At 35.7% G+C, this 72,089-nt stretch overlaps 1 long non-coding RNA gene across 1 annotated transcript; it reads left to right on the top strand.

The window, feature by feature from the left end:
• Nucleotides 1–40,898: 40,898 nt before the first annotated feature.
• On the top strand, nucleotides 40,899–48,543 carry LOC145694228 (uncharacterized). The gene is made up of 2 exons (XR_014132971.1): nucleotides 40,899–41,028; nucleotides 48,087–48,543. It is a non-coding gene; the product is annotated as an uncharacterized LOC145694228 (long non-coding RNA).
• Nucleotides 48,544–72,089: the final 23,546 nt, after the last annotated feature.

Genomic DNA, 72,089 nt, shown 5'->3' with positions numbered 1-72,089 from the left:
TAAATGTAATAATAACAACAACATAAAGAGAATGTGTGCATGGAGGCTTAAAGAAATATTGAACAAGAAAATAACAAAATTTCAGTGCATGAAGGCTAAGTGCATGAATCTAATAAGAAATAAGAAAAACAATTCAAAGTACCAGGAAGTAACAGGAAGAACAATTCAAAGAATAATATTTTGAAATGATGATGAAAATGAGGATGAATTGTACTGGACGCCAGAATACTAGGTTCTGTTAGTGAACGTATGCAGTTATCTTCTGTTCCTGGGGCTATTCAGGAACTGATGTAGACAGGAGAGATCCATGTTAGCAGGTGATTACTGTGTATATGATGGATATATAGAAGATGACAGGTGGCGTGGAAAATATATGGCAAATACTTCTGGGTCTTGGTCGGTAGGATCCATTTGCAAGTGGTACAATGTGAGATAATGCTGGAGCGGAGTATCGAGGTATCGTAGCGGTGCATCATTGTCTCGGCCATAGCGTATTATATCTTGTATGTTGTGCAGCGGTGGACACTTCTAAATGGTACAGCCATATGGAGATTTACGGCTAAGGTGTACCATTTAGAAGTGTCCACCGCTGTACATGGGGTGTTGTAAGCCAACACGTTTCACAATGTAGCGGATACGAAGCTGTTCTAGATGGGTGAGCAATGGCGGAAAATCTATGAGGTCATAGAGTAGCCTAGTTGGCCAATCTGAAATCATGTCGCTCCATTATAGATAATTGTTTGTATCGGGGGCTGCGGCCCAAGTTGCCATAAGTTAGAGTAATCGTCATAAATGCTTTGTAAGTATGGAGGACAGTAGGTGGTCGTAAACCCCAGCTTGTACCAAGTAAGCGTTTAAGTAGATTTAGTCTGTTCTTGGCTTGAGTAACAATTTTCTTAAGATGCGGAGTCCATGTGAGTTTCGTGTCAAATATCATCCCAAGGTAGGTAAGAGATGATGAAAGAGGAACTGGTGTGTGGTCCACGTGGATGTTTAATAGATTCTGATTGCGAAACACTGGATCGTCTATGAGGTGGTAAAAATACGATATATTGCGTTTTCGCAGAGTTAATACTGAGTCTTCACCCGTGACATCAACGGACAAATGTATCAATAGTTGGCTGCACTAGTCTGTTGATACGCTGGATAGTGCGAGCTGTTGTTAGAAATGCTGTGTCGTCAGCAAATTGATAGACTTGAACTTGAGGAGTGAGTCGGAGATCGGCAACGTAAAGTAAGTACAGCAATGGAGACAAGGAAGAGCCTTGAGATACGCCAGAGTGTAAGAAAATGGGATGAGATAGAGCGTTGTTAATAGAAATATATGCGATACGTTCGGTTAAGAAGGTATTGATTAAGCGTATATAAGATACGGGCAGCAGATAGTTATGTAATTTGTGTATCAAGCCAGGATGCAAGACTTTATCGAATGCCTTTTCCAAATCAAATGTAACTAAGCAGGAAGGGAAACCTTTATTGTATTGGTTATAAATGGCCTTGGCAAGTCGTAATAATTGATCTAGTGTACCGAACTGCGGTCGGAAACAAGCTTGATGGATCGGCAGAAGATCATGCATTAAGAGGTGTCTGTGAAGCCGTCGAACGAGTATACGTTCGAATATTTTGCCGAGACAACTTGTTAAATGAATGGGGCGATACGACTGGACGTCAGATGGAGGTTTCTTTGGCTTAGGGAATAAAAGAACTTTGGAGTACTTCCAATCGAGCGGAAAGAAGCCAGTACGAAGGATGAACGTGTAAATATGACTGAGAATCAGAATGAAAGAAGGAGGTGCATATTTGATGAGAGCATATGTAATGTAGTCGAATCCAGGTGCCGTACTGCGTTTAGTTGCTAAAGTTGCTCTGATGCCATCTGGGTCTATAGCCGGAGTAAGTGGATTATTAGGTTCCAGAACATGGTAGTCTGATGGTTGTAAATGAGAGGAGGTCGGATCAGCATGACGGTTGATCGAAGATTGAAGGCGTTGCGTTTTGTACCCTCACGAAGTGGAGTGAAGATATCTTGGAAAAATGTACCAAAAATATTCGCCTTCTCTATGTCAGAATTTAGAGCTTGATTGTTGTGAATAAGAGGATATGGCTTGCGAAACGTTTGGCCAGTGAGTTGATCGAACTTACGTCAAAATTTGCTGGGATGAGTTTTTGTGTTAAAAGTGTTACATGTTGAATCCATTGTCTTTTCTTATAAGCTATTGTGTAGCTATGTGTCAACACTAAGTTTTTTTTGAATCCGCAGCTTATGTTTTTTTTGCTAGCCTTTTTTGCTTAGCAACCCTGTAGAGGGCTACACCCTCTTTAAGGAAAGGGATGGAATGGAAATTAAGGAATTCAAGGTTATAATAGTTGGGCTAAGAGATGTTACTTTATTTATTACTTTATATACTGGGTCATTATAGTCTTTGCGACTATAATCATTTTATAGGTGAGGTAATTAACAAAATTATGTATAGTTATAAATACAATAATTATGATTACAACGATACAAAACAAGTTTGTGGAAACAATTCAAATGTGCATAAATGAATATGAGGTATGAAATGAGGTGCGATGCACGCCACAACACACAGGTACTGTTAATAAAAACAAAGCGGGTTATCTTCTGCCTAGGGGCGCTAGGGGCGACGCTAGGCCAATGTAGACAGAGGAGGCCCTGTTAGATGACAGAGGAATTACTGTGCGTGATATGACGGTTAGATATGCGGTAGATGGACATGAAGGCAGTGATCTTGCACAAGTGCGAAGTCTGGATGATTAGGCGGTAAGGTATAGCAATAGAGTGTGAAGAGTAAATTAAGAGGGAGATGGTAATATCGTGGCCGAACAGATGAAAGGGCGAGGTAATGTATGATTTCAAAAAGTAATGGTTGCTCTTGCTGGAAGCGAATAGTGATGAAGTTCCGGCGGAGAGATGCAATGTGATAAAGCAATGTAGGAAATGTTATGAGAGAATACAAGTAGCGAATCGGACTAGGGAGAGAAATACGATGAGCGATACGAAATGAAAACACCAAGCAATTGCCTTTAGAGCATATCAGAAATACCTCCTTACTGGCTGTGAGTATTTGCATTGTTTTTTATTGCTTCGTATAAGGAAAGCTTTGCGAAATATATTTCGCATTTATGGCAAGTAACTAATAACATTCTATGTTTTCTGTAATCGGTCACAATAATATTATTATAAAACTGTGAATCATCTGACAACAGTTACACAGATAGCAGTGCTTCCATCTATTTTCTTTATCTGCCATTCCTATGTCTTAGCGCTTGTGAACAGAAGATTGAAGAACTGTTGCCTATGTAACTGTTGTCAGACGATTGACAGATTTACAACAATATTATTGAGACTGATTACAGAAAACATAGAACATTATTCGTTACTTGACATAAGTGCCAAATATATTTCGCAAAGCTTTGCTCGTATTAAACGATAAATACCAATGCAAATTCTCCCAGAAAGTAACCAAATATTTCTGATATACTCGGAAGGCGATGTGCTTGGTGCACATACTTCGAACCTAATTCCTTTTGTAGTTAGTTACTGTACTAAGCAGTGATCAAGTATTATAGACGTACTTGGGATATCTGTACAGATACTCTACTTAGGAGTGTGACGGAAGATCCTCATCTTCTGGAGGGTTTTACTTAAATTTTTGAAGGTCGTTGTGGTATTCACACTCTGACCAACTCTTTTGTCGCTCTCCTTGGATTGTACCACTCATTCGAACGGGCTGCTCTTTACCCGTTTAAACCCTACCTTATGCGATGCATATTATTTATCACACCATGCATAAGCTACCGGGATTAGTTCAAGGACTTACACCTAAACCAGTGGCGGATGCCAAACGAGATCGCCGAAGTAATCGGCGTATCTGACAGCTCTCGGAGGGTAGTTTAGAGTCTGTTGAGAAGAGATCCCGCTCTCGTTCTCCTACCTTTATCAAACATCCAAAAGATCCAGAACCAATGCAGACCACCGCATCAAATCCTACCACGTCCACTGTTGCTATGCAACAGTTATATGCAGCCACACTTGCTCGACCGAAACTATACTCATATCTTCTGACCAATTTCGATACTAAGTACAGTAACGCTCGTCATATCTTTAACAAAATCATTAAATACCTAGCAAGAGCCAGTATTCACCAGATTGTGTTCACAAGGAGTGGTGTCATTATCAAATCCTAAAATGAAAATTTCGGTACAACACTTCGTAATAAGGCGAGTTCGAAATTTTTGGTAAAGTTGTCCAATTATCTAAACTGCCGGATGGAGTCAAACAAAATCCTCCACCTCTCAGAACACGCATGATGTCAGTAGTTATTCGAGGTGTCTTACCGGAAATAACTGGTGAGGAAGTGCTTGAAGAATTAAAAGCTGAGGGAATTGAAGTCTCAAAATGTATCCGAATTAAAAATAATAACGGTGCAACATATATGGTACGAGTTTTGACCACTTCTCAATCAGCCATTGATATTCTGTTGCAAGAGGGCGCATTTATCTATAAAAATCGTCACAAGGTAGAACCATCTCGTACCAATCAACCTCTGACAATTCGGTGTGAGCGGTGCCAAGTTTATAATCAATATATAACTGCCAAATGTCCAAATGTTGCGAAATGCGGATATTGTACTGGCACTCACGAAACCAAAGATTGTCCAAATACGGGAATTACACACATCCGACCTATAGCTATAAATGTAAAGCTAAACCAGCAGCAAATCCAGAACATCCTGAGATGACTGTCCTACTAGGGACTACAGACTCAACAGTACCAGTGTAACAATCCATTGCAACTCCATTAATTGTTGAAAACTTTCTCCGTTACATTACGCTTATCCTTCAAAATATATTTCCTTTCCAACGCCAATTTATTCTGACAGCAGCCTCAGCTATTTTTCAAGTTAATCTGTATGGTACATATTCTGGACCTTATGTTCATTTCCACATTGTACCAAGAGACTCTGCAGTCTAAGTTCATAATGTTTTATGCGATTATGGCTCTTGCACTTCTTTTCATGAACATTGGCTCTCTACCGTCACATAGCATACTGTTTGAGCAATTACTACTTGAGGAGAATATAGACATCTTTCTTCTCTCAAACCAATTACATATATTCGTTTTTCTTGATATATCTTTCTTGGCTGTGATTACCCAGACCATAATGCAAGAGCTCAAGGCAGCGCTGCAATCGGAATACGTAATAAAATCACTCATAGAAACCACTCTATTGCACTGCATTATCAGTTACCAGAGCACCTAGTGACAACAGTTTACCTTCCAAATCTTGCATTAACAGTGGCTACAATCTACATCCCTCCCGGTCACGTCATTCCTCTTGCTTTTTTCACTTACTTGTTTCACCAATTTCGACATATCATCATATTAGCCGACAGTAATATTCATAGTCGCTCTGTACAAGATAAAGAACAGTTTCACGATCATATATCACTTAATTTGCATGGACATGTTTATCAGCTACCAAAACATACGCTACCAAGCAGTCAGACGACACCTGATGTTGTTATTAGTACTGTTTCAACTGTCGATAAATGCATCATACATATTCTGGATTGCATTGGCAGCGACCACCTTCCAATAAAAGTGATTGTTAACCATAAAAGACTACAATCTGAACCAATTTTAAGAACTGTCCAGATATACGAAAAAGCCAACTGGGATCAGTATCGCTCTGATATAGATGTCGCTCTTGCTCCTTTAGCACTACCTACTACTGAATCCGAGCTTGAAAATAACTTACATAGCATTGTAGAGGCTATAAGAAATAGCCCGGACAATCATATACCTCAGTATCGAGGAAAAACATATCAGCCAGTATTACCTCCTCAATATTTGGCTCTCGTACGCAAATCTCGCTATTACTTTCGAGAATACGAAAAAAAATGAAACCCAGAATACCTAACGCAACCCCGTAGGTGGCAAAGGACGGTGCATAATTATATTGTTGCTCACAAGCGGATTAGCTGGAGCAAAACCTGTAATCAACGGAACACAGAGTCACATCCAACGAAATATTGGAAAAAAATTCACCTTCTAACTGGGCAAAAAGTTAATTCATCTTATCCTCTTATGCAGAATGACCAACCTTTACATACAGACCATGAGAAAGCTGATGCTTTCGTCGGCCATTTCCAATCTGTCTTTACACCTCCTACCTGAATTCACCGCAGTAGTCCCAAAGTTTCCGAAGAAACAATAAACCAGCTATTACAGCCTTCCATCCATCACAGGTTAGACAACAATAATCCTTTAACTCAGAAAATCACTTCTGGAGATATCGTATCTATCATTAAACGGAAACGTAGCACTACCCCCGGCTTTGACCAAATATCGTACAAACTTCTTAAGGAATGTTCAGCCATTTTTTTCATTTTTTAGCTACATTATATACATTTATACTACGAACAGGTTACTATCCTTCCAATTGGAAAGTATCCAAAGTCTGTATGTTTTTGAAACCGAACAAACCAGCACATTCTCTACAATTATATCGTTCAATCCAACTAACGTCCACACTTGGGAAAGTCTGAAAAATTACTGATCTTACGTTTACACCCATATATCATTGATCATCAACTTTTACCACTTAATCAGGCTGGATTTAGATCCTATTACAGTATAAATGATCAGGTACTTCGCCTAACCACCATCATAAGCAACCACTACAATAAATTCCTTCCGTCTTATCTCATGCTGATGGATTTCGAAAAAGCATTCGATCGGATTTGGCACTACGGATTATTTTAAAACTGCTTAGATTGAGTCTTCTTATTTCATATCTCAGAGTTATTTATTCATTCATACTTAACCGTATTGCCTATGTCAGTGTCAATAACTCTTTATCCCATTCAGTATTTCCACACAAAAAGGGGTACCGCAAGGTTCTAGCTTATCGCCTCTTTTGCACATCTTGTATGGTTCAGATTTGCCATCTCCAGCGCCGAATACTTATCTGTTCCAATATACTGACGATACAGCCTTTCTAACATTAGGCAAAACAATACAACATATTAACATACATTTGCAGACTACGATTACAGCTTTTCTGCAATGGTGGTTCTGGTCTGTGTAAATAGCGACTACCTCTTCATCTTTTCCCATCATAGCAGTGTTCCTCCACACCACTAATAAGGGCTATCCATATGTCTTTCATCAGTCCTGAGCCGCCCCAGGACAGAAGATTAATATGCACTTGTTTGTTCTAACATCCATCTACTGTGTTGTGACGTCCAGAGCAACTCACTCATCACTATTCATTTGTCACAAATTTGTACTATAATTTCTTTCAACAGTATCTTCTATACATTTCACAATATTTTATTCTGCTCTACTTCTATTATCACTTTTTTGAACTTATGTTATTTTTCTGCACTCGTACCTTTGCTAACTAGTTTGATACTTTGTTTAATATTGTTTTGTTTAATAACATTTTTGTTTTCATATTTCATTTTGTTGATATATAAAATAATCTTTGGTTTTGATATAATCTTTGTACTTTGTATTGTTAAACAGGATATCTGGTACATACTGTCTTATAGCAGTACGCTCCAAATTTGGTGAATTATCCAGTAAGAGTGTACAATTTTCCCCCACACATGATTCAGCAGACTGACTTAGCAATCGTGGTAATTTTATGAAACTTTGGTAGTCCCAGGGATAGATCGTCTTTGTTTGTGTCGTAATCTGTAGGAATTTGGATGCAATTTGATGTTAAGTGGTGCAGTTTTGCAGTGTCAGCCTCTTGCCGCAGTACTTTGACCTGAAATTCTTAAGGAAGGGTTTTTTTTTTATTATTAAATTTGTCGTCGTTTCAGTTTCGTTTTATGCGTAGTGTATTACACAGAATTTTCGATTTTTCAGAACAGTAATCCTTTTTCTTGTTGCAATTGTCGTCTGTCTGACTGGCTTGTTTTTGTTTGTCATTCTTTTCCAGAATAACTGAGAACACTTGGATTTCAGGGCGAATGTGCTACTATTATCAACTTACAGACAGACAAGAACACAAAGAATATAACAAATTATTTAATATTACGGCAATTAAAAAACTACATATTACATACTATATTAAGTGCGATTATCTGTGTGCACATATAATAGGAATACATGCTCTACGCAATGACTTCGAGAGTTGTTTGATAACTTCACATATCAGCAAACATGTTTGGAAATGTATTCATTGTAGAATAGCAGAAGTACAAGTATTTTCAAAGGAACATAATGTAACCGCTCAAGAGTAAAATTATTGCTTTGAAATTATTTATATTATACCATGGACAAACAAACCATAAAACCTTCCTGGGGAATTTCTCGGTACTGGGAATCTGTCATAATATAACGAATGAGAAAATCAACTAAAATAATTTGTATAACTTGTTTTCTATAGAAAAATAAAACGAAACATTGACGCAAAGTCATACTCATACTTCGATGAAAATCAATTATTATTAAAATTGTGAAGACTGTAAAATACATATTTCCTCTGCTGCTATTTGATGGATCAAGACGAAAGTTTCAGTTTAAGTTGAACATAGAATAGGAGGCATAAATACATTTTATTATTCACGTAGCTTGCAGTGTTGGCACGTAATAACAGTACATTGACACAAAGTCATACTCGTACTTCCATGAAAATCCATTATTATGAACCCTGTGAAGACTATAAAAAACATATCTCCTCTGCTGCTATTTGATGGATCAAGACGAAATTTTCAGTTTAAGTTGAACATAAAATAGAACACATAAATACATTTTATTATTCACCTAATTAGCAGTGTTGCCACGTAATAACTAAAAGAATCGCGAGAAGGGACTTTTTAACGGAAATTTTCTTAAATATCCCTCAAATATTTTTCCTTTGTACGCAGAAATGTCTCGTTCGTTACATAAACTGAAAGCCTGTACTCTTCCAAATCGATCGAGATATAACTTGTTCCAGTGTTGCACTAACGGTCTGATCTAAGTCAGTTGACCAAAACTATTATTTGATTCTAAGGACCCTAAGGAACATATCTAATATAGTGGCAAAAGTTCCCTAGGGGGAGAGTTATCACACCCTTGGCCTAACCGTGTACGGTGCGGCGCCACACCGCGTCTTGAAGGGCGCCGTGATGTTTACGGCGGCCGCACGCGGCGAAATGCCGTGGCCGGATAATCTGAAAAGCCTAATATATACTAATGGTTATCAAATAATCACGGCGCCGTGCCAGTTAAGGCATAGTCTCAAAGAGGCGTAACACAGGTAGTCACATTCACGGGTATCATTTGGAGAGGGCAGGGTGCAATTGCCTCTATCCGTCTGAGTTTGAAAAACACGTACCTTTTAATAAAATGTATACTAATATCCTAGTGAAAATCATAGTTAAAATGTAAAGAGTAAAAATGCACGAGAAGAACGAGGAAAGCTCATTTTTAAAGATTTCACTAGCCTGCGATGGTTCTCTTTTTCAACATTTGATGATGGATTCCTGTGTATCTTGGTGCGCTTAATCCAAAAAGGACCGTAGTTTATTTCAATCACGTCAGACTTGTTTGCAAATGGCAATGTAGTTTATGTCGAAAAATAGATAAATATGCGACTTAATGACATAATTTTATCATCGATATTACCTTAAGATCACCACACATTACCCATTGATATTCGCCATACTTAATTTTGTGGAGCACAAATGGTAAATTTTTGTAATGTCCTTGTAAGTGTACAGAATGTCCTATGAGTATTGACGCATACCTGTTTCCATTGTGAAGCAGGCCAACTGTCAGGCTTCGTTTCGACCAATTGATTAATAATCTCCAATCAGTGCTTTCGTACAGAATGTTAAATGTCTGAAACAGTACACACGCATCATTGCATAATACTAAGTCTCCTTCTCACGCAGGTGTGAAAGAAATTATTATTCTCTGTGCCTCAACCAGGACAACGAAGTGCCAGTTTCAAGCAAATACTTTTCTTTTAGCCTGGAACCGAGCAAGTCTCTTTGGTGATATGTAAGACACGAATCACATCGTTCGGTTCTGATTCTGTAAATTGTTCTAGTGTAGACGTGCCATGTTCGTAAGTCTCGTCGTTCTTGTCGGTGCCTTCACGTCATTCAATTTCGGAACCATCCACGTCAGGTAAATGTTCTGGTTGCATAGGCACGAACACGTCTGCATCATGAGGAACAGGACGTGACGTCAATGGCACATTTGGCTAGACGATGTTCTTTTTAGTATTGATATTGAAACCATAAATACTGGTTGAACAAAAGTAACAACCAGCACTATAATTTTGTGGCTCGCCTCAGACAATCAGAACGTTGTTCCCCCGTTGTTGGTCTTAGTCCTTCAACATACGCATAGCAAATAGTGGGGTGCCCAAGTTTTATCTTGATGTCCTACCTGTACACCGAAATACGCAAGATACACTAGTCTCACGAACTTTGTTATCTGTCTTTTTCTCCTTGCCGATATGAACTCACCACAAATGTAATAAAAGGCATCTGTAGATGTTTTACAGCCTCTTGACGCGATGTTGAACACTACGTTTAATGTTTCGGCGACACACACACGTTTGATCACGGATAATACATACGAACTGTTACACCAGTACTAACAGTGGTAGTGCCACCAGCCACCAGCAAAAGTATCTCCCCATCTAAGTGCTGTAATTCCATTACTTGGGGTTCAGGTCATTTGCAGTTGTGAGAACGCCTGGACAGATGTAACCCAACTTTCAAGAAACTTTTCTCGGCACTGACATTAGTTGGTAGCACTGATCCAGGTGTTTATGCAGGTAAAATTGTAAAGTAGGCGATTAACGAAACAGTTCTCCATTCTGAGATGAATCTCTATGGTTCGGATCGTGTTGTCCAATGAACACCATATATTATTCTCAACATTGCTGCGTATATAATATATTATTTCGTTATATATTGTATGTTCAGAGAAATAAAAAATACTGACCACGCATGAATCAGAAAATGCTTGAAAGCAGATGAAAATTTGAAATCTAGAACAACTGCTGAAAATAAGTTTGTAAATGGTTATTTCCATTGACAGACCTACCCCAATTCTCCTCATTCCAACATCTTTCCTTTCTGGAGAGGAGAATTATCTTGCTTCTCACAATGAGTATGTATTGAAATTGACTTTGAAACATTTGAAACATTTGAACCTGGCCGGAATTTGAACCCGGGTCCGCCGAATAGAAGTTTAATACGCCAACCATTTACGCATTGAGTTTTTATTATTCATGTACTGCATTGTACAAAACTTTACAGAAACTTTAGAGAATATGGTTGGCTCCGTAACAAAACACTATAACAAGTACTGAAGACACAAGCATATATAATTAAGACTAACATAACTAATGAAAGCACTTCCGCAGTGGAAGCTAGGAGTAATGAACAGGAAGGGGAGAACTCACGAAAGTACTACTTTTAGAAATCTACTGAATTACCGCTTGTCAAACGCAGAAGAAAAAACTTTTAACAAGTGCATTAAAGAAAGTAGTAATAAGAGTGAGCATCCATCAATGGTGTGTATCGGTGAATATAAACGATGGTGCATGCGACTAGAAGAAGAACGGCATGATGTTTTGTAGATGGGAAAAGAACGGAAATTTGGAAACAAAAATGTAAGACATTGTAAACAGATGGGGGGTCGTTGGCAAATTCTTCCTAATAATGTCGCGAGGCAATTCCAAATAAGCGAAGCACCGACGCAACAAACGTAACGGTGGAACAGCGTATCTTCCTGGGAACATCTAATGCACTGCACGTCAGGGAGACGATGCAGCTCAAAGAGACGAGCACGGTATTAACTGATGAAGCACTTGAAACCAGGTCACCTAGAAATAGGAAGGCAAAACGGGGGCAGAGATGTTAGTCCAAACTTGAGACCAATGAATCTGTGAAAAACGCTGGCGGATCCGTAAGAAAGTCGAATCGTAAGTAAAAGACACAAGTAAATGGTACAACGTACGTGAAGTATGTCCCTCAGGGCATAGTGCCATGCCTGTATAGGTTCAGTACTGTATTAATGCAAGAATGTAAGACGGGCAACGGTCATAGAATTGAATGAAAGCAGGGTTGAGAGGAAACTCATAACTCGGCCAAAAACAACGGATCCACTGATGTGTAAGGGACTCAACGTTATGGACGGCTGTATAGAAGTCAAGCATAAACAACGTGCGACATTTAAGACAGATATTGACCAGTCCTAATCCTACCATAGAACGGGGAAAGTCTAGCCTGACGTGGGAAACGAAAGAAGAAACCACACCAAATATTCCACAGAAATAAAAATTCAAAACGTTTCACGTAGATTTCCGGTAAGGATAAACGCGCGCTCTGTACCCGAATTTGGAAACGACATAAATATGAACAAATTGGATACGATGCAACAAATGAAGACGACGAAATCGCTGAGAGTACAAAAGGTGACGGATTTCGGTTAAGAGTGGTGACCAAACTTTTCCATACAAAGGGGTAGGGTTTTAACGTAAATGGGATACCTAAAATCCGCAAAGAGGTAACATGTGGCATTTGTAGGGTCCCGGTGTCGGGGGTGGGTAAACGAAATTAATTGAATTGAAGTAGCTGCTTTTTTCGTGGATTATAATGTAATCCTGAACAACAGGTATAGGATTGTAACACATCCAAGACACTCGCTATCTGCGTTGGAACTACCCGGTAATAGTGACGTCATCGGCAAACACGAAGATGTTCTGGCTAAGAAAACGAGAAGGGCCTGGTGGATGTAAGGTTGCCAATTTTTTAAACAAGGGGTCTAGTGCGAGAGAGAAAGAGTAGTTGATAGACTACAGCCTTTTCGAAGACACCGCATCATCGGAATAAGAGGGGAAAGATGTCCGTTAATTTGAATTCCGAAAGTAACCGTTGAGTATAAATTCGAAACGAAGGCTAACGGAAATTGCCAAGCTTCGAGAATATGCGTAAAAAAACAGTCGTCGAGACTGTCGTGTGCCTTCTCTAAATCTACTGCTAGAGCACCAACCAGAACTTGCCGGAAATGGAAGTAGGAAAACAGATTCCTCAAATAGCGAAGGGTATAGAGATTATGTGTGAAGTGAAGTGCAGCTTGAAACGGACTGATGTAATGAGGCATAAAAGGAAGTAAACTAGCGGTAAGGATTTTCGTGAATAATTTAATATCAGCGAGGAATAAAGAAATGGGTATAGAGTCCTGAAACACATTCGCAGCAGTGGATTTGGGAATGAGGACCATGATTGCCGTGTTTCGACAAAGGCTTCTCCAGATAAGAAAGCATTAAATGGAGACGGGAGATGAGTGCTGAGGTATATCCAATAGTGTTTGTAGAACTGAAGTGTCAAGCCATCTTCCTCAGGGAAGCTACGACCTCGCAACCAGTTAAGGGCAGCGAAAATTCCATTCGAGGTAATCGGTTGCGTAAGAGTTTGGCTATAGTGCTCTAAAAGTGGATGAGATATCATAAACAGAAAATCCGGGGTCTGTGTAGCTTCCATGGGACGCTCGGTCGTAAAATCCGTATAACAGATGTAAATTGACTTAATACTTGTGTAGCGTCAATGATGGACATACCGTCAGCCAGAACGAGAGAATGAATAGCTGTAGAACGTTTCTGTCGTAAAAAGATCTTACGATAAATAGCAATACTTTCATCGGGGAAAGGCTGATAAAAATCATCTGACAAATAGGCTTGGAGGCAATCATCGGAATAAATCTTTTTAAACGCTGTTTGATACTATTGATATGTGCAAGGTTGGTAAGCGGAGGGGCTACCCAGAACTCACGAAGTTCTCTATACAAGAATTTACGTAAATGGTGATCATCAGAACACGCAATTTGTCCGCGCCACTGATAAAAGCTACGAATTTTCGGTTTGCAGTAAAGGGTCCGCCATGAACTTACAACTGGGTAATATCTTTGCATACGACCCCAGTATAGGAAACGAGGAGAAAATTCTTCCTGTATCTCGTCTCGTAACATTAACTCATTATTCATCTTCCAATAAGAAGGATCTCTAGATGGTGGCAACAAAAAAGGTAATTCAAAAATAATTTCGATTGTGGAATGATCTGAAAAGACAAGAGGGATTGTAAAAACGTGCAGAACCGCGGAACAGAGTAACTGTAATATAGGCCCTATCGATACGACTTTTAGTAGGAACTGATCAATATGTAAACACATGTTGTGACTTACACATGAATAAAGTGTCTTTAAATTTCATAACTCGAACAAGCTCAGCCAACGAAGAACAAGGCGAGGCAGGCGTTAGTCAGACCCGCGAATCGATAATAGCATTAAAATCACCGACTAAGATACTATGCGAAATCCCTGGGGGCACTAATGATGGGATCGTAGTTGCGTAAAATTCCTCCCTTTCCTGTGTACGTACAAAGCCAGAAGGCCCATAGAGATCTAGAAAAGAAATATTCTGAATGTAACAACGAATGGGTCGGCCATTGGGAGCCAATATCACTCTGTCATAGTAAAATCCTTTCCGAATCAGAAGCGCAACCTCTGGTGTGCGTTCTGTATGTACAATTGAATCATAGTCACTGAGAAAATCTAATGACGAGAACATTATTTCTTGAATACAACAGACGTCTGGACGTCGATTGTCAATAAAGTGTTTTAGTAGAGTCTTACTATGCTCTGAAATAATTCAGTGTATATTGAGTGAAAGCACCTGAAAAGAATTCACTGTGGGCATTATATACCGTACAAATATTAAAGAATAATAAAAATGCCTACTAAAGTGAAAGGATACATGACCCATCAAAACTATAAACATCACACACTTTGTGAAAAGAACATGTCCCTCCAAAAATATAGTGGACAAACACCGTGTGCACGGGTTTTCTCGGGGTTCTCCCGTTTCTTCCCACTTTCTTCATTCCACCATTTCATTCATTACTCATCCTCACCGTCTCCTTTAGCCTAACTGGCATAAGCGTGGGACATAAAACTCAGATTTAATTTCATTTCATTTTTTCCAAAAAATATACTCGGGACTCAAAAAACGAAAAAAAAATACTACAACACATGGTATCAAAACAAACATTGCTTGAGTCGTACTGAAGGCCAAGTACAATAGCCAGCTGCACGTCAGATGTAATTGACACTGATGTTTGTTCTTATGGTGGTTCTAAAGCTTCGTTATTCTCACTAGCAGAACTACTCAATACGGTAGAAACTATCTGGGAGGAGGAATTCGGTGAAGCACTAGGTAAAACTTTCATCTCGGTATTATCCTGGGAAGATAGAGGTGCTGGGTGTGAGCCGGGAACACCTGGAACTTTCGATGAGTCATTTAATAACATTGTCGAGGATCGTAACATCGGCAAAGCAGAAAACAAACGTGCATCAGATATTACAGGTGCCCGACAGGGGCCTGAGTTGGAGTCCAAGGTGGCCGTCGGGGGGCCCGGTTGGATCCACGAACGTTGTACTTTTCTAATCTCGCTCATACGGAGTGGGGTCTGTTCAGCGACAGCGTTAGTAAATTTTGATTTCTTCAGGAGACAAATGAAGAAACTATGTAAATTTGATTGGCATTGAAAATAGGTGGTTGGCTGTTCTTCATACGAAACACTGACTCTGCATTCATGCACTATAATACTATAATATGTGTTTAGAGTTGCATATGAATAAGTCGCACCCGGTGTCTACTAAAGAGGGCAACGGCGCACTGTATAATAGGGGCTCAACTTTTCAAAACAGTCCTTACTGACAGAAACGTTATTCAAGGATAGAGAGAGGGCATTCTAATGGGTAATCGTACAGACGTATTAATTACACTGAATGCCCGACTTCTACGACCCTGATGTCACTAATATTGCAATCCTAATGGGAAATGCAAATGAAATACTTTGTCCTGGGTAATAATGTATCTGGGTACCCGAATGTCAGTTCCCGATCCGGGTACCCGATTCTTGGTTCGGGTATCCGATTGAATCTAGAACCGGGTAATTTTGATTCGAAATTTTCTGGTCATCCCTAGAATGAATATAGACGATATACAGACCTAGAGTTTCCAACTTTAAAAGCTTATATCTCAGAAGGATGAAAATGCGATTTTCATCGTTATTTCCCCGTACTCTCTAAATGTATTTTACGTATATAATGACATAGTACTAACAAACAGGATTTCGCTTCTTTTTCGTCTGTGTACGCCTCCCAAATGGTAATCTCAAATGTCCAGCAACTTTTCTGGTGCTATCGTTAGTATTCCAGAATATGAGAACAAAACTGTTTTGTCTTCTTGAAGTTGCTGCTTGTAGGAGACAGAGACAAAATAGTTGTGGAACTCTTATTCCCGGGTCCCGAAATCTTTTATTTAATGCATACAAGAGCAGAATGTCATTCGGTACAATCGGTATCGTTATTTCCGCAGACGTCCTCTGAATTTTTCGCTGTTGGAGGCAAATAATGTAGTTTTTTTTGTTTTTTTTAAACTAAAAAAGTATTTATGTATAAATATAAATATAAAATTGTACATTGTGTTTATGTTTTTTTAAAGTTCTTCCGATATATTAAGCTATTGATCAAGAAATATGTAAATTCACTTGAAAGGATTTCTCTATACTGACTTTAGTGTAGAAGTTGTCAAAGAGAAAGGTAAGATCACTTAAGATATGAGGCTTCGTACCTCCAATTTTGAGTAATGGATGTAAAATGTTGCAGGAAAAGAAATTCAATTTTCTTATGGAATCCTTATTTATCGCAAAGCTTCAATTATTTAGACACAATTGGCTGTAGTGAATTGGCATTTCAATTTTAGCAGAGCTTTTTATTGATTTCTGAAAAGTAAGGAAATTAGACATACGAGTTATCACATCGCAAGATAAGGATCTCTCAGTATTCCAGGGGCGTATAATTATTAAAATAAGATAGCGATTAACATATCGTTAACAGCTATAGACGACAGATGTCTCTGCTCTGAAACATCATGTGTTACGTTGGACTTCCTTACGTGTACTCGTTGAAAAGCTCTCCTTATGAATACAAACGCTCTCTTGTCTTTAAAAGCCATACTTTAATATAAGAAAGACAGAGAAAAACTTTTTCAGCGTGAACAAAGAGATTGCCTATATCTGCCTAGCTAGAGCTGTGGAACGCATCTATATAAGTGGCTTAGCATTAAGAAGTTACGACGCCTGGAGCTCATGCATAAGAAGCTCTCCAGAGGACTTCTGTGTAATAAGGAACGACAAGGGCAACACTGCACGGAGATGATAATATGAATGAAGAACAAAAGTGAGGGTAGTAAAAAAAGAAAATACATACTACCCGTAAGAGGATATTAAAGGAAAGAGAAGAGAAAGAGATTGAAGAAATGGTATATGAAACAGGATTGAAAGACATTTTGATGAAATACAATATTGTCATTAACCATTATAGATTAAAACCATCCACTGATAAATGTACAGAGTACAGAAAGTTTCCTATGAAGAAGAACAAAACACCATAGGTTGCTCAGAAATGTTAGAACTTTTACTTTCAGGGAGGATAACACATTGAAATAAAATAAGTTTTTTTTTAAATCATTAACTTGAAGGAAAATAGGGTATGAGAGAGTCTGCCTTAAGAAAAGTAGGTCTTTAGTTGATGGTAATGCAATTCTTAGAGATTTATGTGGTTGTGCCCAAAATTTGCCAGATTCTTCATCAATATTGTACAATGTAGAAACAAAAATAACAACAATTCTTATGAGGTAAAATATGTGTTGTAATGAGAAAAACAATGAATGGAACACTAAAAGTAATCTCTTTTACTTTTTATGTGTCCATTAACATTATGCTACTTGAAATGTACAGAAGTCAATCAGTATTATTATTATACGATGTTTATTATTATAATAAATAAATACCTTCTTATATACTTCAGAATTTCAATAATGTGTATATATTGTCGTTGAACACTATGCTGTGGATAAGACGCTGTTTTCCGAAATAGCTACCATCCCTACTAAGAGAAAGGGTACCATGGGATATTTCTGCCGTTCAGATTTTCGATACCGTTGACGTAGAAAGTTGAAATTTTGTACGAATGTTCCCAATGACATTGTATAAAATCTTAGGCAGCAGATAAGGCAATTATTAGAAATACGAGCCATGCAAGAAAAGAGGTTCTTGAACTGAACCTTTGCCGTTAACCAGTTTATTGAAACTATTGGTCGTAGAAACTTGAACTTACCTAAATATGTTGTCAATGAATCCAAGACTGAAAATCAAACGGAGTTTTACGAAACGTGATCTCTGAGGGATAGAAAGCTTGGAATCATTTCCTCATTTACCAGATTCCCGAAACTGTTGGACCGAGGAAGCAGGCACGTAGTAAAAGCGGGAAGTCCGGGGGGTCTGGACCCCCTCCCAACCAGAAATGAAAAAAATAAGGAAGGATGAAACAAAAATAAACGAGAAAAAGAATCAGCCTTAAAAATAAAAAAAACAACAGCAAGGCTCTGATATCTGCAACTACTCTGTACCTTTCATTCCTGACGAGGTGTTAAATGTAATGGAGCGAAGAGAGAAAAGGAGGTTGCTTTTCTAAATACTTGTCAGAAACAGAATGAGTAAGTTATTGACGTGTGTTTTACTGTCTGTTCTAAATGACAAGTTAATAAGCAGTAGCCAATGATACGTAAACTTGAGCACAGGGTTGTCGGCATGTGCCCTTCTTGTTGTTGTCTCTTCACTCCAGCCTTATGAGAAACGCATTAGCCGATAGCCGAATTACTTGCAATACATGGTGGCGAATGAGCGTGATATCCTGGAAAAGTCAGGGAATTTGAAATTTTTAGAAAAGTTAAGGAATTCTTAGAATTTCTGATACTAGTCAGGGAAATTTCAAGCTTTCGAAAACACAGTGTTGGTCTGTAATAGTGTGGACACTTTTTATCATAATTTTTCTTCGTCGCTTCTCTGCAGTATCAAACATGTTATTTCAAAAACAGTTTTCTACTGCCCCTTTAACATGTCCTTTGGAAGAGACAGTAGTTGACGGAATAATAAAAAGAAAAAGTTATGAGGAAAGAAAGTTCTGTTAACATTGATTCAACAGAGCAAGAAACGCAGATATTGTAAAATATTTTACAAGACTTTATTGAATATGTACTTTTCATAATAGCGGATATGTACTTTCTATAATAGTTGAGGTCATCATGAAAGAAAAAATTGTTATATTTGAATGAACAGAAGAAGGAACGTAGATATTGGATTTTTTCAATACTTTTTTTTTATATTCTTTTACTCGAGATTTCTACATGTTTTGTTATTAAAATACTAACATTTCCTCATTTTATATGTAATATCCTAAAGAAATCTACTCCAAAGAATAGCTAGAAAGATTTTTTCCATTATCAGTACTTTTGTCTGAAACGCAGAGCATAGAGTCGCGAAATTTATATACGAACTATTTTGTATTTTGACACGAATACAATTGTATCGTATCTATGGTATTATGCACGTTGTTATTGCAAAAATGCAATGTATTGTTGCATCAAATTTTACGTCGTGGAACGATAACAAGGAACGTTGAACGTTGTTGTTCATTGAAGGTGTATCTGTGCCCGGCACAGTAATGGTAAAGCTGATCTTTAAGATATAATTAGAGCATGGGTGCCCGAAAGGGAAAGTAGGGTGGGGCCCGGTCCCCCCTGGCTCACGAAAATGTATACGCAATATAGCAAATCACGTACATTAAATACCAAAAATACCAGGAATATTTTAACAACCATAGAAATGGCCCCCTCCTAGAAAATTTTCTTCGGGCGCCCCTGAATTAGAGTATGGTCATGGTGCAAAAACACATCTAATTAAGTTATCATTTAAAATTATTTTCATAATGAATTATAGGTACTTTTCACTAGAAAATAAATCTTCACGCCTGGTATAATGGCTACCGAGCCACCTGTGACACGCATGGTCCCGGGTTCAATTCCAAGCAGGAGAGTATGGAAATTGGAATACACTACAGTGGTTCGGATTCCAGTTTAAACTCCACGTCTTATGCTGCTGAAACGCCACTGAACTCCAACCAACTAAGAAACAATAAAAAAATAATGTGAAATTTTAAAATGCTGTTAAAGTAAATCAACGAGAAGTGAAGATAAACAAACTAGCTTCAATAGGCGTTCAGAATTCTTCTACGTATTGAAAGAGAAGCAAGAACATTGCCATGTGTTCTCTTTTTTAAATTATTTTCCTCCAATACCTTTGCTCTCTTAATGTGGTCCATGTTAATGATGGTAACCTTGCAACTTGTATATAGGGTAAACTTTGGTTAATCCATGATACTTGTTACGCCGTGCATATCACGGTGAAACGAGAATGTAACTTGAGCAACGGAAGGCAGTGCTACCATTCTGCTTCTTGCGATAAGAATCATCTACTAGCAGTTGGCATGAAAGACCACTATTGCAATGGTTATTTTTTTAGAAGTTTAGTTTACAACAAAAAACTGCTTTATACTTATATTTACCTTGTCTGTCCGTTCGGGAAACAAGATAACGAAAAACTACTCCATGGATCTAAATTTGACCAGAATGTAGAGAATCAAAAGTTCGTTCATGGAGATTTTCAAACCGCTGCTAAAAATCAACCATTTCCAGCTGTAACATTAATCAGTTTAGAGCAAAAATATTAATAGCTAGCGTTCTAAGAATAGACATCATCAATGAAGCGTCCCAAAAATATATTTCATCTCCGTTCGTAAGGATCTACCAAAACCAGAATTGACAGAGATCAGCTACAACTTCTGCTTTCAATATTGATCTCCATAGAGCATAAACGATCAGAGATAGCGAGAAACGGTTCTTTTGGTATTGATTTAGCGTTCTAAGAAAAGTTACCATTATCTCTTTTAACTCTCTATTGAAACCAGAAGTGGTAGAAATGAACCACTTCCTACTCTGACTTTTATAACTATACTGTAAAAGAGTTAGTAGATAGTGAAAAGCGATTTGCTGGAGACAGTTAAGTGTACCAAGAATATATTCCAGTTCTATCTATGACCTTCTACTGACACCAGAAGTGACAGAAATTCACCACTAGTTCTGGTTTAAAAACTTAAAAGGTATTTTCATGTATTGAATTTCTAGATTATTTGGAAAAGACAAAAGCCACACAACTTCTTGCCTGTGACGTATCTACTGTATGAAGAGTTTAATTTTGAAAAATTATTAATGTTGCCCATGAAACCAGAAATTTCTCTTCTCGTCTTATTTTCGATACAAGAAGTACATTTTCAAATTCGATAGGAGACAAGAAATTTCTCGAATCTTGTGGTTATAACTAGTTCACCCAAGTCTTAGATCTCAAGCACTTTTTAGTGTTACATAATACATGGTATAAAAACTATAAATATTGTTAAAGTTTGTCACCGTCCTACAGCTTATTTTTTGCAATTTAAGAGAAACATTGAGAAAATAGATTTATTCTGAACTTTATTAACCAACCCTCGAATAAACCCAAATGTTCTAGAAGCTCGTTGTCATCGCTTTGGAATGCTTGCTCATCTGTGTTAGTAGACTTCCGTCAGATTTCGTAACCATATATGGGCATCCGTTGCAGAGACAGTGATTTCCTTTGTGAACGCTCTCAGTCCCGAGAGCAACGGGAAAGTCGCAGAAATACTATACTCCTTGTCATTGCTTAACGCTGATTGGACTAGTTAAAATGCCCGCACCTCTTTAGCCAAAGAGTGCGAACTTCGTAGTATACGTCATCATCTGGGTGCTCTAGCGCGCAGAACATATACACAATAGTTGACTGGACAAGGGGGCAGTCGCCGTGGACCAGCTTAAGAGGAACGTGTTGACGTTCGCTCGCCCGAATTATATTTACCTAAAAGCAGCATTCAGGCTGCCTAGTTTTTTTTTTATATACAAAGTGACAGCTATATTTTTCATAGTGATTTTTTCTATAAGTGCACTTAGTTGACAATACAGCGATAACGAATTTTTGGAGCAAAACCTACATTTGTAGATCCCATGGAAACCATCACGGAAGAAGCAGTAAATTAATTTTGGGACCTTAACGCCAAAACCAGCACGCATCATCGAACACAGGACAGCGGAGGAGCGACATCGACAGGCTGGCCGAAGAGACACGTGAGTTAATTACCCTAATGCCACCTCTTCGTCTATTATTAAAACAAAGCCACTAGCGTAAAAACAGTGTCAGATTACTCATGGTGAATATATTGCAAATACAACATATGTAATATTTGTGCTTTTATAGTAACATTATATTTGTTTTACCAAAAAGTAATTTTATCATTTGTATAGTCAATATCAACTCCTATTGTACTTGTAGCCTAACAAATTTATTTACGTTGTCTACACTTTCGTTTATTGCGTTTCCGGCTACCGCATAACGAAACTGTAGGCATGGGTAAGTGATCGTATACGTCGTATAGTAGCTGGAAAATAAGAGGAGAAAAGGGCGCAGTATGAGACTGAGAAATTAATCCGAACCACGACGCAAAATAACGATTACACCCGAAATGGCGACCGTGACAGGACGTACTTTAATCTTCGGATAGAACTACATTTAATTATTTCGGTGTTCATTTATTAAAATACGAAAATAGTAAACATTTGAACCACGTAGTTACAGAGAGCTACTCAGTACAGAATCATGCGTAGATTGCTTCAACTTGTGAAAAGAAAGAAACGAAAAAGAAAATAATGAGTAGGATTTGAAAAAAAAAAAGAAAAGAAAACAGAAAGTAAATTCAATTACCACAGAAATATTAGTAGCATAATTTGTTTTGTGCGAGATTAAAACGTTTCGTCCATTCGCGAACTTTTATTCCGCTAACTTTTCACAGTACGGAAGCACAGAACAGCTGATTACACATACACATACACATACAGACACAGTTGTAGTTACAGATGCACCTTTCATGAGTAAAGAATGAAAAAACGTATCTTGTGTAAGATATTTGGTTATGTTTATGTCATTTGCTAGTGAAACATCTCATTTAGTGGAAATTTAAAGTAAGTGTTGTGTAATTGAAATTATACGGGCTTTAGAAAAGTGTTTGTTTACATTGTTATTTACTTCAAGTGCTTGTTGCCGCATGTTTTGTATTGTGATTTAGTTATTTGTAAGTTAAGTAAACATGGAGAGTAGTATTACATTAGAACAAATTCAAGCATTATTAGAGAAACAGTCTGAGAAATTAGAGCATAAAATTGATAGTACTAACGAGCGAATAAATGAATTGGCAAATGAGTGCGCGAACAATAAGTCAGAATGGGAAAGCAAGTTTGATTGCAAATTCGATCAGCTAAGTACCGGTATTACAACTACCAATAATTCCATTATCGAGGTACATTCTGGACTAATTGATGTGACCAATCAAGTTGAGGCAGGAACTGTTGAGTTTAAAACTAGTGTAGCAAAATGCAAGGAAAGCCTCGTCGAGTTTCATGAATGCATGCAGACGGCGCGACTTGAATGCAAAAAAGTGCAAGGCAAAAGTGAAATCGTAAATACTCTTGAATTCGCGCAGGTTCCCATTGCGGAAGATAGATGCCTCATAAGTCAGAGAGTTAGTTATAGTCAGGAAAAGGAAATATGTAGTGTGGAGGTAGCAGTAAACAAAAGCTTGTTATGGGTATCCGTAGACAATTGTGATTCTAGTATACTTAGCGTTATTGATTTACCGGCTAGGGATGCCGATGGCTCACACATAATGAATGGTAGCGTTGGGCATACGCGTACCCACCCTCGCCAAGAAGCCAGGAAGGGCTTGCGAGTTGAATTGTTGTTTTTGTGTGAAGATGTAGTTACAGTGTTGTCGTTTTTACGTCGCGGGCAAGTGGTCTTGCGCGACTTAACGGATTCAAATTTGTCTTTGGTACCATACACGGCCAACGTGAATTGCATTTTTATACTGCAGATCCATTCCGACTTTACTAACTTCGAGTACGGTAGTAAGAGACAACTCCAGATTAGTAGTTTGAAGTGTAGGCCTATCCAGCGAATTGTGTTTTACACGCTAAGCGCTTTATTTGTGAACAACCTGTCAGAAACGTTTACGGTAGTTGAGCCCAAAAGTAACAGTCTTACTCAAGTGCATGCAGATAAAGGGAAATTGTCACCCGTGAAAAGGTTAAAATGTAATACCGAGGTCAAGAATAACAGTGAGATAGTCCGCAATAACCAGTTGAATTCTGCTGATTTGGCAGTTTATCTGAATTCGGTCTCAATGCGCACTAATACTATACATGCTGTAGAAGGGCGTAAATTAGATTCTAGTATGGTCATCGTTCACCAAGCCAGTACGTCATTATTGCGAAATTGTAGAAAACGAAGGTTCAAACGCAAATCTACTCGAAAACAGCTGATCGTTCGTGATTATGCTCATGCTCATCAATTTCCATGCAAAACGTTCTCACAGCGCGCACAATCCCGCATTAGGTATGCAGCGAATAGCAGGGCAAAAGTAAAACAAAAGTGTTCTCGAAAACGAAAGTCGGCACAAAGTAATCGTGGGAGAAAGAAATTTAAGTGCAAATTGAAGTTAGCGGCGTATCAACAAACTTGTGAAAAAGCGAAGACGCGAAAAAAGTGCATGTCGACTCCGAAGAATACTAAGAAGCGCAAGCGTAAATATGTACGGGTATCGTGCAGCAAGCTACATGGTAAATACAGTGGTAGTAAGTGTAAACTTAAAAGGAAAGTTGTGCATGATCCTAAGTTTAAGCGCCGTAAACGAAAACGTGTTACTATGTGGAAGTTCAGTAGATGCGCTGCAAAAAGGAGAAAAGTCCCGCAAATTATAAAAGGTAATTGGAAAAGTACTCGTAAGCGTATGAAACTGCAGGCGTATAAGTGTAATCGGCATCGGTGGAAAATGAAAGTTGTAGCGTAACCCAAGCGTGAACTTTGCCCGAATTTAGACTGAATCCCGGAAAAGACGCAAAACTAAATACCGAATTTGATTCGGCAGCTTTTATAGAGAATGAAAATAAACACTATTACTCTTTTACTTCAATTATTCCCCACCGAATCTCGAAAGTTAGGAATTCGTTTTTCAGTTTCAAGTGTGTGCACACGGTCACCGACGCGCCCAGCCAGAGGAACCACCAGTATCCATTCATAATCAGGTACGTTCATTTAAATACCATGTTTTATTGTTTCTTTGCAGTTCTTGGAGATGGAAAGATGAAAGGAAAACCGGAGGAAGGACAGTGTTGGAAATTTTAAATAGGTAATCAATTTAGATCGCGATCTCGGACTTTGAAAATTTTAATAAGACCCCACCACTTTTGAAAACTATGGTTATCCCGTTTCAGATACGGAACTTCTGTATCGAACTTTTGTTAGGATGTTTATGTTTTGTATGTTTTATTTCTTTTCAGGTACTTCCAGTCCTGGGAACCAAATGTCATTAATAAAATTTTACTATTTTATTTTCTTTGAGTTTTTATTCATTTACCTTGTATGATTATATGAACATTTAGCTGTCCCATACCATTAGGCATTTAGAGAAATGTTAGGCAATTAGAGATACTTAAAATTCAATTAAAGAAACACTAATGAATGTTACAATTAATTATGAAATTTGAATTAAAAAAAAAAGTGTGGTTTTCAGTTAACGAATTTTTCCATCTGACTTTGTCATGAAGTATGTGTAAAAGTATGATGAGTTTTGTAATATAAGACTGGCTAGGCGTCAGAACATTGAAAATTAAATAATACTTAGTATGATTTCGTAAATACTTGAAAATAATGTTGGATTTAATAATTTGTTTATGAATCCATTCACGCATAATGCTCGTTATGTAAAGTCAGTGGGTATTTGTTACGACATTAATGAAGCTTTGAATTTAATTCAACTCAATTACAAAAACTGTCTACAAGTCAAGAAGAGGTAAAAGGTTGAAAGATATAATTCAACCCCTAGAGGCGTCACTACTTTCTTTCAAAATTACAGTGACGAAATCGGTTTGGCATCCGGTTGGGCCTCAGCCAGTGTGTGAATTTGGCCTTTAGACACACACACTTCTAAATTCTATTTCGGCTTATGACATTTTAAATCTATTTATTTAAGGACAAAAATATTTAGTTTGACGCTTAAAATTTTATATTTTATCAGACATTTATTTTTCATTGACGCAAGAGATACAATAAATTGCATTTTATTTGGAATTTTGGCAAATAACTTTTCTCTTCTTTTCTTCCTGTAGCTCAGTTTTCACGAACTGTTACGTATATTTATAATAACGGTTCGCGAAAACTGAACTACCAATGATAACCGACACAATTTGGTATCGACGGATAAAGTGTTTGTTTTGTTTAGGTAGCATTACCTATAATATATTCGGTACATTTAAAAGTAAAATATTTTATTAAAAGTGAATAATATTTCGCATCGTAAAGAATCCAATGTTGAAGTATTCTCGTTATTTGTGTAAGTTTGAATCAGAAACTTGTTTCAGCTTAAGTGAAATGTTTTCGAAATCAGTTTTGTTCAGTTTGAAATGCTTTTGAAAAAAAAAAAAAAAAAGAGAGAGAGAGAGAGACGTATAGTGGCGGTAAGCAACTGAGATATGTAAGGCAAGGGCCAGTGGTAATTTAAGAACTATGATTGGGCGAGAATGGATTAAGCTAATACGTAGTTCCATATTGCGGGTTAATGCTGGTGTCAAAGGCTATTTTGGAGAGCGACACCGATGTTGCGTTTCAGGATACTAACGATAATATTCGCATACAAGGCGATCATAGCGTATAAGGCCTATGGAGAGGCAAACGCTTGTACTGAGGACCATGAATTACATATATTGAAAAGTATGCACGATACAAAGGGCAATGAAGGGCCGCATCTGTGTTCCTCGAGGTTGATTTTTCCCTCGTTATCGTTGTTAAGTTCCCAGCAAAGGGTGCTGGAGGAGGCAAGAAGCCTATATTTTTGCGTGTTTATATTACTAGATGACAATGGTCCACAAGGTTGATATGTATATCCTTTTATGTTCGATGTTGTGAATGCTTGGAAGATATTTCTAAGAAACGCCCGTGCTTTGAGGTGAACTTATCCCTCTTATGTTGTGTAAATTGTCTTTTTAAAGACAACCGCAATATGAATTATTCTAGTTCAGTTTTATAAGTGCCCATAACCCAGTTAGTTGCCATTAAACGTCCATCGCAAAATTGTTGTTGATAAATCATTATAGCCAGGTTAAGGTAAATAAATAAACTTAAGGTGTTAAGTTGGGATTTCAAGCAATGTTTTTTCAGAATTAAAGTTACGAGAATACATCAACTTTATTACGTAACAGCAGATGCTAAACTGTATTAATGTTTAATGAACAAGTTATAAAACATTATGAAAATTTGATAATTGAATTTATCATTAGCTCTGAACTTATTAACATTGTCGGTTTGATTTTAGACAAAATTCGATAAATATTGTTTTAAATTTTAAAATGAGTGTACTTCAGAAATTGAGGGAACGTGAATAATAGTTATTAAAGTAAAATTAATTGAATAACGAATGGGACATTCTGATTGTAAGTGATATGATCACCACCCGATATGTCTAAATGTATTGATTTATTCTCGATTGTGACTTTAATCTCGGCTATGACTTATTCCCGGATGTGACGATATTACTGATGTTGATAAGTGCATTTTTGCCAGATAGGCCGCACATTTCGTATTGGCTAGCGCTCTTTAAAGGAATGCAATTGTAAACCTACTAACTCTGTAGGTATGAGCGGGCCGAAAAATATTAATAATTAATAAATGGTTAATGGTATCAGATGCAGGGTTGTAGTATCGAACTTCCCCCCCCCCCCAGGGTATTCTTCTTGTCCTTTTCATATTTTTTTTTCTCTCAATACCTTCTATAGGTCTAGATACTGGCAGCCCAATTGGGGTTGGAAAATTTTACCCGATTATGACATAGCTACGATGCGTAAAGCATCTAGCTGGGAGGGATTAGGATTTCATGCAGAAGCGATTTTATATAAATCGTCGGGAAGGTTGGCGCTCCCGCATACTTCAAGCTGTAAGAAAATAGTAAGTCAGCGCTCATTGATCTTCGGGATCAACTCATTAACCTATTTTTTGTTTAATTTATGACTTACGACCTGCTTTGTCAATCAATGGCACGCAGGATGGCGCTTTGAAAGGCCTAACCGCCGCTTAACTTATGTATATATATTAAAATGTTTTAAAGTTTATTAATTAGGTTATGTAATGTAAATATATAGATTGATATTTTAACTATTTTGCATATTATGATATAATCCGTAAAATGTTAGTATATAGGTGAATTTTGTTTAGTTTTGAACTTCACTAGTTTATGAATAGATTTTGCATATTTAATGAGAAACTGTAATCAGAATTTGAATCTCATTCACATATTGTATCACTTTTATATATTACGTTCGTATATTCCAATCATTATTCCGGAAAATAGATATTTAGAAATGAATAGGTAAGCTCAGTGTGAAAAACATATTAAAAAAAAAAAAAAAAGTTTACTTTTGTAGTTTTTACCAGTTTATCTATTGCTCAACGACTCACACAAAGGAGAGAATACCTAATTATATTTTGCTTGCTTTAAATAATTCATACAGGTAGAAAATTTTTAATTTAATTCACTTTATTAGAGTTTTATTCCTGTCAATTTGAGAAAAGTATCAGTTGGAACTTTCGCTACATAGTTCATTTGAAAAGTGTGATTGTGATTAACGAATTATTTTGTTGTTTATCTGATTATTTTTATGTTCAAGAGTTTGAAAGGAGAGAACATCGTTTCGAATCAACACTTGTCAATAAACTCACACAACTATAACAAATTTTAGATTGAATTTGAATTTGAGAGTTGAGAATTTGAAAAATAACAGCAATAATAATAATAATGGAAAGAATTCGGTTTGTTGTACAATTTAACAGTAATTGATAGATCCTATTGTTTATAGTATGATGAGGCAATCAGGTTTAAATCTGTTAGGCACGCTGATATTGATAATGGTCATCGAGCGAACAAAACGATTGTGTGCAAGGTATTTTGAGCTGTATACGTTTGAGTTCAACTGAACGGCAATTGAGCATTACAAATAAGTTAGGGCTATTTTGAGATGCCAAAGGCTATATAGAGCGGCATTCTTATTTGAATTTATTGTTACGGCATACGTGTACTTTACCGTGAAACCAAAGGCCATTAGAGGGCGGTTCACGTTCAGAGATGAATACTCCTTGAATACCTAGCTAGGGAATGCTAGAAGAGTAGAGAGAGTTTATTCTAAGTGTTTAATGCGTTTAGAGGTGGATTGTAAATCCCTCTTATTATGTGATATGCGTTTGCGTTTAATGCCCGTAAATGGAGTTGTATTTTGCCTTTGCCAATGAGATGTTTGTTGAAAATGAGATTCGGAAATGATTGTATCAGCTAAAAGTAGTATGTTCGCTAATGTTATACAAGTTTCGTGCACTAGTGTTGATGCTCGCATACTTATTGCAATAAATAAATAAGTAAAATAAAAGTTTACGTTTGTTGTGAGTAATGCCGCTAATTAAAAAAAAAAAAAAAAAAAAAAGGTGAGTTGACATGTGAATCAAAATTTATTTGAAACAATTCGATGAATCTCTTGTTTGGTGTTTGAGCAATACGATTATTGAGACTTGATAGTATAATTGATTTTGTATTCTTTTAGTATTTTGATGTTTAATAAGCTGAAATATAGTATTTTGAATGATTAGTATGTGATTTACAGTATATCTATTTTGTGAATTCTTGTTTTGAAAATTCTTCTGGGATTATTAATATTTTATATGTATGAATATATATTAGTTGACATAATCATTTTGATGTTATTTTAGAAAATTTGAGTATTAATTAAGTCTGTTGTAAAAGGTGCATATATACACACACCACACTACACAATACCTATACTAGGAATTCCGATATTAACGTTCATTCCGTTGCTAGGCTACACTTCCGAAATTGGTATACACATTTTACTATTGTTTAGTAGTTAAGTATTTTCTATATTAATGTTCATTTGTACATTTATTTAGTTTAACATGTTTAAGTACATCATGTGTTTTGCAAAAGATAATTGAAAAGTGAATTAAAATATTTTTTATTATGGTGACAAACCAGTATTTGAAAAATAAATAAATAAATAAATAAATAAAAGAGACTATAAACTGAAAAAATGAACAATCTATTAATGGTGGCATAAAGGTGGCTTTGTTTAAACAAAAGGTGGCTTAATTAAAACTTAAAAGTGGCTTAATTCGGACTTACAAGTGGCTTCATGTAAATCAAAGGTGGCTTTAAAGGACATAATAGGTGGTTTTAGCAAAGGTGGCTTGTGTCATACAGGGTGAATAGCCTCACAGTTAATAAGTGAAGTGCTATATATACAGTGCAGTCCCAATACGTCGAATTTTCATAATGAGTCCCTAACGATCTTCGATTCACATACAGTGTGTTCCATAATATAGTGATTTTCTAGTAACACTTCAGTATATTAGTGAAGTACGTTATATACAGTATGGCCCCGATATATCGAGTCGTTATGGTGAACTCTCAGTGACAGTTGATTCATGTACAGGACGTTCCAAAATACCCTGACCCTCAAGTGATATTCCAGTATGGACTATTAACCCCTGAACGGCCAGGGTTCTCTTCACAAATTGAAACAATTTGCTCGGACACTGATCGGGCCCCAATAGGATGTCACCGTCCTACAGCTTATTTTTTGCAATTTAAGAGAAACATTGAGAAAATAGATTTATTCTGAACTTTATTAACCAACCCTCGAATAAACCCAAATGTTCTAGAAGCTCGTTGTCATCGCTTTGGAATGCTTGCTCATCTGTGTTAGTAGACTTCCGTCAGATTTCGTAACCATATATGGGCATCCGTTGCAGAGACAGTGATTTCCTTTGTGAACGCTCTCAGTCCCGAGAGCAACGGGAAAGTCGCAGAAATACTATACTCCTTGTCATTGCTTAACGCTGATTGGACTAGTTAAAATGCCCGCACCTCTTTAGCCAAAGAGTGCGAACTTCGTAGTATACGTCATCATCTGGGTGCTCTAGCGCGCAGAACATATACACAATAGTTGACTGGACAAGGGGGCAGTCGCCGTGGACCAGCTTAAGAGGAACGTGTTGACGTTCGCTCGCCCGAATTATATTTACCTAAAAGCAGCATTCAGGCTGCCTAGTTTTTTTTTTATATACAAAGTGACAGCTATATTTTTCATAGTGATTTTTTCTATAAGTGCACTTAGTTGACAATACAGCGATAACGAATTTTTGGAGCAAAACCTACATTTGTAGATCCCATGGAAACCATCACGGAAGAAGCAGTAAATTAATTTTGGGACCTTAACGCCAAAACCAGCACGCATCATCGAACACAGGACAGCGGAGGAGCGACATCGACAGGCTGGCCGAAGAGACACGTGAGTTAATTACCCTAATGCCACCTCTTCGTCTGTTATTAAAACAAAGCCACTAGCGTAAAAACAGTGTCAGATTACTCATGGTGAATATATTGCAAATACAACATATGTAATATTTGTGCTTTTATAGTAACATTATATTTGTTTTACCAAAAAGTAATTTTATCATTTGTATAGTCAATATCAACTCCTATTGTACTTGTAGCCTAACAAATTTATTTACGTTGTCTACACTTTCGTTTATTGCGTTTCCGGCTACCGCATAACGAAACTGTAGGCATGGGTAAGTGATCGTATACGTCGTATAGTAGCTGGAAAATAAGAGGAGAAAAGGGCGCAGTATGAGACTGAGAAATTAATCCGAACCACGACGCAAAATAACGATTACAAGTTATTGTACGAGCAGAATGAAGAGCGTTTGTCAACGTTTAAAGATACGCAAGCCATTACACAATATAGTCCAATAATAAAAATGGTTTAGATGTTCATATATCACACTCTTCGCGGACCTCAAATGAGACGGGGAGATTCTGTTAACTTCTAAATTAAATTAAAGAACATCAGGGCTTAAATTTTGTACATAAATTCACAAACTGAGACGAAACGAGAAAAGATTTACATGAATCGAGACGAAACGACAACAGAGAATTCTTCGAGAATCGACTCAAGGCGAGATTTCTACAAAATTTACGCAACGAGACGAGAAAATCCTATATCTTGTCTCGTGAACACTGAAAATAATTATAAATTTTCTTATAAAATATTAAAAACAGAGTAGAATTTTCCGCTTTTAGTTAAGCAAAATTGAAATATAAGACTTAAGCAATAAAGTTATTATTATTATTATTATTATTATTATTATTATTATTATTATTATTATTATTATTATTATTAAGTATTCTGCCATTCGGCAGGTCCGGGGACTAATGGGGATTTTTCTTTTTTAATTTTAAATTTAGACCGGGAAATGTTTCTTCCACTTTTGTCGATCCTCAGTTTCCTCTTTTAACTGCCAGTGTTTTCTCCTATTTTTCAAATCATCGATCTGCTATGTTCTTCTTCTTCCTATTCCTCGCTTTCCTTCCATCCCTACTTCTATGGCAGTGTGAAGAAGACAATTTCTTCCTACGAAGGATGGTGTCTAGAAGTGTACTCTTATCTCCTATCCGTTTTAAAATATCTTGGTTTGTTACTCTCTCTGTCCATTTTATCTTCTCCATCTTCCTCCACCACCGCATTTCGAAACTCTCTATGTATTTCTTCTCTAACTTCCGTAATGTCCAAGTCTCTGAACCATACAATCCAATGCTCCATATATAGCACCTGACCAACTTCTTCTTATGTCTAATATTGAGCCTGCTAGTTAAGAGTGATCTTCTCTTGTTGAATGCTTCTTTAGCTATGGCAAATCTTGACCTGCTCTCTTTGGTGCAGTAAACGTCTCTTGCCAAATTACTTCCCAGATATTTGAAATTATCGATCTCTTCAAGTTCTCTTTGTTTGACTCTGATCCGTAAGGGCGTATTTCCACGGGATATTCTCATGACTTTCGACTTTTCGATGTTAATTTCCATTCCATACAGTTTTCCAGTGTCAGGGGCCGCGGTGGCTCAGTGGTAGAGCGTTCACCTCTGGTGCTAGGGGTCTCGGATTCAAATCCTGCTCCCACTAAGTGAACTTTGTGGTGGACAAACACCGTGTGCGTGGTTTTTCTCGGGGTTCCCCCGTTTCCTCCCACTTTCTTCATTCCACCATTTCATTCATTACTCATTATCACCATCTCCTTTAGCCTAACCGGCATAACCGTGGGATGTAAAACTCAAAATTTCATTTCATTTCAGTTTTCCAGTGTCAAATGTTTTGTCAATCATCTCCTGTAGTCCTCCTTCGGTTTTAGCTATTATAACCGTATCATCTACATACCCGATCTTGTTAATAATCTGCCCTCCAATCTTGAAATCTCCAATTCCCATTAATGTTTCCTTCTTAACATTCACTGTAGATGTTGAATAATTGGGGCGACAAACCACATCTTTGTCTGACTCCTCTTCCAATCTCCACACTGTTGGTTTCTCCTTCATTCAAGCACAACTTCACTCGTTGTCCTATGTACAGGTTTCGAATGAGTCGTTGATCTCTCCAGTTGACTCTGATTTCTTTAAGTTTTTTCAGAAGTTTCGTCCAATTGACTCGATCGAAAGCTTTTCACCAGTCGATGAAGCACAAACACTACTCTTCCTATCTATTATTAACCATAAACGTTCGCTTCTCCAACACTAGTGGTGTGAGCTGGATATGCGTTCGATACATAGGGCGGCATTTTGAACTCAAGATGTCGCGTTTTTGAACACTTTGCATATTTTAGTCACTTATTAATCAACATTAATGCCATATTTGTTTCCCCTAGCTTCAGCAGTTTGATATGCTTATCCTTTCGATATAGGTTTTGAGCGGCCATCTTGGTTTCAAGATGGCCATAGATTTTCAACTAAGCTTTTGTTTACATTTTGACCCACCGCAATTTTGGACAGGATTGTCGTAGAAGGTCGAGACGTGCTCCATCTTCTTTCACTTAACGAGAGCTTTCAAGCGATGTCCTACCTTTCGTGCCATTTGAAACTTTTTAGTTGGACCCCACCTGGGACAAGGCGTTTTCACTTAAATCATTGTAATTTGAAAATAATGCCACACCTCCTTTCCTGTTTTCACATTTGTCTCACCGTTTCCGATTTATAGGGTGACCATGGACTTTTCAATTAAGTTTTTGTTTACATTTTGACCCTCCGCCATTTTGCACAGGGTTGTTGTATAGAGTCAAAACTTGCTGCATTTTCTGTCATTTTACAACAGCTTTTAAATGACCACTTCAATGTGCCACTTAACCCCCCTTGCCATTTAAAAAATTTGAGTTGGACCCCGTCTGGGACCCTGGGACAAAGTTTTTTACCCCAAAAAGTTTGTCGTTGAAAATGATGGGATACGTGTTGGCCGAGTTTTCAACTTACTCAACCGTTTCCGAACAAATGACTCGGTTCAAACTATTCTGCCAAGTTTTTTTTTTTTTCTTACATTAGAAAATATGCTGTAACTCACGACATTCCTCCCGGTGGCACGTATAACTTTGGGATTCATCTAGTTATGACATATCAAATGCAAACATACTTGTATCGTTCGGATCTTAGCGGAGCCACTGCGTGACCCTTCCTTGTTAGAATTTGTGAGGATTACATAAAAGATCTGTATGATAAGAAGAACCTCACCAAAGATAAAGCAGAGAAAGAGGTGGATGATGATGAAAAAGGAACCAGTATATTGAAAAGTGAAGTAGTACAATTATATAATATTGTATAATAATATATAATGTATCATGTATAATTAATATATAATATAATTCCATTATATATATATATATATATATATATATATATATATATATATATATATATATTTCTTATGGATTATAAAGTAAATAAAATGGTAAAATGTGGTGTAGAGAAATGAAGGAGAAGAGAAAGAACAGAAAAGGGGGAGGAAAAGGGATTTGAACAGAGTGGAGAAAAAAGGGATAAAGGCTACAAAAAGGGGAAAAAAGGTGCTGGAAAATGATCCCCATTCTCAATTTCAGGCAACATCTCACACATTGGTTTCTTTCAGAGAGCTCTAATTTGCCCTACAAAGAAAAAGTGCGCATCTAAATATCCTAACCGTGGTAATTATTATTAATCTCAGCAACATCCACAACCATGCATTCGACACTAATATCTGTATTTCTTTTTAATTATTTTTACGTCAACCCCTTTCCACCACTCCGGGATAACAATAGAAGCTAAACGTATATGTAAATGGTATAGGGAGTATCGACAATGAACTCAAAGACTCCGAAAAACTATGGATTCGATAATAATACCGGCCATTTTTGATTTTTCATGTCACCGTTTCCTCTGCACCAGGAGTACTAATGAAGTCTCATTTGGAATTATCATCGGAAGTTTTGTTATTCATCTCAGCGACCCTAAAACTGCAGACTCTGCACTATAATCGTTTGTTTTCGTTCATTTTATGTGCTACTTCTTTCCACTCTTCCTACGTATGCTAGAAAGCCTTACCCAACTGAATGCTAAACTTACACTTAAAAGTCATCTGATTGCTAGCAATCAACTTAAGAACCCCAAAACTATGGATTCAACACTAATATCGGTCACTTTCATTTTTCTACATGTCACAATTTTACAAAACACTTCAAGGTGCTTATGAGAGCTGCACTTGAAATAAAGGACGTCTAGAATATCACTCGTTATCTAAGAGATCCCACAAATATGAATGAGACACTAATATCGGTCGTCTTTTATAATTTTTATATCTTCACCTCCCGTTCCCTCTAGAAGGGCTAAGGGATCTTTTCACCACTGGAGTTAAACTTGCAATTGAACGGCATCAGAACTGCTCCCAAGTGACTTAACGACGCTGAAAACTAATAAATCGACACTAATATTGATCGATTTATATATTTTTACATCACTATGTCACCCCCGGATGCAAATGGGAGCTTAATTCGGAGCTAAACAGCATTGAGAGTGTCACTTTATCTAAGCTACTCCAAAAACTAGGGATTCGACACCGATATTGATCATGTTCATATGTATCCCTCCCATTCCCGTAGGTGTGTTACGGAGCTTACCCCGATAGTTCACACACACACACACACACACACACACACACACACACACACACACACACACACACACACACACACATATATATATATATATATATATATATATATATATATATATATATATATATATATATATATATATATATATATACAGTATGGCGCTAAATTCGTTGTACGAAAGCAAAGGAGTGATTCCTGAGAGTAAAACAAAGATAAAAGTTCCAATAAACATAGGGCGAAAACCGCGTCGTTTACATATTAGGCCTATAGGCTGCCGAAAGCGTGGGAAAACAAACTTTAGAGCTAAATATTTCACAAACTATTGAGCTTAGACGTGATGCGGCATGATATCATCAAAGGATCCTAACCTGCTCTATCCAAGTTTGCAAGTTTTCAGATTTGTGCAATGGCGGCTCAAGGGATACCTCAACGGACGTTCGGGATTCCCGGATATTTTATGACGTAAATTGAGTGGACAAGAGCATGTAAAGGACGTCTCACTACCTAGAAATAATACTACGTGGCATGTCAGTACTCACACACGCAGATTAAAAGATGGCGGATGAGGTAATAATCACTGTGCGTGGTTGCATACTTCCTCAAAAAGTACTAGTAAAAACGTTATACAAGAATTCACTGGAAACGTCACGTCAGCACAATGTAAAAAGTACGTACAACACAAGACGATAGGTAACTGAAAATAAAGAAATTTCGATTGTTGATCTACTCATATTAATGATATCGCAACCTTTTTGAGAATGTTTCCAATTTTACTACTACAGGAATTGAACAAGAACTACTATTAAAAGACAACTAAAGAACTCGTAATAATAATAATAATAATAATAATAATAATAATAATAATAATAATAATAATAATAATAATAATAATAATAATAATAATAAAACACATAACTGTTTGAGCACATTCATTTTGATCAGTATATTACATAAATGCGACTACCATACATTATTTTTTTTCAATGTTCTAAACTGACGAACGTGAAACAAAACATTCGTTCCACTTGCGATATTTGTTGTAACAGAGGCTGATGTTTCGGGTCCCAAATCGTATAACGGGACTGCATACCGAAGAGAGTTGTAGAGAGCAAGGCACAGAGAAGAATCTTTGTTGAAACTAAAAGAGGATGGTTGTCAGAACTGTTACTACAAAAGGTGTTCGAAGTTTCGACCCGCCACTTCAATGCAAAGGTTGCAGCAGCGGCGAATTTACCGGCGGACGCGTTGATACACTCCTGGCGTTTCCCTAATGCTCCAGGCAGCACCAAAAATTCGAGCAACCAAATCCTCCTCTGATTGTACAGGCGTCGCATAGACTGGTTGTTTCATATGGCCCCAGGAAAAGAAAACAAAGGGGTTAAGTTCTGGTGAGCGAAGTGGCCAAGGCACTGGTCCTTCTCCGCCGATTCATTTGTTCTAAAAGAATGCATTGAGAAAATTTCGTATCTTCGCAGCGAAATGTGCTTTAGCACCGTCGTGCAGGAACCACATGTTTCGAGAAACAGCCAAGGGCACAACCTCTAATAGTTCAGACAGAATCTCTTCCAAAAATATGCGATACTACCACCCGGTCAAGCCTTGTGGTAGTAGGTACGGTCCAATGAGATAATTATCAACGATTCTTGCAAACACATTCACAAAACACCGTTCCTGATGGGCAAGAGTTGACATTTCGTGTGGGTTTGTCTCAGATCACAAATGTTGATTGTGAGTATTGAACACTCCATCGCGGGAAAACGTAGCTTGATCTGTGAAGAGAACACGAGACATGAAGTGGGCTGTATTAGCATGTCGTTCGTGTAGCCTCTGGACAAACTGATTAACTTGGAATTCGAACTACCGGGAATCGAAGCTGGGTCTCCCATGCAAAAGTCGCATACGCTAACCGCTTATCCACGAAGGATCTGAAAAAGATACTGGAGAGAGAATGACAGACGAATATGTACATTATGAAACACAAATAAACTAAACGACAGTGGCAGTAGTAACAGATAGTCATTAAAAGCGATGTAATGTCATTAATATTCCAGATCAACAATCGGGATTTCTTTATTTTCTGTTGCCTATCGGCTTGTGTTGTACGTATTTTTACATTGTAGTGACATGACGTTTCCAGTTAATTCTTGTACTACGTTTCTTCTACTAGTACTTTTTTGAGGAGGTATGTATCCAGGCACAGTGATTATTACCTCATCCGCCATCTTTTAATCTGCGTGTATGAGCACTAACCTGCCACGTAGTATTATTTCCAGGCAGTAAGACGTCCTTTACATGCTCTTGTCCACTCAATTTACGTAATAAAATGTCCGGGAATCCCGAACGTCCTTTGGGGAATCCCTTGCGCAGCCACTGCACAAATCTGAAAACTGCAAATTTGAATAGAGCAGGTTAGGACCCGTTGACGATATCATGCCGCATCACGTCTACGCTCAGTAGTTAGTGAAATATTTAACTCTAAAGTTTTTCTCACGCTTTCAGCAGCCTATAAACGTAAATGACGCGGTTTTCGCCCTAGGTTTATTGGAACTTTTTTCTTTGTTTTACTCTTAGGAATCACTCCTCTGCTTTTGTAACAACGAATTTAGCGCCACACTATATATATATATATATACACTATATATATATACAGGGTGAGTCAAAATAAGTGTTACAAGCCAATATTTCGCGAACTATACATCAAGTAAGAAAAATATTAAGAGTCAATGTGCAATACAGAGGGACCTTAAAGATGAGTTAAATAATAGGTTCTCCCGCCACCCATTTTGGGGGGAGGAGGGTGTACGTGAAATTTTCAAATGGGAACATAGGTCGGGTGATATCTCGTTCGAAAGAGCTTGAAAAATTGAACAATTTTTGTAGGAAACAATTTTTGATATGGGACACCGTTTTCAAGATGGCTCCCCAAAATGATCCTGTACAAGTCAAAATTTCCAGTACTTATAAATCAGAAACGGTTGAGTAGAAAAAGATGAAACAAAAAAAAGTAAAAGTAAAAAGCCATAGGCAACGTGGAATGGTGTTGTAGCGGTGTCCCCAGGGCCCCTAACATGGGGCCCCGGGACCAACTTGAAAGTTTCAAATGGGAATATAGGTCGAGTGATACATTGTTCGATAGATCGTGGAAAACCAATCAGCTTAGTACAAAATTTGTTTTGATTTCGAATAAGTGGTTTCAAAATGGCCGCCGAAACTTTTGTACTACTGTTTGGTATTTCACGATTTATCAAAGAAGGTACCGCTCGCCCTATGTTGCCATTTGACAATTGTACGTTCATCCCTCTCTCCTAAATGGGAGGCGGCAGAACCTCGTGTTTCACCCATATTTTAGGCCGTCTGTATTGTATATACATTGACTCTTACGGCTTTTCTTATTTGATGCATAGTTCGCGGGGTATTGGCTTGTAACACTCAATTTGAACACTGCGATTTGTATCTGAACGTAGAACCATTTTCGGCGGACATTTTGAAACAAGCTTGGCCGAAATCAAAACAAATTTCGTACTAAGCTGTTTGGTTTTCCACAATCTATCAAACAAGGTACCATTCGACCTATATTCCCATTTGAAGTTTTCAAGTTGGTCCCGCGGCCCCATGATGAGCGCCCTGGGGACACCGCGACAACACTATTCCACGTTGCCTACGGCTTTTCCCCTTTTTTATTTCATCTTTTTATACTCAACCGTTTCTGATTTATAAATACAGGAAATTTTATCTGATACACAACCATTTTTGGGGCCTATCTTGAAAACGGTGCCCCAAATAAAAAATTGCTTCCTACAAAGCTTGTTCAATTTTCCAAGCTCTTTAGAACGAGATATCACTCGACCTATGTTCCCATTTGAAAATTTCATGTACATTCCTCTCTCCCGAAAATGGGGGGCGGGGAACCTCGCGTTTGATCCATTTTAGGCCCCTCTGTATTGTACATTGACTCTTAAGATTTTTCTTATCTGATGTATAGTTCGCAAGATATTGGCCTGTAACACTTATTTTGACACACCGTGTATATATACACTGTATAAATTAGTGCCAGTGTTCATTATGATTTAATGGCAAGTGATACGGAGTAAGTATTTTATATTTCTTGGTTTGTCAACGATGATAAACAATATTTCATCTGTAGTAAAAATATTCTATATATAAATAATTCCTTTTAGACTTTTAGCCAAGAATGCCAGCCATACATTGATTGATATTCAGATATGTATCCATTTCCAATGTTAAGTATCAAAGATTTGTGTAACGCTTTCACGGAATCATGATTAATTCTTTGATAGCCATTTTAAACGTACCGACAAAATTAAAGCAGTTTTTAAAGCCAATATAAAAAACACTGTTTTATGTTGTACACATGTTCGTTTTGTTGCCTTTTACAGCAACTCGTGATAGGAAAACGCCGACGCCACTTGATTCATCGAACGAGATGCGCACTATCAATCGAAGAACACTAATTAATCACGTAAGATTGATTTATGTTCATTGTCATTATATAGGTAATGATTATTATTGACCAAAAACTCACTCCGCGAGCTGTCACCGAAACACGCTACAGGTAAACTGATAAACAAGGATGTTTGTTAAAGAAGAAATATATAGTAACCTACATTATTATACTGGACATGCAATTGCATAAAATTCATTGAACAACTATTGGAAATCCATAAATAATGTAACACAACAAAATTTCTTAAATTAATAGTTTACATAGAAACAACAATTGAATAGAAAGAGTGAAAAATCTATAGAAGAGAAAATACCCAAAAGACATTGGATATTCAAATTTCCTACAGACAATATTTGATGATTAATGTTTATGGAGGAATCGTTAGCCTGCAGATTTCCCAATTTTTATATTTAATGGTAATTATTTGAAGAGAAATCGGTAACATTTAGATTTTGTACATTTTATTTATTTATTTTACAGAGAAAATTGGTTAATCCAAAATTTCCGTAGATATATTGACAGATATTGAAGATATAAAAAGTAAGGAATTAGAATTGGTACTCTCTGCAATAGTCCCAACGAGAAATAATTCACATTAAGGGACTAAGTATATATATATATATATATATATATATATATATATATATATATATATATATATATATATATATATATATATACTGTATACATTATATATATATATATATAATGTATATATATATATATATATATATATATATATATATATATATATATATATATATATATATATATATATAGTAATGTTTTTCGTATTTTTGTTTCGATACATCTACGACGTCTTGGTTTCTTAGTTTTTATAACTTATGTCTTATTAACCATATCTATTCCAAAAATATTTTAATTTTTTTTCTAAATTATGAAATAGGTTTAATATCCTTCACATTATTGTAAGTTTTAGTAATATCATATTTGACCTATATATACCATAAGTAATTGAATTAACACTGTCTACTTCAATTTTATTCCTTTTCCTCGTATTATAACTATGGGCATCTTTCCTTTTTTTTTTTATCAAAAGTAAATTACTGTGTATATTATGTGAAAGCACATTATGTTCATACATTCAATAATGAATTTTTATTAGTTAATTGAATGGTAATATGTTCAATTCTATGGACAAACTCTTACTTAAATACCACATATAGCTCTTATGGTTTTCTTTGTAATATTAGGAGTGATTATAGTTTTGATTTATTAATGTGTCCTCAAATAATACACAAATGTATAAGATGACTTGTATGCATTGTAGTACATCGTTCTTTTATATTTCTTGTTGTTAATACTGTTCTAAAGAGATGCATCGACTCTTTTCACCTCCAAGTTAATTTCAGTTTTATTGAGCAAAATTATCTTTGACAATGGCTTGTGAAAATTACATAATTTGACTTTTCTAAATTTAAAGACAAAGACTTTATACATACCAACGATACACTCTAGAGATGTCTTCCTTAATGTATGGTATCAGTTCCTCTATAGTGTCTGCTTGTAAAATATAACACTGTCATTTGGAAACAACGTTATTCTACCTCTTAGTAGAAGTAGATGTACTCCATTCAAATAGATTTTAAAACATAACGGTCCCAATATGGACCCTTCTGGAACACCATATTCTACTGTAACATCATTTGCTAAGACATATTATGACTTATATATTAGAAGACAGATTTTGAACCAAGAAAGATATATGCCTCTGAAACCCTATATTTTCTAGCTTTTGTAGCAAAATGTTATCCTCAAGTGTATCAGATACTTTCTTCAAATCAGCAAATAATTCTGTTGCAAGTATATTGCTATCCAAATACTCTTGTATTTCTACTACTATATCAGTTACAGCATTCAAAGTACTCATTTCTTTTCAAAAATATATTGATAACTACAAAAGTAATTATTTGGATGAAGCTTATCTTCACAATTATAAATTAGAATGACTTTGGCAGTTTTGCATAGTATGGAAATTCACCTAGGGTAATGGAAGAATTTACAATTCGGATGTTTTTGACTTATAGTGTCATTGCAAATTGATTAAAATTTCATTATTTCATCCCTTCTCTGATTTTTTTTATTTTAGGAAAACAATGAATCTAATAATTTCAGCATAGGTAATTGAAGTAAAAAAATGAATGGTTACTTGGGATACCCATATTCAACGCTTTATTTTCCAATATGGGTATCTTTGATGGTAATGCTTTACCAACGCTTACAAAATTATCATTCAATATATTAGATATGGGTTCATTATCAACTAAAGTATTTCCTATTTTCAATTGTATACAATCTACATTATTATTATTATTATTATTATTATTATTATTATTATTATTATTATTATTATTATTATTATTATTATTATTATTATTATTATTATTATTATTATTTAATTACTTAACAATTTCTCAAAATTTGCTCTTAGACAAGGATTTCTGTTTCGTTTTGGTGATAATACTTGTTCTTCAGTTGCTGCTATGACTTATTTGTTAGTTACCATATTCCTAAATTTTCTATCCTCATTTCGTATATTTACATTATTTGGAAATTTTTATTCAAAGAGTAATGTTTATTTCTCGTTTTTTAAAAATGAAAATGAAATCTTTAAGTTTTACGTTCCAGTTATGCCGGTTAGGCTAAAGGAGACGGTGATGATGAGAGATGAGTGAAATGGTGGAATAAAGAAAGTGTGAGGAAACGGGAGTACCCCTAGTAAATCCATGAGCACGGTATTTGTCCACCACAAAGTCTACACGGCGCGAGCTGGGATCGAACCAGGGACCCCAAGCCCCCGGAGATAAACGCTCTACCACTGAGCCAACGCGCCCCCTTATTTCTCATTTTTAGCAACAAGGGAAGATAGCGGAGTGTCACTCTGACTATTTCGATGCTATGCTTATTAGACTCCTTTTAACATATGAAACAATTAAGTAACCGGAGAAATCCTCGATCGCAAATGTTTTTTAATTACGAGCGTTAAAAGTTCAAAATTCAACAGACTTCGCAAAATTTTGAAGTAACTATTTTTTAAGATAGACATTTCAGCTTTGATATCGGGGGGGGGGGGGGAGATTTCTTGTGCGCTCAACATAGAGGTGAGGTTAAAACGTGCACATTTTGCAAAGTAAGGGCACTTCCTAACGCAGTAATGTTTTCCTCCGTAATTGATGTAGGCCTACGTTTCTTTCCCCTTCTCAGCGTCCTCCAGAGTGAAATTTCCCTTTTGGAATTCTCTGTACCACCTGAATATAGTCGTATGATGTGGACAGATCACCCAGTGCAAAAATAATTTCTTCTAAAGACTAATCTACGTTTAAACCACGCATGAAGTTATACTAAAAATTCCTTATATCTCATTTCGAACCAAGATGCCATAGCAACCACTTTAGACTATTATTACTAATAAATAACTCAGCTCATCAAATTGGCGCAGCAGCAGTTACTTTGCAAGTATGAACATATCTCAGCATGCACCAAGAAGCAGACTCCTACGACACATAGTTGCATCGTATTGAAAAACTTTCCTAGTACCCTTTGTATATTGCGATGCAAAGTTTAGGTATTTCACAAATAGCTGGGAAAACTTAATAATTTTTAAAAATCTGCGATATAGCAATTACTAGTCTCGCCACTATTTTTCTCTGGCTACCTAATAGGCGTTGGCTTTTAAGTTTCTAAATAGGCGCTCAACGTCAAATATTTTTTATTATCCTTTTTAGTAGATCCAATAGAGCAGTGGTTAGCAAATTCTTCCTGAGATGCGAGAAAGACTATCAGCAGCTGCTGAAAAATTGATCCGTGAAATTATTTTTAACTTGCAAAGGCTTAAAAAATTGGAAAAAAAAAAGCACGATTACTTAAAGTTTATTTTGAACAAAATTCTTAAACATTAAGATTTTGTTTGTTAATTTCAAACGTATTTAGCAATAGTGATGGAAATAAGGAGATAGAAAATTATTAAAATAATAATGATTATGGTCAAATTTTTAGAATATTTTAGTATAATTTTAGTGAAAAAAGAAAGTATTCAACTGGCTTGTAATTTACGTAAAGTACCGTATTTTAAATTTTTAAAGCATAAATTAACAACATTAAGCACCGAGCTCTTTATAGAAATAATTATACAAAATTACACTTATTATTATTATTATTATTATTATTATTATTATTATTATTATTATTATTATTATTATTATTATTAGTAGTAGTAGTAGTAGTAGTAGTAGTAGTAGTAGTAGTAGTAGTAGTATTGTCGTCGCTCGATCCTCGATATGTCGTAAACCTGAAGAGTCTAAAAAAAAATAGTTATTGATAAGTGATTATTATTCAACATGTATGTATCCCTATCTAAAATTAACGTCGGATTACATGTACTATAATTTTCTTTTTATTATTCATCACATGAAAGTGTAATTTCGAAGTTAATTACAAAGCAAAAATTCAATGGGTGCTCAACAACCACTAAATACCTCCAATGGGTGTTTGAGATCCGGAGCACCCACATAGTCTACACAATGGGCAGCGATTAGGGGGGGCAAGAGGGAGCAGTTGCCCTCTCACTTTTTTGAAGTGACCCTTAAAGTACATAATTTCATTTGGAAATGTAAAGTTTGTGTATATTACTGCTTCATAGAAAAAAAGGCGCCATATAATATTTGCTGTTGCGTGAGTACTTATGGGTTATTTATCTTCCCGTCGAGTTAAGAAAGCTACAGGAAGTCCGTTTCAATTGCAACGGAAAATGGCCCCAAAACAGCGCCGTAACTTAGATTTTTTTTGGGGGGGAGGCAAGCATTAATACGCGTATTTGGGTCCCCTAGAAAAAGTTGTTTTTCTAATTCTTGGGTCCCCTCTTTCCATCTTTCTCTTACTCTTTATGGGACCCCGGAAGCTGTGGGCCCTCCCGCACGGCATGGTCTGCGGGGCCGTTAGTTATTCCCTTGGGCCCGTACCATACATGACAAATTAATTAATAGGATAATATTCGCAAACCTCAAAACCATATGAATAAATATTATTTCTAGGGACCCTAATAGTGGACAGTTTTTACTGAAATGGGTCCACAACTTATTTTTGTTTTATTTACCTTTTGTCTGCTGTTTAGTTTATGTAATGTAGTAAAACTGTTTGATGCTTCATTTATATTTTCCATGTTCGTACCGTATATGGAGTAAGAAAATTTTGTCTTAAAATGGGCTCGTATCGAACGGCGGAGGTCTTCTCTGGGGGCAGTTGCCCCCTGGCCACCACAAGTTACGGCCCTGCCCAAAATTTAACCTATTGGAGCGCAACAATTCTAGCGTAGCAACAATTCCTTCTTACAAGGACTCGATATGTTAGCCGCTTTGAAACTAATTGAGAGAACATTTCGCAAAAGAAAAAATAAGTCTTTCACAAGTTGTTCTTAAATTGCACAAAAATCGACAGTGCCTAAAATGTAATTCTTCATTACTATGATTAATATTATCCTTTCCATTTATTTGTTTTGCAAAGTTGTTATTAAATAATCTGATCACACACTTTTCCAGACAGAATTTTAAGATGTCCATGAGCTAGAAATCAAATCTCTTCTTACACCTTCGTTGTTTAGACTACAAAGGGCTAGTACCCATTTGGGTTGCCCTTGCCAATTTACTGAATAAAATATGAAATACAATATACGATATTTTAATTGAAAAAAAAAAAATAGTATCCTATTAGTTATGCAACCTTTCGGCAAACAAAGTATTAGAAACAACCAGGAAAAGTAACGTTGATATTTAAATAGTCAGATCAGATCTTGCCCCCCCCACTTTTAACGTCCCATCGCCGCCACTGGTCTACACCTATGGGCTACACCACTTCTCGTTCTAACAACATTCAATGATTTGATATGTAATCATATCACACCAGAATCTAACTTCAAACGCACATTAATTTGTATATTTTCTGTTGAAAAATAATTAATACTTTTAGGATCTTACCCTACTACTTACCTGATGTAATTTGTTTCTTCCTACATAGTCGTGTATGAAAGAAGATAACGAATATTATTCTGATCCATTTCATAGTACCATATGTCTACATGTTTCTAGCATTAATTAAATAATCATTCGAAATTACTAGTTTTAAACTACTTTACATTATAAATTCTTGAAGGGAAAGTTTCCTTCGCTGCCAGTTGTATGAACGAGAGAGGAGAAGACATATTTCCAGCTAAGTACGAGAGAATGTGCTTTAGAAATTAGAGCTAGGTCTTCTATAATAGAAAATGTCGTACCTAAATTATAGACCGATTCAGGACCGGATCTAGGATTTTCTGAGGAGGGTGCACCAATAACTATCAGTACATTTGTATCAAATTTAAATTTTTTAAATGCCTTTAGGCATCTCTGATGTGAATGAGGAACTGATTTAAACTATTGTGTTTAGCAAAACCGCTTTCTTCTAAGTCCGAAGCGGAAACATGACATGAAATTTTAGGAAAGTATTTCCACTGCCAGTTTCTCCTTTAGATAGTGTATATTCAGAACGGAGGGGGTGTACGTACTCCGGTGCACCCCCTAAATCCGACCCTGGACAGATTTGAGATCTAGACAGAAAAGTCTTTTTCCATAAGACTTAAATCGCTATTATTCTGTACTAGTGAATATTATTTCCTCTTACTTGTGTCCCAACCCATGAAGCACATAATTCATTTATTTGGTTGTTATTTTAACCCATGATAAAACATTTTTATAAACCCTTTCCGAATTCAGGAAATTTTAAAATCCAATTTTTTTCCGAAATACAATGTCTTCTGAAATCCGGAATTTTCCATTTTTAATACCTGGAATTCAGAAAACATAAGTTCGGATTTAGCCATGGATACCAAGCACAACATCGGTTACCATGAAAAATATATTCGTGACATTGTTATAATTCGTTCCATATACAGTATAATATTATACTAAATTCTCTGTGTTTGCATGTGCTCAGTAAGTAAAATAGTAGAGCGCACAATATGTATTTAGGGGGTTCGATGGGTCAGTGGTAAAATGCTCAGTTCTGGTGCATGGGGTTCCTAGTTTGATCACAGATCAGCTGAGTGTGTGGTGGACAATAACGTGTCCATGTAGTCTTTCCTTCAGGTTTCACGGTTTCCTTCCACATACATATTTCATAATCATTCACACTCATTAATCATCCCACTCTTTTGGTCTAAAAGAAATAATCGTGGGACATAAACCAGAAAGGGTTTTTCAGCGAGATGTATGGTAAAATCAGTAACCTCGTGACAACTTTGGTGATATCTGTCATGAGAATGACATAGGAAGCAAAGCTTCGAGATACTAAAAGTTATTTAATGATAGATTGTTGTATGTAACGATTAGCATATTAAGAAAGTATTCGTCTCTTAGTTTCAAACGATAACATTTTAATTTTTATCAGTCCGACTTTCCTCACGAGCTGCCTCTGCTTCCTTTAGGTTGCTATGTTATTCCAGACTAATCTGTTGCTCCTTAAACTTTGATAACACCAAGATCCGAACCCCAATAAAGTGGTTCCTGCGAATAACTTCGTAGATTCTGCAGAGATAAAGTTCTTCCATTGCCAACTTGCGAGAAGTTTTGCAAACCATCACATTCAAAGCTCATCAGCAAAGGCTATTACACCAGAATAAATTTCTAAAAAAAAAAAATCAGCTTCCTGGTACCTCGAGAGAACGTAAAAGATTGTCAATGCTAGCATCCAAAAAGGTGAAAGGTGAAAAAACTGCTTGTGGCGGAAGCTACAATAACATGTGGAACGAGGTATGGGTCAAAATAGATTCAGTATAATTTTTGATGTCTGGTACTTGGGGTTTGTGTGAATTTGAGTGACCATACACTTGTATTTTTGTATTTTTGTATGAGCTGCACAACAATAAAAATGGTTCTGAATAAGTGTTGAAATAAATTGTTTCAGGAAAACTCGTAATATCACAGGACTATCAAGATACTATCCCAAATTTTCTTGACATACTAGGATACTACAATACATTTACTTCGTTACGTGACGTTTCCTTTATTGAAGAACGATCAATTGAATATTTTCATTACTTCTACAAAATAAATAAATTTGTCAATTTATCACGAGACTACCTTATTTTACTATACTCAGTAATGATGGAAAGCAATAATGAACACAATTAACCAACGCAAATGTCATCCCAGCGAAAATTCTACTATACTGTTAGCGTTTAATGAAAAGAATCTAACCCCATCTCTCATATCATCTACATAGCAACGTTCTCCGTAGAAACCATAGCAAATATTGACCGTGTGTTGAATAAGGCGGCTACTTCACCGAAGAAAGAAAGAAAAAAAAAACACATTCCAGACGAAATGTCTTTAGAATAAGATGACATGAGTGTGTCCGTTAGACTAGGAAAGAAAGAAAGAAAAAGAAAGAAGAAGAAAAGATAAGAGAAGGAAGAAACAGTATCTAACTTATCCACATAAAAGAATAACCCTGAGAGAAAACATTTATGACCCAACTCTGCAATTAAATTATTTCACTACTTTCTTTTTTAACTAGTCACCGTTTCAATGATTACTCTATCTTCTTCTGTGCTATACAGCACTGAATATATGGATATATTTAAATCATATTTAGATGAGTAATAATAATTTGATATTACTGCATAATTTCGATTGATACTGTTTTCAGTGCATGTCTAAGTTGGGTATTAATTTTACTCTCATATATATAATCATTCACTATTGAAATATTCTTTATAACCAAAACGGAGTAAATCCACACCATCACCAACCTAGCATACATAAATACACAAATAAATTAAAATCTTACTAAACTACCATTAGTTGCTAGGATGCATTCGTCTACAAATTATAGGAAATAAAGAAACATTTTTCCAGCTGGAATTTTTATTTACATTTAATAATTCGACATATTCAAATTAAAGAAAAAAATTAAACTTCGAAATAAACATATTAATATTTTTCGAAATGGAAATACCTCCGTCCACAACGGAAGTAAACAGTAATATGGTTTCAACAATATTTCACATGAGGTTCGCAATATCAAGTGATTTTCAAAACAGTCAATGGTTAAACAAATATATTCTATGGCTAGTGTCTGCAGTGCACTTGACAGAGAAAGTTTCATGAAATTTTTAAATAACATTGCGTAAAACTCCACCTTAAAAAAATTATAGCACAAATATTCTGAACTTTATTTCTCAGGGAAATATTCCATCGCATTAAATATATTGAAATTTTTCCATATTTTTCCAGAATTATTTCAGAACAATGTATATATATATATATATATATATATATATATATATATATATATATATATATAAGAAACTGTTCTACTGTGTTTTCGATATACAACATCTTTAGGCAAACTATTTGTTTGTGAAGAAGACGGTGTATTTATGAATACAATTTAGTAAATCACAGTTCCAGTACAGTAAATTACTAATTCCTTGCCATTAAATGTTTCACTGTAATTTGGACATACTTAAATTGAAGGTGATTCATAATCTATATGTCTTCTTAGTACATTATTCCGGTCTATCCAAATTGTATAGTAATTGATTTCTAAACTTTATTTTGATTCCAACATATTTAGATATCTGCGTTAACCCGTCACTATTTGCACTTCTAGAATAAATCGGATGTGATTTCGCACTATGGCAACTCCAAATGAATAACTACGGGAACACTGTTGTATAAAGATGAACGCACTAAATTGACGCAAATTAAACTTTCAATTTGGGTGTTGGATTTTTCTTTTGGGATGGAATGATTACTCAGGATTCTTCACTGATTACGAAAATTTTCATAGTTCCTGAAGGTACTCTCGCCCATACAGAGAAATCATATACAAAAACATTGACTTTACATGGCAACATCGAATATAAATGTTAATATTTTATCTTTCCATCAATTTATTTCGCATCAAAGTTAAAATTTCGTAACATGGATACAGTACTGACTAAGTGAGACTGCGCAGAAAATTGAGATTGAAGTGCAAGCAAGCAATTTACAAAAGATTTTTTCTTATTTAATTAACTAGAAGTCTTAAACGTAGGTATTACGATATGAAACAAAATTCTGATAATTACATTCAACTACAGATACTACAGTCTCGGTCTAGTAAAAGGGTATATTAAGTTAGTTACAAAAATATTATAGTAACAGCTTTTACATTCGTAATAACAGAAGCTTGTATATCTATACAGTAGTATTCTTGTATGGACGTTAATTATTCAAAATTAAAAATAATACATAGAAATAAAAATAAACATCCGCAAATCTCCAACCCAAAGTTTTTAATCAATAAACAGTTTCTTTTAACTCATCAAAGTATTTTTACAAAATTAAAAAAATAATGTTAATTGCATACGCAGGTGATTAATATTCCTCCTTATCGGTGATTAGCTAGACCTAGCTGATGTTAAGGATACTATTTTGCTATAACTGGCAGAAATATAACCTGTTGAACCACTATGAATATCGGATTACAGGTATATTTAAAGGAGACTAATTTCTCAGCCATATAGAAAACGACTTCCAAGATCATGAACCCATTTCGGAACCAAAATCCCAGAACCTCAGTTATAAATTCTTTTAAATGAAATATATATGTGTAACATGTCGTCTGTTAGAGATGTCTCTATCATAGATATAAAAAGATAATTATATCAAGGAATAGAAGAACTGGCAAAAATTTTTAGTTCGAGGAGAAAGATAAGAAAGAAAAATATTTAAAGAGCGAACATCGAATGCCTCCAAGCCAATAAAAATATCAAGTAACTTAAAATTTATCCTTTCCCCATTCCTAATAACGCTAGCTTCTTAGATTTTGAATAATCGACATTTTGGAGTCGTCGTTGATCAGAGATACAAGGAAAAGAACCGAAGTAGCAAAAAGAAAAACCGAACAATTTTAGGTCGTTGAAGATAACAAAAACTTCCAACCATTTGTTGACTTAAACCGAAGCAATTAGACATAGACCCCAAAAACGTACGGTCCTTACAATGCAGACCGATTATACTATCCTGAAACCCGCTAGAAGTCTGTGACCAAGCAGAGATACGAAGGAGGACCACCATTAGAAAGTTCCCCCTTAGTAGCTGCGCCTTAGTTATTCCGTCTCCGCTAGACGACCTTCAGAATTGGAATTTACAAACAAATTCTATATAACAAAAAAACTTCGTTACCACCAAAAGTCTGTTAAAAAGCAGAGACAGGAAAATTTCCCCCCAAAAAATAATCCACTTCAAGAAAATGTAAATAAAAAAATACTATAATCAAAATTATTCTCATTATCATTATCAATTCTTCATCTCGAAATTTGACAATATATTAGCGTTATTATCAAAGCAGTCAGAATGTAAGCAGGCTTCAATAAGAGATAAATAACATGTCCAGAGGAAAGCTTGAAATTAAATCTTATAATTATAGTACAAGTCCATCGGTGATGAAAAATAACGTTAAACTTTCTCACTGTGAGCTCACACACATGTCCCCCCACATCACGACATTGCTCTGACCCGAAGGAACCATGACAAACGCCATGAAGTATACAAGGAGATGAAAGCTTCCTCGCACACGAAAACAAAGTAGGAAGAAAGTACTTGATTCGAATATATATATAAAACAGTAAAACAAAAAAACTGAAAAATACCGAAATAATAAAAAAAATCTATAGGATGTGTTAACCTGTATTAGTTTTTCCTTACTAAATCTTCCTCGTTATTGGAAATATTGTAAATATATGGTATAATAACATTACTAAATAATATGTGGACGTATTTATGAAGTTTCGCAAGATATCAATACGCATCGATGTCATTATACTATTCGCCTTCAGTTACACACCGAATCGCGAATAATTTCCACTCAACCCAATTTTATGTATTAGCTCTTCCAAAATTATAATCTTCGACGATAGGTCTGGGAGACTCCGATCGCATTCACACACTCACTCATTTTGATCCACTGGCCTCTCATATGTATATTCATTATTGGGCTTATATATATTTATGTGTTGGGTTCCTATTATATTCTTAATATTCATAATCACGAATCAACATATTTATATTCTCAAGTACTAGTCAATACTACGAAACACCAACCAATTCACAAAATAGCCCACAGACTCAATAATCCCATACTATAATATTATGTTTTATATATACTATATATATATATAAAATATACTATATATATACGGCACTAACTATTTGTATTGTAATAAAGGTTGTCATATGTACACAATACCACCGGGGTATTGTATACATATAATACGAACAAAATATACTCCACGAAAACTCCCGTTCCAACGAACTAAACTAATATTATTTATCATTCCTACTACTTTCAGCTGCTCACATTTTACCGTACTACTTCTAAATTAGCTAACTAAATTTCAGGCTTACCTTCCAATAAACGAAGCATTACAGATTCACTACGAAAACTAACCGATACGCACACTATTAAATAAATTTTCTGTTATTTCTATCAACAACTTATGTTAAATATCCTTATATTTGCTATCTATTAATTGGCTCTGTATATCAACAATCAGCTTTGGATACGACGCTGCTAGCGCCACATCTCAAACTATGAACGGATCCTAAACTATCCAAGCACAACGAAGCGATTTAATTACTGCAATAGTTAACTATTGAAAGTTAAGATTTTCGTAATGACAGATAAAAGTTTTAATGACACGTTAAGCACTCTCAAATACCATTCTGTCCCACGAAAATGAATGTTCAATATACACACAATGACTCTTTATCAAAATTTTCGAACACCTGGATTCCTTCACTAAATTACAGGAGTTCACATCCCTACACCATCACTAAATTATCCATGATACAGTCTATCACCATCCCCACGAGACAAATAAACATCGCACAGCAAACACGCATGGGAACTCACAGTACGAACCAGACTATATATATATATATATATATATAGAAATTCGAATTCAGAGTGGTTGCTAACACGAGAATAACCCGGCACTAAAATTTCAATACTGAAAATGTGACTGTCAACGGGCTAATCATATATAAACAAAATAACTATAAGTCATCAATTATAATCACTAGTGTGTATCCCAACCAAAGCAATAATAAATATACACTACAAAACATATACACTACACATAAAAATATCAATCAAATAATTACTAATCTCCGATGGGTTGTGGAATTAAAATTCTTGCTATTGTTAAAAAAATATGACGAAAACATCTTTGAATTGTTTTCAATAAATGACGAAAGGAATTAGAAAAGGGGAGAGAGAGTGTGTAGGTTAAGGTCTTATTATTTCATTCCATAATGTTCTGATGTTAAAAAAAAAACACCTAGGAACTGAATGTTCCTAAGGAGGAAATGAAAACTTAGCCAGCTACATTACACCTTTTGTGGCACTAACACCCTTTTTAGCCCCGCATGGCTACGTGTTCACACATCACATAAACACTACTCCCTACCATTTTGAAATTGAGTCAAATAAAAAAAAATGTAATTATATATGCTTTCCCTTATACATGAATCAAGCGTGAGCGAGAGTAAAATTAAACCAGAAGAATTTTATAGATCAACAATGTTCATTAATGTTCATTAGTCATGTTCATTAACCTCCAAATATGGCTGCCAATTTATTCACTCAATGAAGTCTGAAATTTCCGATCTCAAAACACTTTACTTCTCGTTAACAGTAAATTTTGATTATTAGAACATATTTGTTTTTACTTACAGTTTAGATACTTAGGTATTCATCTGTCGATATACTTTTATGCCGAAACTTTAAAACTGAAAATTTCTATAGTCACATTGTGTGTGTTAATCCAACCCCGATATTCGAGGAAAAGACGCTTCTACATATCCTCCTCCCAGCTTCTAGAAATCTGGGAGCTAAAATCTTTAACCAATGACATTTCTTCTATCCACTTGTGGCAGATATGACAAAGGAAAAGATCACTGCTAGCATTTGCTAGTAATTATTTCAACTTAATAAATATAAAGGATACTGTAAATAATAAACTCTACTATTATGATCCCAAAGAAAGTAAATTTGATGCTACAGACCTTTAACATGTAATTATTAACTGACATTTCTGTTTTCTTGGCAAAGCACTGATACTTAAGTACACGAGAAAAAAATCTATATGGAAAAGGGAAAGGGTATGAAAAGATTTTTTTTCTCTAATCACTGTAACGATATGTTACAAGAATAATCAAAGATGAGACAAATACGAATAGATAGTTCTCACCGAGCTAAAGAAAATGATATGAGTGAGTGTAAATTCTTATGCCTGGTTTGCGAGAAAGTCGAGTAAAACGAAGATTTTTTAAACTTATAAATTGATGTTCTACGATCAATACATAGTATTGAAAAGCAAGAAGCTTAGTTCGTCGCTCGACCGGCTTCGATCCAGAGGTACCTTGCTGTTAAGCCTCATGGAATACATTAACACCTCATTATAGGACATTGCTTGCTCTCGTCACAGCGGAACTGTTAACACCATTAAAATCATTCAAACAAGCTATGCTTAATACGATATTCAACACTTAAAACATAGTAAACGGCAACAATAATCCCAACCATCTCTTTTCCATCTAGTTTGCAACTTTAGTTTTTTCAAACATTTACTCCTTCTTTCCTGTAACACAGCTTTATGCAAGTTCAGTCTAATACAAAGCCCTGGCCTCCAAAATCTTGCTCTGTTTGAACCACGTACGTCACCATCAAACATTTCCATAGCCAGATCATGACAAATTCCAACTATCAGGTCCGCCAACTTTTTGTCACCTTCTCGTCTTCGCATCAACCACGTGGAGAGACTGTCATTCCATCTTACAACTCAGAGTTTTGAATCTAAAAGTAGTGACGCAAGGCGGAGAAGAGAAGGACTGCCGCTGTCAGCGAGACAAGCACAAACAGAGAAGAAGTGTTATCGATTGCCACGGTATCGCCGAGTTCGAGGTCCCAGACCACAACCCGACCATGATCCAACTGATCTGGATGACCAGGATTCCTTGGAGACGACACAATCCTCCAATGGAAATGACCACAACACGATCTGAAGTTATGGTGAAAGTTATTAAAAACTCTTTAGTTCTTTGCTCTTGGTCGATTTGTGAATGCCTTACAAATCAGGTCTGTCGGTGAGCAAGTAGATGTGAGTATGGTAATAAGATAAATCAACTTTGGAACTTTGGAGAGGAGGTTCGGAACTTTGGTGGGATGCATAGACTTAGTTGCAAGCAAGTTGTTTAATCCTTACTTCTATTAATCCTTCTGTAGCGCTACCTATTTCTTTATTTGAGAGTGACATGTTTTGACATGATTTAATTTCTATTGTAATATCCCAGGTATTAATAATTTATATTAGTTAACATGTATTTGATAATAGCTTATAAAGGTATTCTTTCCATACAGGTGTATGTTGGTGGAGACATCCCTATTTGGTGTTAGCGTCTTATGTGTTTTGTCTTGATTGAGATATGATTCAAACTTTTGTCGTAAGTTAATACAACAATTGAGTGATATGTCCAGAAATCACCCTGAACATGGTGACGCTCCTGGGAACCCACAACCGGACGGTGAAGACAAAGGTGGCTGTCCTACAGAAGAATCAAGTAAAAGATTCTTTAGTGCCTATGTAACGGAATGATAATGCTCAACTTCTATTGACTTTGCGTTCAAAGATGAGTTCTGTTGTGCCTCAGTTGCTACACATAATCCGCCTTTAGAGGCTCCTATTTATAGACAGAACTCTTCTGTTGCCAGTTATGGACACGCAGCTTGCAACATTTATTGTAGAACTCTTAGATGATATTTTAAACTCTTTTCCTACCTTTGCACACCAAAGTATGATAGTGGTACGAGAATTATTTATGTTTACTCTCAATGGACGGCATATTATAAACATGTTACACACGCTATATTACCATGTTTAAGTGATATTACTAAAGTTGCCACTCCTCATGATTATTTAACTCAGATATACCTTTTATAACATTTCATTATCTCAAAGTTACTCCAAGGACGAGGCGGTATTTTGGTGTTCTTTGCACAGGACACAAATGTTTTCCAATGGAATGGACATTCCCACTCATCATACGCGGTTTTATGACTTTGGAATTGAAAAAAAAATAGGCACTATGGTTCAATCTTTAGTTTTCTATGACACTATCTTGTTTCTGGGAGATCCCTTCTTTTGGAACAGTTGTAATTTTGCGACAACAAACCACCTTAAAAATAAATACTGGTAAGTCCATTTTGATACCAGTTAGAGCTTTGGAGCTCCTTGGACTAAATTTAGGTTTTATTACCAATATTATGTTCATAGACCAACGTTACGTTGATATTTCAACCTAATCTACTTAAAAACTCGCGCAAGGTCGAACAAATTTTGGCAGGCTACATAACTTAGTGTGCACCTGTAACCTCTTTGACTTACTCTATCACTTGGACGCTGTTAAAACTATGTTTTGCCTTTGTGCATTATGCTGCATCAATTATGTAAAGTGTTTCACAGCCAATTAGGAATTCATTTCACTCTCATGTTATCGTGTTATACTCAGATGCCACGTCCTGGTTTCTGACAGTAATTAGGCATGGTGGAATCATTGTTTTGCAATGCTATCTTAATAATGTATTTCTTAAATTTATAACAGAGTATAGTGCCGCAGCTTGCACTGCAATTATATACTATCAAAATGCTATTTATGTTCTACGTGATAAACCAAGGAGTGGTACGAGTATATTGTCTCAGGCGCAAGGCTAGCCAGGTTACTTACCTATTGTCATTAGTTCACATTCTGTATAATTGTAACAATTAGTTTATCCATTTTGTTCAAACGCATTTAAATAAAGAAGATGAGGTGTCAAGCCCTCCGGATACGATCCTCTCGTTACCCTCGACCAATCAACAGACACTACATGCACTTAGGGAGAACAAAACCTCGAATCTTAGTGAGTTCATATCGGTGGAGTTTTGAATATTCGAGGATAAGGTGAGGATAGGTGAAGTACTTGGATTGATTCGTATCTTCCTAGTACTTTCTGGTCTGGAATATGGGAACCAAGTTTTCAAGATATTGGCTTTCAGAAATGATCAGTAAACCTTTTGGCATCACAACAGATCAAAACAAGAACTTGTCATTATTAAACGAACCAGGAGCGTCATTTCAGACTTCGCTCGAGGGGGCAAGAGCATCACCAACATAAGACTTTAACGTTTTGTACTAGTATATTGTAAAACTTTGTCCCATATAGGTTAAAGGTAGAGCGTTAATAAAAAGAGAGTCCGGAATCGACTCCCATTTCTGGCTTTTATTATAAAACTTACTATAAACAGTATTTTACAAAAATACTATACAGAATCTCTCCAAGTTTGCAAGGTTAGTTACAGGTAGTCTTTGACCGTAAGGTCGCAGAGAGGATCTCTAAAGAGCCCCGTAGCAGGCTAAGCAGTGTGGAGTTAGGGACTTAATGCTCCGTGGCAAGCAGAGGGATGGTTAAGTGGCCAACTGAGACCCATAGCAGGCTAAGCGGCTGAGGTTAGGATTCCCAGACAGAGCCCCGTAGCAGGCTAAGCCAGGAGATATGATAGGCTTAGTCCCGCAGCAGACTAGGGGCCTTGGGTTAGGTTACTCGTAATATTCAGTAGGAGGGATACCAGAAAACTGGTACAAAGTTGCTGACGCCCACCAAATTTATAGGGGTCGTTGGGTGGCGGTGGCGCTGCTGCTCCTTTATCATCGTCTGCTCCGTAGGAGGAGCCAGAAGACCGTCGTCTGCAAGTGATAGTGGATCCATCTGGTGTGTAGAATCCTCTTGCTAAACCATGTGGTGGTGTTTGTAAACACTGGCGTGTAGAATTGTTATACACAACACCACGTGGGACATTACAATATTAGTAGACAATCGATTAAAGTACATGCATTCCTCAAACTTTTGGATGAATTTGCCCCTCCTGCCACACCTAAATGACGCCTCTGCCACAACATTCACCACATTTGTAATAAGTTTTTTTTTATTATGACAAGCGCTCCATTCCGACCCGTACAGAAAATAGATGACGATCTGTGCTATTCGGCGCTCCGTGACTACTAATCAACATCCTTACTACTAACCACAAAGGCAACAGATGTAAATCGTGTATCGTTCAGTGCTGCCAACTTACTAGAACAAAAATGACGGGCATTTCAAAAGTTCTGCGTTCTTTATGGTACATCCTTTATAAGGACATGAAGAAGAAAATTTAAAACCACTTATTAAGGTTTTCCTGCCAACATTTTTCTATAACTCGTAGAAATCACTTTCGTCAGAAATGATAATGTTTGATATAACTCGAAAGATTTGTTTTTTAAAGTCAATCTTGACAGTTGTTAACAACAAGATAGACAATTATTATAACTTCCCAAGATAATTACATCATAAAATGTTTAACGATAATAATGAAGAAAAAAGCAGATAAGCAGTTTTTGATAATTGTTGTAACATATTCTTTTATAACCATAGTAGCACTTTATTATTTTTATTTCCATTTTCTTCGGGCTTACACTTAAGACTTTCTTTAAAATTTCATTAATTTCTTATCTTCCACAATCCTCTATACACGCACATTAGCATCCTTCTACTTCATCATTCTCTGCTCCCTTTTTCATCCTGAAAATAATAAATTCTTGGGTAAAGTATCGCAGCAAAATCTTTGGAATTAAAGGAATTCCAAAGGGTTTGCTAAGTGAAACATCAAGGATTTTGCTAGAACCTGGTTCTCCGGCGTAAGATTGTATGGTGCATATGATCTCACGTCCCTCTCCAGTCAAAAGTAGGCCCTCACAGAGGTAGAGACCTTGACGAGGTTGTGGGGCTTTAAACTAACATCTGCCTGCACCAAACTTCTTAATTTGTTATGAATGAAAAATAATATCTTGTTCTTTTCTTTGCAGGTGTACAAGAAGTCCAGAGATATTTTAACCAGATATTAGTTGTGGATGTTACGACAACTGCATATAGCAAACCTCTGTTGAACAGTGGAAGTATACTTATTTGGAAGTCACTACATGAAATTAATTAAGTTACCATGCTAATAACTTTTCTGAAGAGACCCAAATGTTAGAAACATAAATGAGGCTTTAGATATTTTCTATAATAAAGTATATAAAATTATTGAAACACGTGCCCAAGTTTAACAATAGAAATAGAAGAAAATTTCCATCCTGGTTTGATGATGAAATAATTAACATTCTAAAAAGAAAAGAGTACCATAGGAAGCGCAGAAAAACTTCAAATTATCATCACGTACAATAGAATGAATTTCGTAGACATTCGAAAAAATTGATTAAAACTGCTTATAATAACTATGTTAAATCTTATAAAGACATAATCAAACATGGCCCTTAAAAAATTGGAATTTATCGAATAGTAAAAGAAACTCTAATATTTCTGTAATGCAATATAAGGATGATTCATTAAATTCGCTTCAAGAAATTGCAAATGGGTTCGCTAAGTATTTTGGCAGTGTTTATGATCCTAGCTCACCTACATATACTTTGAATGAAAACTATGAATCAGTTATAAGCTATAGCCTAGCAATAACACATATTTCTAAAAATAAAATTTAGCAATCAATAAATCAATTAAAATCCAGCAGAACTAGTGGTCCAGATGAACTTCCCACATATATGTTTAAAGGCTGTGCGGAACCTTTATTAGTTCCAATATATTTGATATTCAATTTAATTATGAAAACTCAATCCTTTCCGGGTAAATGGAAGTTGAGTAAAATAGAACCGATATTAAAAACAGGAAACTCTAAGAATATTGAAAACTACAGACACTTATTTCAGTTCCTTCAAAAATTTTCGAACAAATTTTGTTTAATAGAATTTTCTCGCACGTGAAATCCTACATTTCACTTTTTCTAGCACGGTTTTTATCCAGGACGCTCAACTTTGACCAATTTAACGTCTTTTTCTCAATGTATTGCAAGTTCTATAAATGATGTATATTACGTTGATGTAATTTATACGGATTTTCATTTGATAAGTTAAATCATACAGTTTTAATAAATAAGCTTCTGGCTATGGGATTTTCAATCTCTTTGATAAGTATTATGATCTCTTATTTACGAGGTAGAACATGTTTTGTCAATTATAATTTCGTAAAATCCTTTATTTACGTAGGTAACCCTTTCCCCTCGAATTTGTTTTGACACAGCAAGCTGTACAGCTCGGATTTATTTTGAGATATACCCGGTTTTGAGTCGGCCAAAACAAATACTCGTAGCCCCCATTTGGTTGGCTTCTGTGGGTTGTAGCACTTAAAACTATTCTCCCTTTGAACCCCATTGTACTTTCATCAATGCTTACATTTTGTCCTGGCACAAAAAATTCCCTAAACTTGTTGTCAAGATGTTCAAGATGAAAAGTAATCTTGTATGTTTGGTTTAGGATTTAGTGCCATATTTAGTATTACACCCAAAAATGCCTTCAGTTCAGGAACTGTCATGTCATGCCAAGTGGACCAAATGGACCTTTTTGTAGTGGCATTTGTATCTTAGACTTAGCATACCTGTTTGTTTCATTTGTAATTTCCTCAAGCAAAGTGCCACTAAAAAATAATTGGAAAAATTCAATTTCCGTAGTTGGCCTTCCAACAACTGGTGGTTTATATCTGGAATTTGCTGTGAAGGGTATTTTTGGAAAATCTGCATCATATTACCATAGGGAGTCCAATTGTCCCTTGTCAACACATCACCTGTCACTTGGTCATCATTTTCATTGGAATCGGAAGATTTATCACCGCTACTTTATTCACTCAAACTATCATTATCTAAATATTCACTACCACTATCACTGAAATCTGTATCTGAAGCTCCGAAAACACCTTGTATATCTTAGTCTCTCACAAACCCAGCCATCTTTGGTCTTTGTTTACATTTCTATATCGCTTTTCATTCGTTGAAAACTGGCAGGAACAGCCGAGTAAGGAGTTGAATAGACGGCCAAAAGATGGCAGAAGTTGTCGACTAAATCATACAAGCTCTGCCGACATGCGAGTAATTAAAGCGTCAAAATTAGTGCGGGGTAGCCGCGACTACGAGCGGAAAGGAAAATCTCGAATGTCAGGGCTCTCGCCGCATTCAAGGGGAAAGGGTTAATTCAGGTATACCACAAGGTTCAAATTTAGGCCCATTGCTATTTTCATTATTTATTAATGATTTACCAAGTGTTGTAAAACATAGTAGTTGTTTATTATATGCCAATGACATGGAAATATTTAAAGCTATAAAAGTGAATAATGATCTGCATGAACTACAAAGAGATATTAATAGTTAACTGCAATGGTGTACCAGGAACAAATTTTATTTTAACATAAAAAATGTAATGTTATAACTAGCGCTCGGAAGTTGAAGACCTAAAAATTGCCTAAAAAGGACCTATAAAAAGACCTAAAATATCTTAAAAAAAGGAATTAAAAACTGAAAAAAAGGACGTAAAATAATTATAATTACATATTTAATAAATAAGATGCTAAAGAAATACAAGCTTCTGGTACGTTAACATCTGTCCTTCCACAAACTGAAGTACAAACTAAAATAAGAAAATTTCCCCACCCTTACCCCCCTTGCTGGAGGACATTGTTACGCCTCCTTACCTGACGTGTGGTTGTTTGATTGACGCGTATTTGTCATGATAGAACATTACAAATGACCTTTAATGTATTTTAAACTCGGAAAGTAAGTGTTATTAACACGTTACGTTTATATACACCAAGTGTACAGTATTACTTATTTTGTCATTTTTCCTTTCACTGTTCCAATAAATTTATTTGTAGTTTGCAGTAAGAAACTGCAATATGAAGATTTCCTTAAGCTTCCAATGCGACTCACAGAGGGATATCGAATTGTGACGTCACGCCAAAACGCCTGTTTTTGTTGCCGTGACAAAGCAGCTTATTTTTGAAGCGTTGTATCTCCGTAACGAAGAAATACTTTTCTGAAGTTTCTGGTATGTGGTATATTCAAGACTAGTTCTAAACGATATTGTCTTTAAATTACAACCTTTGGTCAAAAAAGAAATGCTCAATTTGGAAAATATATAAAGAAAAATGGAACTTACAGAAAACCCTTAAAAGCCTAGGAAGCTACGTAAGAGATTAAATACATACTACTCTCCTGTGAATTCAGAACAATGTCAGGAAACATGGAATGGAAACTAGATAATATATTTCTTTTCTAAATTCTAGACATCTATGGTTTGCTTTTGCAGTGCTGTTTATTACATTTATAAAGCACAGATAAAATTGTGATATTTGTAGCCTTGCGACAAGAAGGTTTTTAATTCTATGTGTAAACATAGCGCAGATATTAAGGATACGTCTGTGGATTATTGTTTAGAGATAGAACGATGCTACTGAAACACAAACAAATATTTTAGGGAGAGCAATGAAAGAGAAGCAATTGATAAAGCAAGCTGTAGTGATTTCCAACCATCTATTCGATTCGCTAATATGGAATTAAGATTTTAAATTCTAAGTTAACTGAAGTTATATTCGGAACGTTGAGACACAAGAGAACCAAGTTCAATTACCAAATTGTGAGAAAAACAGATAAAAAGTTTGTATGGTGCGCTCGAGTACATGGGAAAGTTAACACTGTTTCTATTCTATAAGAGTTATTTACAATAACTGGACATGAATCCTTTAAGCTCTGAAAGGAGTTTTAGATAGATATCTTAAAGATGAAATATGTCTAAAGTGATCAAAAATAGGTTTAATTCACTTGTGCATTTGAACGCGTTATTTACCAAACACTGAAATAATAACTTTAGTTTTCTTTTCCAACTTATAGAATGTAGAACTACATTCAGTGTTCTTTTTCTACTCAAAATATTAACAAGTAGCGCTAGTCAAGTTAACAAAAATTATAATTTAAAAGTATCATTTCGACAGTTTACTAAGCGAAATTACAAAAACTGTAAAACAAAACTGTCGCAAACAGAATCTTAAAATTCTATATTAGAAAGCAAAATCGTTCATTACGCAACTTGAAGATTAGCATGCGATAAGCAAAGAAAATTAGTATAAAGTGTAAAGCGCGAATTTTGTACTATATTTCTTGTAGATATTTCATGATAATTTTAAATTGATTATTGTATATGTTAATGCTTTTAGTTTTTGATTTTTATTTATTTATTTATTTATTTATTTGCCGTAGACGCCCATAAACTAAGTAGATTGCGGCGGAAGGCTCGTCTGGTCTTCTGAGTTCATCCTGAGAAAATGTTTCTCTTGTGACACACTATGAAGCAAATTGGCGTGTAACTTAGATCAACGACGAATGAGAGAGACGGACGAAGATATTGAGCGAAGGAAGAGCCATTCTTGCTAAAAGCGCCGGTCGAGTTCTTAGTTAAGAGCCTCGTATCTACAAAGGAAACAAGGACGTCGTCCCTTGATGAAGATCAATCTGGATTCAATGTAAATCCTATTAACTAGACGAACGTTGAAATCGTTGCAAGATGGGTCTCTGACCAGCGCTTTCCTTGCGTAAAGGTGTGTAATTCAGGTCGTTGGAAGACATCTGTCCATTTATTAAAACTCGCTAGGTGAATACAAGCATATATGTTTAAAAAATTTATTATGTCTTTCTTCTCTACTGTTGAAATTAACTTACAAGCCAAGTTTGATTATTAACATACATACATAATCACACAGAAGAATAAATAGAAAAGGAGGAAAAAGACAGATCTTTACCTTGAGCTGAGTAGGCCTAAGTGTGAATTCAATTTCAAAACTCAATACCTGATAATCCGTAGCTTTTCAACACCAGATTTCGACTTCCTTATATATCTTTATTTTGAAGGCGCAAACTTGTTTAAAACATTATTATTATTTAGAAATTTTAATTGTCAATATTTTGTAAGCTTAGAAATACATTAACTTGACATTTTTATTTTCTTGCCTAGCACGATTCCTCTTTATATTTAGTCAACGAAACTGCATGATTTATTATTTTATTATGTGTTTGATAGTTGGCTAGAAATAATCGGATTTCAGTTAAACCACGTGCAATTCAATATGATAAGTGCAATGCCTCTCCTCTTTCACGATCACAATAGTTTAACTTCAGGCTCAAAGAACACTACTGAAATACATGGACTCCAGGAGTAATAAGTAAGAGCTGTATGGCACTGCGTTTTCTCAAAATAAAGTCTTCTTTAGTTAGGATTTCTCGAGCATAAATTAACTTGTGAGTATTTTGTGGTTTAACACGTAATCATTGCACACATAATATTTTCTGACACTCCAGTTGTTGCTTACAAATAATATTCTTACATTTCTTTTTTGACACTTTTTTTCTTTTTCAAAAGTAAAATTATCAACATTTTTACAAAATTGTAAATACAATACTGGACATGAAAAGTGCAACCAGAAGAAAGAAATATAAGGACTTAACCCTCATTTGCAGAACGTGTAGAAAATGGAAAGGCATTTTTACTTACAGATCAAAATATTTTAACACTTGTCTTATCACTTGACACAATTTATAGAATATTTTCATTTTTACAGACGTGTCACTGGAGCCACAAATATTCTCTTGTTTGAAATAGTTTTAAATAAAAACAATCCAGTTTTCTGTTTTTATTTTAAATTTCAGCTAACACTTGAAAATCGAAAATTGAGAATTAGAATCAACGTGAAGTAAATTTAACACTTTTATAACGTATATTTAAGTGCGCACTAGGGTATTTTGGAAATGGGTGAATTGAGCTAACAAGGGACATCACCCAGGTGCCCGGATCCGATTTCAATGAAATTTTGTTTTCTGATAGAGGGCATGTATGCATTATTTGTAATGGCAGAAATATTTGCCATGGTGCATGTTTTCTATTTTTTAAAACATAATTTTTAAAAGTTGTGATGTGGTTATTAGAGATTACTGCAGAAGTTCCTTACTACCCTTAGTAAATGGAGTGTTAATGAAAGAAAAACCATGTAGATACATATAAGGTCTAGGGAGAAGTCATACGGTAGGTATGACCTTGACGGCAGCCACTTTGAATTAAGGTTAAGTTTTTAAAATGGGAATAGGGTAATAGTAATATGATACACAATTTCGGACTAGAATTTAATCAGAAAAACAATGGTGAAGTTAGTTTTAAGATACGCGCATTTCGGGAAAAGTTACAGGCGTATTAATTGTTTATACTTACTATGTGTGTAAGACCTTTATCTCTGCTTTTAATCCGCATATTAATGATAGTAAGTGAATAAAAGCATCGGTAATACATATTATGTCTGGAGGCAAGTGTTACGGTAAGGGTAACCTTGGCGACAACCATCTTGAAATCCGCCATTTTGAAGTAAAGTGAAGTTTTGAATAATGAAAACCATAGCATGTAACACCTTATTTTAATAGCAATTTTTTCCAGAAAGCCAATGGTATGCTTATTTTTGTTCTATAGTTAACCAGTATGAATTTAGGACTGCTTGTGCACCAAACGTCCATTATTCGATCTTTCAAATTGGCAACACTTCTAATTTTCAGCATATGTTTTAAGATTTCAGCTGCACTTTGCAATTGTTGCTATGGGTCATGTTTTCTAAATTTATTAGATTTTTAAGAGTTGCGATTTGTTAGTTCATGAATAGTGTTGGGATAAGCATCCAGCAATCTTTCTGAATTTTGAAGACTTGCAAAGTAATTATTTATTTCAAACCAGAATACATGAGAAGCCTATGGACCTATGTGACGTAAGGAATACAAATTGTTGTTATATAAACCGAAAATTATCAGGAAATGTAGCCTACATGTTGCGCAAACGACAAACAATAAAATATTTTTAATAAATACAACTTTTTAGGAACAGCAGAAATGATAGGAAATATCAAGGAGGCATAATATGACTGTTCCCAAGACGTTTATTGTACCATGAACATAATATGAAAACAGGTAACTTGTTTATAAAGAGGTGTAACAATCAAGTTCCCGATCAAAACTGATTATAAATTTTACAAATATGAACCTTCGACAACAATCGCTAGAAAACGAATGACATTTTTGTCTGACTAGCTAAAAAAATGCCATTGAAAATAAATAAACAATAAAGAAATAAATATAAAACAAAACACAAGACCATTGATTTACACAACAATCATATTTCATTTTCCTTTTTGGAATGCATTTTCAATTGATTTATCGTCTCATCTACTATTCATTACAAGCTACATCTTCGGTTTACCTGAATGCAAAGTTGGAGTTGTTCCGTTGTGCGATGATTCACGTCAGCATACGAGTGTTTGGAAGGTAGGTATAGGAAATAAATAATTACATTGCAAGTATTCAAAATTCGGAAAGATTGCTGGATGCTTATCTCAACACTATTCATGAACTGACAAATCGCAACTCTTAAAAAATCTAATAAATTTAGAAAACATGTGCCATGGCAACAATTGCAAAGTGCCAGTTGGAATCTTAAAACACGCGGTGAAAATTAGAAGTGTTGCCAATTTGAAAAATTGAATAATAGACGTTTGGTGCACATTAGAAGCAGTCCTAAATTCTTACTGGTTAACTATAGAACAAAAATAATCATACCATTGGCTTTTTGGGAAAAATTGCTATTAAAATGAGGTGTCACATGCTATGATTTTCATTTTCGAAACTTCAATTAAATTCAAAATGGCGGATTTCAAGATGGTTGTCGTCAAGGTTACCCTTACTGTAACACTTGCCTCTAGACATAATATGTATTACCGATGCTTTTATCCACTTATTATCATTAATATGCGAATTAGAAGCGGAGGTAAGGGACTTACATACATAATCAGTATGAACAATTAATACGCCTGTAACTTTTCCCGAAATGCGCGTATCTTAAAACTAACTAAACCATTGTTTTTCTGATTAAATTCTAGTTCGAAATTGTGTATCATATTACCCTATTCCCAATTAAAAAACTTGACCTCAATTCAAAATGGCGGATTTCAAGATGGCTGCCGTCAAGGTCATACCTACCATACGACTTCTCTCTAGACCTTATATGTTTCTACATGTGTTTTCTTTCATTAACAGTCCGTTTACAAAGGGTAGTAAGGAACTTCTGCAGTAATCTCTAATAACAACATCACAACTCTTTAAAAAATATTTAAAGAATAGAAAACATGCACCATGGCAAAAATTTCTGCCATTACAAATAATGCATATATGCCCTCTATCAGAAAACAAAATTTCATTGAAATCGGAGCCGGACATCTGGGTGATGTTCCTTGTAAGCACGTTTCAAAAATCTACTCTTATGAAATCCATGAAATATTCCAAAATAAAGTTTTACTTTGAAAATAAAATAAATTATCTCAAGAAACTGAAAAAAAACTTTTTTTATTACACACAGATATGGACAAAGGTTGTAAATTACATTGTTTCAAATATTTCAGGCAAAACTTTTTTTTTTATTTTCAAACATGAAAAGCAAAACTTAAATCTGAAACTCCAGAAATAGTTAGTTTATAGTTACTAATAAACATGATACAAGGCTGCTTTAGAGCAAAAGAATTATCACAACATACCACAGTTACCGGCAAAAGTTCTTTTACTATTCTTTATTTGCAATTACAGTTTGAAATGATACTATACTACAAGTTTCACGTATTCTTTATTTGCAATTACAGTTTGAAATGATACTATCTCAGCACTAAAGTCAACTGTATTATTGTACACTAAATTCATTTCAAGTTATACATGAAGGAATACGTATGAGACCAACATATACTTCTGGCATAGTATGAGGTGGTAGTACAATTGCCATCAAAGGTGAGTAATATTCAGATAATTTGATTTGTCAATAACTTAGAAACGAAAACATCTTTTTGAGTAGATATTCCTCCTCTCCATCCTTAAAAAGGAGATGATATTCTTAAAATCACAGCAAACTGTACTCAAGTTTGCTCAGTTATTTTGGAATTATTGAGAATAGAAATCGTATAATTGATTACCCACTTTGGCTGGCAACTGTATGTTGGAGAAACAATGACTTAAATAGGGAATTGTGTCTTAATTGCATAATTACACGATCGAAGGATTTATTGATTTCAACTAGTGGTTACATATAGTTTCAAATGATCACGATAATAAGCTCTAACTTTTCTTATTGCTGCAGCTACTACACTGAGAAAGAAAATTGTTGGTGGCGTACTTAAAAAGATAGGTTACATGTGTAATTCCTGAAGTTTTTTGGACTTAACGTACAGCAGACATATAACTGAAAACGCATGTTGTATAATACTTTCTGTATAAGTGTTCCGTCTATACGTACTTTCCGTATGAAACAATGTAGGCGGTCAGGATCTCACATACAAATGGATGTATATAACATATAGCTGACGAAGGTAACATAAGTATATGCATGTGATGTATGGAAACTGTTAGATGTCAGACATCCTGCAACGGCATGATGTAACATCTAAGGGCAGTGCCTATGTAGCATACGGATAACGTATGCTTCGTACTGATTTCTATAGTAAGCAAGAGGATACCGTATATTTGTACAATATACCGCTGTCCGGAGAACGGATTTTTCTCTGTGTACTACTACTACTACTACTACTACAACTACTACTACTCTTACTAAAACTACTACTACTAATACTAATAATAATGTAAACATTATTATGACAAGAGTTTTAAATCTACTCCGAAGGGACGTACTACGTAATCACTGACATGAATCATTTTAAATACGGTGCAGCAAAAATCTTCCGCAGTTAACCGTTTGTATGGTTAAATACTTCACGTTTAAAGTTCGTTTGCTACTACCAAATCAGTTTGTTAAATATAATTTTCTTCCAAAGAACTAATTAATTAGTTTGTCTTCCTATCTCTAAGTTCTCTTGGTAAAAGAATAACATTTAACTCTATAAAAGTTCTGTTAATTAACGACAATGTCCACTGAGTCAGTAGTCTACAGTTTCATTTAATGGTCTAAAGTCTTCTTGTCAAATACATGTATAAGGTCAATCATTATATTACTTTTCTGTGATGAATAGAATATAAAAGTTTATAACACTTTCTCCGTCTTGTGTTATTTTCGTAGTCTTGTGTAAGTCATATTGAAACAAACAATTGTTGGTCTCTTTTATTCAGAATTCAAGGTGGAATTTTTTAAAATTAGATTTTAATATGGCAGGGTATGTTGCTTATTCGTGGAAAGCACTGGATACTCCTAACAAATATTGATTTGAATATTCCTATTAAAAGACAATACACATATATTCAGGATAGAAAACATTAAACTTTATACAAATAGTTACCCTGTCTAGAAGCTCTAGGTATTCTCGTGAACAGCACTACGATGAATACTACACTCTAGAGATCTACTTCGCATATCAACGTTGATTTCAATCTTCGAAGCAATTCTTTCCTTTATTGCAGTGGGAATTAATGATCTTCAGGATTTGGGTTTATCAAATACAGTGCTGTAGTGACTTGGCCAGGGAGCATAAACTGGTAAATTTTTTGTTAGAATGATTTATGTCGAAATGTTTAGTTCTCATCTCCATACATTCGTATGCAATTTTACGTATTCTTTCTTGGTGTATAATAACATCTATAACAGAAATGTGAATATTAGTTACCGGAAGTCCCCATTCCCCTAAATTCATTAATTCTCCCTTATTAAATTCTCCTGATACCTATTCTCACAAAAGCATCATATATCTCTAAACTTTCTCCTTCAGTACATCATGTCCGCAATTACAACCTTGATTAACAATTTCACATATTTTGAATAAAAATTTTTACTTCCTGACTGGTTTAAATTTATTATTTTTGTCTCCCTTCAAATTTTAATGACACAGTTTGACTCATGATTAAACTTGTGGTCACCCATATATTTGAGTATCACGTTCCCAACAATGTATTTCTAACCTAATATGCTTTCATTATTACATATATGTATATATATTCATTCATATTCATATCATTAATTCAGGGATGCAAACAACCACTCGCCCGGAGCGAGTGGTTCATCGATGCGGGCGAGCATTTAATATCATACCGAAGCTAAGTAAATGACTTCTATTGAGGGATGTGGGCTAGTAGCTTTATTTCTTGGGCTAGTAAAATTTGCATCCCTGCATTAATTCATATGTTCATATTCATATCATATTAATTTTTGTACATTGTATTCATTATACTAAATACAATGAAATCTTATAAAATTTGTTGGGATCCACATTTGTGTTCTGACTTTCTAGGCACTTCTCATTATTGAAATGTTTAACCAATTGTTTGTTTATTCCAAGGCCGAACAAGATGTTTTTTTTATTTTTTATTTTTGATACATCCCCATCAGGATTCTGCCGCCCATAGTAGGATAATTTGTCCATGCCGACCAAATGCCGCAGTCGAATTGCCGGCGCCGGACATCGGCGTCTTTCCGCGCGATTTTCGACCGCGACGAATAGTTCCCTTGCCGAGCAGTCGGCAAACAGCCGGAAATGAGCATTAAATGCGTCGACGCCGCCGTCGGAATGTTGCCTTGCCGAGCAATCAGCAAACAACCGTAAAGGCGCCGGCATAAGGAGTCGGCAGAAGGTCGGAAAGAGGGCTTTCCGACTGTTTTGCAGACTCTGACGGTCGGCAACAGTCGGCAAAGAGACGGCAAAGGACATTTTATTTTTACGATTTTCGACCTCTTGCCGCCTCGACAAAAGGTCGGCAACTTTGAACAAGTAGATCGTCGTGCCGCCGCGGACGGGTGCCGGCTGCCTCCCGCGGCCCGCCATCGTCGAAGGCGGCAATCCCTCTTTCCGACCGCGACTTCCTGATGGGGATATTATTGATCTACATAATTTGAATAATATGAAAGAAGAACAGATACTTGATATTTAATTTTAGTTTAACATTCCTTTCAGCAGAGAGGCTATATAAGACGTGGATCTACAGCTTAACGTGGGATCGAACCCGAGTCCTCCACGCCAAAGCGCGTACGTTAAACCGCTTAGCTACGAGGAGCTCGAGAGAATAGGTACTAATATACTGTAGCAATTGTATGTTATCTATTACTTTACTTGAGTGATTTTCACAAAATAGCAAATGAAAGGAACGGATAGAAATAAAACTTGCTTAACATCATTTACCTAAGTTAATATAATAAGTGAACATACACTATTTGAACTGAAATTTGGTTTGGATAAGAATTCAAAAATAGTATACAAATCTGTGTCTAGTTTTTGACAAGCTTTTAGTCTTAATTTGTGATGCACTTTTACATTGCATAGAGAAGGCAACCTTTAATCGTTTTATAAGTAAATTTCCAATACCGAAACTTCGTTAGTTTACAAAACGTAAGTTCGATATGTATCCTTGGCAGAAGTTACAAACTTATCTATCTGATTATGTTCCACTTCTTTTGTTCTTTTTCAGTAAGTGTACAAGTAT

The sequence above is a fragment of the Thermobia domestica genome, chromosome 9, assembly GCF_964235325.1.
Source record: "Thermobia domestica chromosome 9, izTheDome1.hap1.1, whole genome shotgun sequence".
Lineage (NCBI taxonomy): Eukaryota > Metazoa > Arthropoda > Insecta > Zygentoma > Lepismatidae > Thermobia > Thermobia domestica.
This window is presented reverse-complemented; position numbering and strand designations above follow the sequence as displayed.